This window comes from Pavona decussata, unplaced genomic scaffold (assembly GCF_977016875.1).
Source record: "Pavona decussata unplaced genomic scaffold, jaPavDecu1.1 SCAFFOLD_186, whole genome shotgun sequence".
NCBI lineage: Eukaryota > Metazoa > Cnidaria > Anthozoa > Scleractinia > Agariciidae > Pavona > Pavona decussata.
In genome coordinates, this window is record NW_028145595.1 from 417,824 (window position 1) to 488,887 (window position 71,064).

General features: G+C 39.8%; 5 protein-coding genes across 6 annotated transcripts; 3 read left to right on the plus strand and 2 right to left on the minus strand.

Moving 5' to 3' along the window:
• Positions 1-638: 638 nt before the first annotated feature.
• LOC146462544 (putative N-acetylated-alpha-linked acidic dipeptidase) lies at positions 639-10,534 on the plus strand. The gene is made up of 7 exons (XM_085085271.1): positions 639-1,016; positions 4,285-4,498; positions 6,339-6,524; positions 7,024-7,321; positions 7,808-8,118; positions 8,710-9,392; positions 10,031-10,534. Exons 1-7 carry the CDS (start codon positions 754-756, stop codon positions 10,341-10,343), a joined length of 2,268 nt encoding a protein of 755 aa, XP_084941397.1. The 5' UTR covers positions 639-753; the 3' UTR covers positions 10,344-10,534.
• A 2,204-nt stretch (positions 10,535-12,738) lies between these two features.
• Positions 12,739-22,124, plus strand: LOC146462545 (putative N-acetylated-alpha-linked acidic dipeptidase). Its single transcript, XM_085085270.1, has 7 exons — positions 12,739-13,406; positions 14,622-14,835; positions 16,110-16,295; positions 17,121-17,418; positions 18,226-18,536; positions 19,221-19,903; positions 20,659-22,124. The coding sequence occupies exons 1-7, from the start codon at positions 13,138-13,140 to the stop codon at positions 20,969-20,971; spliced, it is 2,274 nt and encodes a 757-aa protein (XP_084941396.1). The 5' UTR covers positions 12,739-13,137; the 3' UTR covers positions 20,972-22,124.
• A 3,836-nt stretch (positions 22,125-25,960) lies between these two features.
• Positions 25,961-29,098, plus strand: LOC146462546 (uncharacterized). 2 transcript variants are annotated; one of them, XM_085085537.1, is made up of 3 exons: positions 25,961-26,097; positions 27,127-27,426; positions 27,991-29,098. In XM_085085537.1, exons 2-3 carry the CDS (start codon positions 27,148-27,150, stop codon positions 28,195-28,197), a joined length of 486 nt encoding a protein of 161 aa, XP_084941663.1. In that variant the 5' UTR covers positions 25,961-26,097; positions 27,127-27,147; the 3' UTR covers positions 28,198-29,098. The 2 variants fall into 2 exon arrangements, with proteins under 2 accessions (XP_084941663.1, XP_084941664.1); XM_085085538.1 differs by lacking the exon at positions 25,961-26,097 and having other exon boundaries at positions 26,801-27,426.
• A 1,266-nt stretch (positions 29,099-30,364) lies between these two features.
• Positions 30,365-57,039, minus strand: LOC146462547 (structural maintenance of chromosomes protein 2-like). The gene is made up of 33 exons (XM_085085268.1): positions 56,776-57,039; positions 55,124-55,273; positions 54,560-54,682; positions 54,384-54,422; positions 53,816-53,926; positions 53,685-53,729; positions 53,454-53,546; positions 52,673-52,750; positions 51,194-51,256; positions 49,575-49,628; positions 48,828-48,923; positions 47,975-48,164; positions 47,062-47,116; positions 46,347-46,467; positions 45,722-45,780; positions 44,598-44,657; positions 44,095-44,152; positions 43,835-43,915; positions 42,966-43,112; positions 42,043-42,165; positions 41,835-41,916; positions 41,020-41,155; positions 40,015-40,139; positions 38,707-38,792; positions 37,917-38,024; positions 37,318-37,383; positions 37,073-37,150; positions 36,194-36,259; positions 35,957-36,085; positions 34,149-34,349; positions 33,056-33,181; positions 32,612-32,763; positions 30,365-31,295 (listed from the first exon to the last, which is right to left on the minus strand). Exons 1-33 carry the CDS (start codon positions 56,941-56,943, stop codon positions 30,908-30,910), a joined length of 3,657 nt encoding a protein of 1,218 aa, XP_084941394.1. The 5' UTR covers positions 56,944-57,039; the 3' UTR covers positions 30,365-30,907.
• Positions 57,040-58,369: 1,330 nt separating this feature from the next.
• Positions 58,370-64,157, minus strand: LOC146462548 (ras-related protein Rab-3-like). Its single transcript, XM_085085473.1, has 3 exons — positions 63,892-64,157; positions 63,704-63,815; positions 58,370-60,745 (listed from the first exon to the last, which is right to left on the minus strand). Exons 1-3 carry the CDS (start codon positions 64,121-64,123, stop codon positions 60,424-60,426), a joined length of 666 nt encoding a protein of 221 aa, XP_084941599.1. The 5' UTR covers positions 64,124-64,157; the 3' UTR covers positions 58,370-60,423.
• Between the last annotated feature and the right edge of the window lie 6,907 nt (positions 64,158-71,064).

A 71,064-nucleotide genomic window follows, 5' to 3' on the forward strand; every position in this document is an offset into this window, starting at 1 on the left:
TGTCCCACCAATGTGGCCCGGGTTCGATTCCCGGACTTCACAGATTTTATTTCAGTCTAATTCTTGTTTTTTAGTCGTAAATTTACTTTAGGCATGTTTCAGCGCAGTGTGCGAAATTTTTGTCCGAAAATTGTTCGAAATGAGGGGAAAAGTGTCCGAAAATTAAACGTCCGAAATTTTTTGCAAGTAATGTAATACTTCAACCGCGCGCGCGGTCTATTGTAACAAATAAGAAAAGGAGCTTAAGGGTGATCAGTTTTTTTGTGAGTTTACTAAGTCATTTTATCATTTACTAAAACGGTTTCAAGATTTTCAAGTAAATCATGTGGAGATTGATCGGCAATTAGTGTATGTTTACTTTTTGGAATGCGTGACAGACCTCATTAAAAAAGAAAAAAAAATTGAAACTTCAAAATGATATAGTTTAACTCACAGACTCATAAACATCCACAGGTGTAGAATTACTATTGCTTGTAATGGTAGTACTTATAGACAATTGTACTCAGCTCACTTGATCTGCAATAAAGCTCTCTAAACAAGCAAGAAAGCAAGCGGTTTGGCTTTGCTTCCAAATTAGCTTGCAGTTAGATAAGATGTATTTGCATAATCATGCATGTTAATGATACGCAGTGAAGGATTAGATCGTGTACGGTTTCACAATCAGCTGTATCCAGGGTGTTGTCACGTTCGATTACAGTCGATCTGACCTTTTCCAAACACAGTCTTTATTGAATTGAAGTGATTTTCGCCAAAATGGATGAAGAAATGGAGCTTACTTACCGGACGAGCAAAAAAAAGCGACGGGTTCGCTGCATTGGGGTGATAATTGCGATCATTGTAGCTTTCTTCATTGGATTTTTGATCGGTTATGTAGCGATCAAGGCAAAAGAGCACGACGATAAACCAGAAAAGCGCGATAGGAAAGCTGATTTTAAAAACCAACGGGAAGAAACAATGAATTATCACAAGGATTTCCAAACCGCTGTTAGCGAAGACAAGCTTAAAGAGAGTCTCAAGTAAGTAATTAACTGCAGGTCAACGAAGCGCTTGGCTGCATTCAACGAGGCTGCAAAATGCTAATATTTAGTCGCTAATTGTATTCACTTTACTTTCATTCTGGAGTGCCTACGCGCTCAGCTAGCTAGCTAGCTAGCTAGCTAAGGTGTTCATCGATCACATGGCGTTAACTTTCGGTAACCAGCATCAAGTGAAACAGTTTTAATTTGGTTTTTCGCCTAATTAATGAACATGGATGTCAATCACAGGGGTTAATTATTCCGGGTTTTGTCGATAGCGTCGCATACCTGTGTGCATCGTCTGCACTCTGCTATATTTCCGTCACTCGATCGCATGAGCGTATAATGTTTCAAACTGAATGAAATTCAGAAAATGTTGTAACGCAAACAGTACCAAAAAAGCTTTCATTTGAATGGTTACACTTTAGGATTTCAGACTCAAAAGCCCGGGGGGGGGGGGGGGGGGTACTCCCCTATATAAGGTATATAGGTATGTGCCGCCCCAAAGGGTATGGTTTTTGAGCCGTTTTGGTCTGAAAACGGGTATAGATTTTGACAATTACGGTCTGAAATCGGGTCGGGTTTTTGGGGCGGGGAACATTTACAAACATATTTTTTTTCTCAGTACGTAACTGGAACGACTAACTGATAGCGAGAAAAAGAATTCCGAGGAGTACCCACCCCGGGGCCCGCGGCTCAAAAGTTAGAACCATCTTGTACAGCAGAATAAATCCCCGGGGGGGGGGGGGGAGGGTACTTGGGTTAAGTTTTGCTGGGTATGTGCCGCTGGCCTCTCAGAGCCCCTGCCCCATTATAGTCTATTTTGTGGCCAGTTATAGACCCCATCTTAGTCACTTTTTTGGGAAAATGTAATTTTTGCGATCCCAACTAAGTCACTTTCTATTTATGCATCTACTTTCAAGAACGGAATGTAATGCGAGGTAATTGTTACATTTAATAAACAACAACTTTCTGAACTTTTTAACCGAGACCATTTTGAATCCCTACTTAATAGAATTTTCTCACCCCAAAAATCCGAAAATGTGCGACCCCATTCTAGTCAATCCAGTCGTGAAAATGCGACCCCATCCAGCGGCACATCCCCATTAGCCTCTTATAAGGACGTAAACCCCCCCCCCCCCCGGATAATAAACAGCACCACAGGAAAGTACTGCTCAGTAACTTTCATTTGAATGGTCATACTTTAGAATTTCATCCACAGACTCAAAAGGTAGAACCACCTTGTAACGGCATAATAAACAGCACCACAGGAAAGTACTGCTCAGTAGCTTTCATTTGAATGGTCACACTTTAGGATTTTACCCACAGACTCAAAAGGTAGAACCACCTTGTAACGGCATAATAAACAGCACCACAGGAAAGTACTGCTCAGTAGCTTTCATTTGAATGGTCACACTTTAGGATTTTACCCACAGACTCAAAAGGTAGAACCACCTTGTACAGCATAATAAACAGCACCACAGGAAAGTACTGCTCACTAGCTTTCATTTGAATGATCAGACTTTAGGATTTCATTCACAAACTTAAACATTAGAGCCACCCTATTCGCGATCTGTTAATAATATGTGCAGTACAGGGCCAACCAAGGGCTACTAAGTTGTATAATTATAACGTTGTCTTTTAATCAGAACAAATTCCAACCAGTTTATAACGTGGATAACACTGTGCTAGTTATAAATGCAAAAATCTTAAATACAGTCGAACCTGTATATAACGGCCCTGTATTAAGCAGCCACCCTCTATTAAGCGGCCAGTTTTCAAAGTCCCGATTTTTCTCGCATACAAACGCTGTATTTGGTACCTGTATTAGGCGGCCACCTCTATTAAGCGGCCGCGGCCACCCTGTAGCAGTCCCATGTTTGTCTTTCTTTGTTATTTCCACCTGTATTAAGCGGCCACCCTTGAATGGAAAAGCCTTATACACAGTACCATGGATAACAGGAATTGTCGCTGGGAGTGCCGACAGTCAACGACTTGCTATACAAACAAAAGTTTCAAATTCCGAGGCGCCAAACGCACGTGTTCCACTTGTTTAAGTCGCTGCAATTCTTAGCCTATTCCTATTTTAACTTGAAGAATTTTGTCATATATTGTGTTACTCTTAATTAGCAACATTACCGTTATAACTCCACTTCGATCGTAACAACTATGAAATAACGGAATGGGATATTTTGTTGTGAACCGCAAGTCACGTAAGTAAGTGAGTTAGAAATACAGTACTGTACACCGTACAAGAGTAGAGGACAATTTATTGCACAGTGCTTTTACACAGTGTTACGTATATTATACCATTAAGTTACAAGTTGGCACTGAACTTTGTTTAAAGTATTGATCTCTTGAAAGAGTAGATAAAACTGTTCAATGAGGGTCGTACAGGGGGGGGGGGGGGGCTCTTGCACGGTTCACGAACAGGAAAAATAGCAAATCACGGATCACAGAAATGAAAATTTCGTTTTCAAGCTCTTCACGGGTCACGCAAAACCTTCAGGTCACGGATTACGAAGAATAATTTTTTACATTCACGTTTCACGGGAAATAAAATCAGCTAATCACGCATCACGAAAATACCCCTGTATGACCCTCTTCAATTGAGGCCTTAAACTGCTGTTTAAAAGTAAAAACTAAAATCTAAAATCCAAGCTTTCGCCGATCAACGGCATCATCAGGTGATGATGATCAGGTGATGATGATCACCCCTGATGATGCCGTTGATCGGCGAAAGCTTGGATTTTCGATTTTAGTTTTTACTTTTAAACAGCAGTTTAAGGCCTCAATTGAACAGTTTTATATATTTTTTTTACCATGCTACTGAAGGACAACATGAACAGATCTTGAAAGAGTGTTGATTGTCCTATTGTTTCCTTGCATGAAATGTTTTTGTATGATACACCATTAAAATTGACATTAGACAACGCCCAGTGAGTATTTTTAGTGATCCTGTATTAAGCGGCCACCTGTATTAAGCGGCCAGTTCCTCAAGTCCCTAGGGTGGCCGTTATATACAGGTTCGACTGTAAATTGTTAGCGGCGCAATAGTGTCGACATTTATGGCACGCTTATCCAAGCGCAATAAAACGCATACTGTATATTGTTCCTGGTGTTATATTCTTCAACACTCAGCGTTAGAGAGCAAGTTTGAGAGGTTTTTAACGTTCCATGCATTTCTAAGGTCGGAAATGTTGAAAAAGAAAGATATTTCCTTAATTAAACACTGTTACTTTTACTCATTTTTCTCGCCTCTACGCAGGTATTTCTCCGAGGAACCGCATCTCGCGGGCTCACCCCGTCAGTTGGCGCTTGCTATTGAGCTCGAAAAGCGCTGGAAGGAGTACGGCTTTGATCACGTGGAAAAACCGGAGTACAAAGCCCTGTTGTCTTATCCCAACACAACGCATCCGACTAGAATAACCATCAAATATACAAATGGAACCATTATTCACCAAATCAAGGGAGAGGATCAGGTAAGGAGCGATTTGGTTCGCTTTGGTTTCGTTTTACTGTGCTCTATGATTGGTTAGCAAAATTCAACCAATTAGAAAGTTGCGCGTTTTCCCGCGCTTGGCGCCGATGACGTGTATTTGTTCGAATTCTGATTGGTTCATTGCGCTGTTTGTGTTTGTTACTTCCATCAGTAAAACGGAACTGGGACAAACAAAGAACCCGTTACCATGCCTTTAAAGACTGGAATGCCTTGGACAGTGACTTGAAGAACTCTGACACCATATGTCAGTTTAGAAAAAAAATTTAAATCTTTTAATCTATAGTTTACTTTTGTATTTTTTAATATTTGTCATTTGTGTACTGACCTTTAATAATTTAATGTTATTTTGGATCAGGACCTCTCTGTAGATCACCCACGGGTGAGAGAGCTTTCCTGTTTAAATATTACTATATTATTATTGTGTGATTGGCCAGAGTAATTACTTTAAACCGCACAGTATAAAATGAACTCACATCCAAAGAACAGTCACAGGACAGTTGCCGACGCGCTTACCCATAGATTTCAACGCAAAATAAATAAATAAATAAATAAATCGCAGAAAATATAAAATACACACCTTTGTTTCCCAAGGCACTGTCCTTAAGAAACGGATATGTTTCGGACCATCCAGAGATACGCAGAACGCATGCGCAACGCAAAAGGAAGCATCGTCCTTAAAGAGGAAGTATCACGCGAAATTGATATCATTTCAAAACCCAAAAATGTTTGTCTGTCGACATAAACAAAAAAAGTCTAGTTTTTTTATAAATTATCACCCCAGTGCAATAAAACTGTCAATTAGTGCCTCTGGCTAGAGACAGAGTAGGCCGGAATGGATTGAAACTGGAAAGATGTTAGGCTAACGTTTTTCAAGTTCTCGCATTTTTGTTTCCACTGAAAATGCGCCAGAACAGATCACGAGTTGTTCCTTTCAAGAATTGAGTTGATTTCTTTCCTCTCGTTGTTCTAAAATTATTTTGTAGCTTTTTAAAGGTCTTATTTCACCATTTTTGACAAAGTGGTTCAAAAACCCCATGAGACAGTATCACGCTATTTTTAGTAACACATTGAAAATCGAAAAGACGCTATTCGGTTGATAGCAGCTAAGATATAATGACCAAAAATTCCATTAAAAGAATATCAGAATGCAAAGAAACTATCCACGGAAATTTTCGCCGGCAAATGACCAAGATAAAAATGGGTTCAAATTTGAAATCGGGCCGACGTTTTCAATTTTCGCTGTCGTAACGCACTAAAAATCGGTTGTACTATATTTTGGTTCAACCTTTCGTCTCATAAATAAATAAATAAATAAATAAATAAATAAATAAATAAATAAATAAATAAATAAATAAATAAATAAAATAAATAACCTTTATTTACCCTCGGCAGTGTTTATAGCACAAGTGCTAGTGGGGCCGAGCATTAAACGTCATAAAGAAATAATACAAATTGAAAATAACATGGTTAAAAATCCCAACTGGCAGGAGGCAGACCAGCTGGCTATTTACAAGCGCGGCAGAGGAGTTGAACTCGGGGCTACCGAGAAACAACTCCAGCTAGCGGTCAGAGCGGGACTTGAACCCAGGACCTCCGGATTTCAAGTCCGGCGCCCTAACCACTCGACCACGCTGCCTCGTCTCAGTAGAATCACTATTAATATTTGTTTAAATTAGCGATTTAGAAATTAATTAGTGTTCAAAGTTTAACTTTAGTGAATCCGGTGAAAACTCCCATGATACTGCCCCTTTAAGATGCTCGTCAAGAAAATTTCAATAATAGTGGTTCATGCAACACAGCTACTGTTCCGTGTTTTTTAGGACGGAGGTTCCGATAAAGCCATCCAGCCTTTCCTCGGTTACAGTCCGAGTGGAAAAGCAGAAGGAGAACTGGTTTACGTAAACTATGGCCGAGTAGAAGACTTTGAACAGCTCATGAATCTCAGCGTCAATGTGACAGGGAAGATCGCTATCATGAGATACGGGAAAATATTTCGAGGAAATAAGGTAACGCCAGGAGACCATAACACAGGGGTACACGCAAGTGTTAAATGTTTGAAGCTAAGGAACAAACTAAATCATCATCTATTTTAGCTTGCTGTTTTCTTGTAAAGCCGCGGGAAAGACTTGTTCTATTTCGACTGCAGCAGTGGCGGATGCTTTCCCCTCCCACCCTACCCTTATATTTTTAAACCAGAAACGAGGCCTGCAGGCCCGAGGCGTCGAGATATTTCGTCCCCCCCCCCCCCCCACCACGAAAACACACACTTACCTGAAGGTGTGTACCCGCCACTGAACGGTACTAACTTTTGAGCCAATGTGGATGAACTCTTAAAGTTTGACCTTTGAAGTGAAAGTTAACAAGCGGCTCTTTGCTTTATTTTTTTTTCTTATGCTGTGCAGTTAATTTTCGGACAATAATCCCAATTGATTATTCTCTACGGCGGGACTCTAATTCTCTTATGTCTGTCTGTGTCGCGAACTTTGTGTTGTTGGTTTTTTTCAGATCGCCAATGCAGCAAGCAACGGCGCCATAGCCGCCCTTCTCTTCTCAGACCCTGCGGATTATGCCCCAGCAGGGGGGGATCCCAAGGATACGTACCCCAACACCGCCTGGCTCCCTTCCACTGGAGTGCAGCGGGGGTCGTTGTACACCTTTCCTGGAAGCGGAGACCCCCAAACACCAGGAATAGCAGCACTTCCGGGGATGTACCGGAGGTCAATAGAAGATAGTGAACTGCCCCCCATCCCCGCACATCCCATGGGATATGGAGATGCTATTCACTTTCTCAGCAAAATGGGAGGTGAGTGAGAATTTGTAATGGACTAAAGAAAGACCGAGCGCTCACAAACCACCAACACCACTAGTGAAAAAAGAAAACGAGAATAAAAAGAAAAGAAGGAGTAGGAGATATGAAGTCAACGCTCGCTTAATTGGGTTAGCAACGATTTCCACGAGTTCTCCACATATCAGTTTCTGGTCTCTATCATGTCGCTGTCGTGTTAAGTTTTCTACGCAGTCCGATCAGCCTTGCAGAAATTTGAGTCATTCACAATAGGGTACGTGAAAGGAACTTGGCTGACTTGTGTGACATAGGGAAAAAGTCAGTCTCTCGGAAGAAAGGAATAAAAATCGTCGCTTATCCACTCGAGGCATAGTGTTGTGTTTCGAAGTGGATAAAGATACGCCCACCCACCCCTCCCCCAGCTAACTAGAAAATCGTACAGGACGTGGTGCCATTGCGTGAAGTGGAAACCTAACATACAGGTTGTCTCATTATTTGTTTTAGGTCAGGAAGCGCCGAAGGAATGGAAAGGTAATCTGGACATTACCTACCGTCTTGGGCCGGGATACACCAACAACGAGATAACAGTCTCCCTTGAGGTCAATAACTATTATGACGTCAAGTCGATCTTCAATGTGATTGGTACGATGTATGGCAGCGTGGAACCTGATCGATATGTTCTGATTGGTAACCATAGAGACGCGTGGGTAAACGGTGCTGTTGACGCAAGCAGTGGAACTACAGTGACCACTGAAATTGCTCGCGGGCTCGGGGAATTGAAAAAGGCAGGATGGAAACCACGTAGAACAATCAAGGTACGTGAGTGAATACAGAGTTTAGCACTTACACTACATCTTGCATCTTCCATTGTCACATGAGACCTTTACGCCATTAATATTCTTAGCAGTATGTAGGACATATGTCACATTAGAATGTCGCCTGAACAAAGTAGCTGATTTAGCTTGAATCCAGTCTCCTCGTAACTCGATGGTTGGAGCAATAGAGCATTTCCGAGTTGCTTTGAACCTCATTATGAAAGCGAGGCTAAGTGCAAAGTTCTTGTTATGAAAATTAATTTTCATTCATATGCAAACAAAACTAATTTTCAAATGAAACGTTTTGCACTTAGCCTCGCTTTCATAGTGAGGCTCACAGCAACTCAAAAATTGCCTATTGGATGGTGTGTGAAAGCAAATGGTTTCGCGGCTCGAGTTTCCACCACGAATTGAATTTTTTTCACGAAAATCGACACAACCTTGTTTCCAAGTCTCACCTCTTCCCGGAGAGACCCTGGAATCGAGGTTCAAATCGACATTGCTGACGAGATGTAGATACGGTTTGGTAACATTTTGACACGTTTTAACTGGCTGCAACGTTAAATTAAACATCTAATTTTTTTTTCTTAGATTTGTAGTTGGGGTGGTGAGGAGTATAGTCTTATCGGATCAACTGAATGGAACGAGCAACATGAAAAGCTTCTCACTGAAAGAGCTGTCATCTACCTGAACGCAGACACAGCGGTGGGAGGTAACTACCTGTTGCGGATGTCTTCCTCTCCTCTTGTCAAAGACACCCTCCGGGAGTATAGCAAGACAGTAAAAGATCCTAGCGCACATGACGATGAGAAAACCATTTATGACACCACGACTGAGAGGAATCCTACCAAGACAAAACCTCCTAAGCCAAGGATTGGCAATTTGGGATCAGGAAGTGATTATGCATCGTTTTATCAGTACATTGGTGTCCCTGCGGCAGATTTCATGTACGTTGGCTACAACAACACAGCTGTGTTCTACCCAGTCTACCACACGCAACACGACACGTACCAATGGCTCACAAAATTCATTGACCCCGAATTCAAGTACTTCAAGGCTTCAACCCAAATGTGTGGAGGGCTGCTGCTTCTGTTCGCCGATACGCCGCTGCTGAAGATGAGCGTCATGTTATACGCAGACGCACTCGATGTTTCTCTAAAAACTTTGAAGACAACGTACAGCAAGGAGCTGAAGAACCATAAAGTAACACTTGGCCTCTTAGAAGACGCTGTTACGAAGTTCCGGGAAACCGCTAAGAGTTTCACTGAAGCAAAGTAAGTCCAGGTTACAGCATAATAAACAGCACCACGGGAAAGTACTGCTCAGTAGCTTTCATTTGAATGGTCACACTTTAGGATTTCATCAACAGACTCAAAAGTAAGAACCACCTTGTACAACATAATAAACAGCACCACAGGAAGGTACTGCTCAGTGGCTTTCATTTGAATGGTCACACTTCAGGATTTCATCAACAGACTCAAAAGGTAGAACCACCTTGTATAACATAATAAACAGCACCACAGGAAAGTACTGCTCAGTAGCTTTCATTTGAATGGTCACACTTTAGGATTTCATCAACAAACTCAAAAGGTAGAACCACCTTGTACAACATAATAAATAGCACCACAGAAAAGTACTGCTCAGTAGCTTTCCTTTGAATGGTCACACTTTAGGATTTCGTCCACAGACTCAAAAGTTAGACCCACCTTGTACAAGTTTCTACATCTCTCGTGGGCTCGCATGAAATCCTAATGTGTGACCAGGCTGGAAAAGAGGCCAAATTCCTTCTTATACGCTAGTTCTGTGAACTTCTTGATATTTTGCATTTTAAGAAAAGGGAATTTATGGTCATCTAACATTTCAAAAATTTGAAGTGTTTTCTTATTAATAGCTTTTCTTGTCTTTGATTCAGAGATGAAGTGGAGAAAAAAATCATGGATAACGACGAACCAAGTTTTGCCCAACTGCGCAGACTCAATGACCGAATGATCAAAGTGGAGCGGGCGTTCATTTACTCCTATGGCCTGCCGGGAAGGCGTCTGGTTCGTCACGTGATCTTTGCTCCCAGCAAGTACGACCTGTATGGCTCTTCCAGCTTCCCTGGAGTCAGCGACATACTGTTTAAGTTGCATGAGACTAAGGACGAGGAGCAGGTCGACCTTCAGTTGTCAATCGCCACACAATCTGTGCTTGCTGCCGTCGATGTATTATCTGGACCTTATTAGAACATATGTGTTTGATACTACAGTTAGAACGTGAATCAGATCCAGCTGTCCGTCTTATAAAGGTCCTTGTGTTAGAAGTGTGTCGTGTTAGTTAAAGAGTATAGTCCGGCCTACTCTTTTATAGAGATGTGTGTATTGAAGGGTTAATTAGATATTTATCTTAGTCATATATTTAAAAACTGTTCTACAAGCACGTGTTAGTTGAATGTGAGACAAGCAGCGAAGCGCATACCGCCGACTTGACTTAGTATCATCTCACTCAGCCATATTTCGTACCCTTTTTCAGGAACAAATTTCCAGGCCTTTCCCAGGACCCATAGTACACATGAAGTATTTTTAAGTTGTTGGATCTTCCCATCTGGCTGCTCCTCATTGTCTTCAGGAAAACTATGTTACTTGAGTTTACAGATTTCCAGGATTTTCCTGGACCTCCTACCATTTTCAAGGACTTTCCAGTTCTGGAAAATGCTAGACTAAAATTCAAGTACGTTCCAGGATTTCCAAGACCAGTACTAACGCTGTCAGCTTCCATTTTGCACTATTATAATCAGTGTATAAATCTTATACCAAGTTGCGCTTTATTTGTTTTATCGGAAAATTTCGTCCGTATTGTTCTAAGAGTGTACAAAATATATCCCATTATGACTAACTTGACAATAGACCCTTATCACTCGGCGGCCATGTTGAGTCTCGGGGGAATAAAAAGCTTTGTTTTTGCACGGCAAGCCTCGGCCACACGCGAATTCAGTGCGTGGCTTACCGTGCAAAAACAAAGCTTTTTATTCTCCCGAGACTCAACATGGCCGCCGAGAGATAAGGGTCTTTATTAAATTCTCAGCCTCGGATATTGCATTTCTAGCGTTCTGATTGGTTCACTAAATCTCGGTTATCAGCTCATATACCGTAGTTTGACCTTATATGGAAAACGAAAGCCCCAGGTGTCGCTAAGCTAAATTTTTTTTTCGGCGGGAAGCAAAAGTTTCTTCGGAAAAATGTAGAAAAAAAAAAAAAAGGAAAAGAAAGAAGTACCAAACAATGCCATCTCAATATAACAACAATAAAAGCCACAAAGTTCGGTATGACACTATTTAATGGTACGTATCTCTGAAGTTTCCTTTAAAAATCTTCAAAATTGCAAGATTTTACGATTTTTAGATCACATAACAATAACAATAACAACCGGTTACCTTAAAAAATTTCAGGATGGCTTGCAAATCCTGACGGTAAGAGGTTAAAGCCAATTGAAGAAATTTCTCAGGAAGAGCTTCATGCCTGCCTTTATGTTTTTACGAATTTACGAGGACTTCAGATGGTTCATCTATGAAATCCGTACAAGCGGCGGCCATAATGTTCGTTTCCGTCGCTCGGCACCACTCAGCAAAACATTTGCACTAATGTGCACAGCTCTTACGCTTCTCAAATAAGCTTGAAGTTTAAAAACTTGCACTGAATGCTTGTCTCAGTGAGGTTGTACCTCGTACACTTGGACTTGCCTGAAGTGTTTTACATCGTCCGCGAGGAATTCAGTTCAGCATGAAAAAAGCCGTCCTTGCCCTGATCTCTTCCTTCGCCCGGCACCACACAACAGAACATTTGTTCAAATGTGCACAACTATTACGCTTCTCGATGAGCTGGAACTTCAAAAGCACTTGAATGCTAGTCTCAGAAAGGTTATAATTCGTACAGTTTTCTTGAATTTTAGATGTCCGACTGTGTCCGATTTTCTTCGCTTTCGATTTTTCATTCAACTCCGTTTGCAAAGCGCTGGGCGTGTCATGTGATCATTAGGTTTCGCGCGCTTTGGTCGGAGGTTGCCTCAACATCCGGTCGTTTAAATTCGAAAGAAATTCTTTCTTAAAGTATAAAAATTCAGTAAACTTCAACAGCAATGTCCAAACGCGGAGAATTTAATAAAACAATTATTCCATTCGCGCTTGTTGTATATGAGATTGGTTATAGCCAACTCGGCGCTTCGCGCCTCGTTGGCTATTTACCATCTCATATCCAACGCGCGCTTATTTGAGTGTCGTAAACCAAGACTAAAGTAATGACTTTGTCCAATCACGAAAGACGCAAACAGCGCAATGATCCAATCAGAACTCCAAGCAAATACACGTCACCGACGCCAAGCGCGGGAAAACGCGAGCGACCAAGTCACGATTGGATTTGTTTCTCATTGGTTGAGGAAGTGGAGAGATTACAGATACGGTTCAAAATCTGAAGACTCCCGGATTATCCGGGAGAGTTGACAGCCCTGCTATTTTTCCGTGGGATTTTCGAATCTCGTATGCTTTGATCAAACTGTCCCCATCTTAGTTTGCAAGGGCGAGCGCAACCTGGGTAACAGGGTAGTTTAGACACTCTCCCCAGGTTGCACTCGCCGTTAAAAACCAAGATGGCGGTGTTCGATCAAAGCGTACGAGTCTCGAAAATCGCCCGATAAAATAGGGGATTGTGAACAGTCTTAGGAATTATAGTAATGTACAGGGTACTAAGTACCCTTCGCTGACGCTCTTTGGGCTCGTAACACATTCCTCGTGCGTGACGAGCCCAAAGAGCGTCTTTGTAAGAGGCTATTGTGTGACCCCTTGGATTATATGTTATTATCGTTCGGCGTTATTTGCGTAACTATCAAAGTGCACTGAAGGGTGCAATTTCGCTCCAAAATCTATTTGCATTAGTCACAGCAAATCGTGCTGGCGTGTAGCAGTAACTGTCTACTGGGCGGTGGCAGATATTCTTGAACTTCAAACGCTGATCAGTTGCTGGCTGTAAGAGGGAGACTTCTGCCGCGATGGATGACGACGTGGAGCTAACTTACAGGAAGAACAAAAAACAACGAAGGGTTCGCTGCATTGGAGTGATAGTAGCGGTCATCGTAGCGTTTTTAATAGGATTTTTGATCGGTTATTTCGCGATCAAATCCAAGTCGGATGACCACGAAGAGGACGACAAGGAGCACGATAAGAAACTCGACTTTCGAAAGCAACATGAAGAAACAATGAAACATCACAAGAATTTTCAAACGACCGTCAGCGAAGAAGAGCTTGAAAAGGCTCTCAAGTAAGTCAGCGATTTACATTGCTGCTAAATGCTAATATTCGTCTGCGAGCTATTCATGGTATGAAAAAATATCATGTTTTGAATACCGCGTTTCTTTCAATGAGCCGGCTTTTGTTGATATTCCTAAAGTATTCACATACTCAGGACACGAAGGGAAGGTAAACCGCAACGGTAAAACTTGCTCACACGCGAAAACTTGGGGTCTGCGAAAGATAAGACCGTAAGATGAGTTGCGGGTTTGTTGATGTCGTCTAGACGCCATACTAGCATAATCAGAACTCGTAGTAGCGATACTAAATTAAAAATTAATTCAAGATAAGACTACAAAGGATGTTTATCAGTTTTCACGACATGATGACACGAAGTCATCGAAACGTATTTTAACATTGTTTTCGTTTATTTGCCTTATATCAGGTTTGGCATTAGAAATAGCTATTTACCTAATCATAATATAAACTAACGAAAAAGCAGTAGTTTCGATGTCGTCACTGTTGACAAGGTAACTATTTTCTACTTGTCTTTGCATCAGTAACATTGAAACCGTCATTGATAATCACATGACTGGTCTTTTTTTTTTGTTTTTCTAATTCATTAAGAGTATAGCCTGCAAAGCAAGCGTTTCCGTTTTCTTCTCTAAAAATCCGATTTCCGTATTTTGAAGGAGGGGGGAGGGGAGGAGAGAGCGAGCGTTCCCTTCCTCTCCTCTCCCCTCCTCCGTTTTTTCGCTTTCGTCCCAATTTTCGCGCGATCAAAGAGCGAAAAACGCTTGCTGTGCAGGCTATTGGAGTATAACAAATGTGTATGTCATACCTTAAATGAATCAGCAAAGGTGTGTTCTTGCAGAGGAAGAAAATGGCTAGAAAATGGAAAAATGTTGGTAAATAACCGACCCTAGAGTAAACAGTTGAGCCACCCCTGGAGTCCTAACTTATTAAAAACTGCATCATTGTATAATGCAATTCCAGAGATTTGATTGGCCTAGCGGCCATGGTATATGAACCATTATACCATGCCCAAGAAATGTTGTTCTTGCAAAGCAAAATCAGCAAGATCTAGCAATATTTCTTGATTGTTTTTACATTGCACTCACGCTTGCTAGATATGAGATGATTATGGCCAAAGCTATCTTATATCCAACGCGCGCTCGTGAAAAATTAACCGTGAAAAATTGTTAATTTTTATCTAGTAAGTGTTCACTTTGATCTTTCTACGCAGAGATTTCTCCAAGGAACCGCATATCGCGGGCTCACCCCGTCAGAAGGACCTTGCTAACATGCTCGAGAAGCTCTGGAAGGAGTACGGCTTTGATCACGTGGAACAACCAGAGTACAAAGCGCTGTTGTCTTTTCCCAACACAACGAACCCGACCAGAATAACCATCAAATATAAAAATGAAACCGTTATTCACCAAATCAAGGGAGAGGAACAGGTATCACTGATTAACATATTTACGTAAAATCTGCAATCAGACGGTTTCGCTTGGCAAACACTTTCCGTGTGAAACTCGCAACCAAGATAAAGGGAGCGCTAAAAAAGAGGAAAACAAAAGAAACCGAAGCAAAAATAACGACCCCATCCCCTCCCCCTCCCCCCGAAAGCCAATTGTTTGAATGTAGACGAACGCACGAGACGCCAATAAAGTATGCTGGTACGCGAGATGTACCTGTCAAACTTATTGCAATGTTTGAACTACGACAAGAGGGCAAGATCACCAGCCTTACCTTTTGCAGAAGTGCCAGCCCACCAATCAGTTGGTTTTCTCTCTCTCCTCAGTCACCTCAATCTGTTTTCCGTTCACGGCTCACCAATCCTACTATTAGTAACATCTTGTACAAGTCAATTGTCGACTGAGTTACTGCATGCCATAAAATAAGGAAGAAAAATTGACCCCGAAAAGCAACATATATAAATTTGAGTTAAAATTTCAAAACCATGGGCCTTATATATCACGGTTTTCTACGCCATTTTTTCGTCAAAATGGCGTCGAAAACCGTGATAAGACCTTTTCTGAAACAACGGACGACAAAAAGCAAGCAACTCATACCACACCTGAAGAGGCTCTCACAAATCAAGCTCGCACTTTACTCGCCACGTCCTCCATTCTCTTCGCCCCACTTGGGAAACCTGTTCACAGGCTATATCATGCCTTACCATACAACACCATACCATGCCTTACCATACCATACCATACCATACCATACCATACCATACCATACCATACCATACCATACAACACCTTCTCAAATTCATTAATAATTCATGAAGAGAAAACAAAGGAAATCACTACCGTAAAGGAGGTTTGGAAATGTGATCTTACTTATCATAAAATTTTGTGAACTTTTGCTTCGAATTTCTCCAAGAATTATCAATAGTTTGAGAAGCTATATCAAACCCTCGAAAGAGTGTTTCCTCCTATTTCCAAACACTTCGAAGTTGGTTAAAAAAAAAATCGGCTGCGCCTCGTTTTTCCAACCTACTTCTCGGTGTTTGGAAATCGGAGGAAACACTCTTCCTCGTTTTTGATATATTACATACCATACCACACCATATCATACAACACGATACCAAAACAACAACAACAACAACAACAAAGTTAACAACAAACAATGTTGAATGGTCCATATAGTTGATAAAAAACAAAGTTAACAAAAAATAATCGTTTTATCAACAGCGTTGTTAAGGTAATTTTAATTGTATTTTTAGGATGGAGGCTCAAAGGTTGCTGTCCTGCCTTTCCTTGGTTACAGCCCCAGTGGAAAAGCAGAAGGAGAACTGGTTTACGTAAACTATGGACGAGTAGAAGACTTTGAACAGCTCAAGAATCTCAGCGTCAACGTGACAGGAAAGATCGCAATCATGAGATACGGGAAAATATTTCGAGGAAATAAGGTAACGTCAGGAGACCATAACACAGGGAATGCGAGTATGATAAAGCTTGAATTAATGAACAAGACCTTTTCTATTTTTAAATGTCACGTGAGGCATTTCTTGTGGAACAAGTGTCGCGCTCGCCTGGATTGGCCAAACATATCGAATAAGGATTTAATATGTGCACTTAGTTTTATGTGAGAAATAGCCTTAATTTTTCCACTATTGAAAAAGAGAACAAAATGGAGACTGCCGTTTCATTTAGACCGTGGGGCTAACTAATCGAGTCTGTGAATGATCCTGAAATCGGTGACCATCCAAATGGAAGCTGTTTCCTGTGAGCCGGTTATTATGCGGTACCTCAAAAGCGATGGGTCTAACTTGTTCGCTTGTAGATGAAATCCTTACCTACAACCTTTCAAATAAAAGTTAGTATTAGTTTCCTGTGGTATGACCATTCAAATGAAAGCTACTGAGCAGTTCTTTCCTGTAGTGCTATTTTTTTATACCGTACAAGGTGGTTTTCACTTTTGAGTCTGTGGTTGAAATCCTAAAGTGTGACCATTCAAATGAAAGCTACTGAGCAGTACTTTCCTGTGGTGTTGTTTATTATGCTGTACAAGGTGGTTCTGATGTTTGGGTTGTCCTAAAGTGTGGCCATTCAAATGAAAGCTTGCTACTGAGCAGTACTTTCCTGTAGCACTGTTTACTATGCTGTCAACGGTAGTTCTAACTGTAGAGTCTGTGGTGAAATTTTGAATTTCTACCACTGAACAAATGGTAGTTATTGAGCATTATTTTCTAGAGCGCTGTAACTATAACTTCGAGTCGTTCATTTTTTTTCAGGTTGCCAATGCAGCAAGCAACGGCGCCATAGCAGCCCTCATCTTCTCAGACCCTGCGGATTATGCCCTGGCAGGGGGAGATCCCAAGGATACCTACCCCAACACGGCCTGGCTCCCTTCCACTGGAGTGCAGCGTGGGTCGTTGTACACGTTTCCTGGGATGGGAGATCCCCAAACACCAGGAATAGGAGCAATCCCTGGGATGTACCGGAGGTCGAGAGAAGATAGCGAACTGCCCCCCATCCCCGCACATCCCATTGGATATGGAGATGCTATTCACTTTCTCAGCAAAATGGGAGGTGAGTGAGAATCTGTAATGGATCGAAATAATAGACGCAAAAGCTGGCCAGTCAGGTACTCTACATCTTGAAGCCATTGTGGAGCATTTTGCCCTTTGGAAGTAAGATATAAAATTCATATCTTTGAACTGCGGATGGGGGAATAAATAAACGAGAGCCCATCACAGTTATGTCAAGCTCGTCCGTAGCGTGTTCGTGATATTCCAACCCATGATCTCTGCGATACCGCTGTAGTACTCTACGTAATGTTTAAAACACGAGCAGCAGTGTTTTATCGGGATTTAAAACCACGTGGCGCAGCCGAGTGGTTTTAGACCCGATAAAACACGAGCTGCAAGTTTTTTGAACGGCTTCAAAAACATTCCTGGAAAAGCGTGTGTCAAGAGAGTTCATAACAATGATGCTTTTGTGGACATTGGAAATTAGCATACGAGAAAAACGTTAAACACCGCATACTAATGAGGAGGAGGTTTTATAGGGTTTAAAAACCATTGCACGTGATGTTTTATCGACCATTTGATAGGTCAATAGGCTTACGAATTACTAATGAGGTTTTGAATGAGGTATCAAGCCAACTGGGAGCTGGTCAAAGTATGAATTCGTAATATACCCGTAGAGGTGAAGAGATGGAAGTGAAATACAGATGGGAGAACAAATACACCAGAGACCATCGCAGTTCTGTACGCAACTTGCGCCTTTGCAAAAAGAAAGCCTGAAAAAAATTCAGGCTTTGACGGAATTCGAACCCATGACCTCGGCAATACACAATCGCGTTGGTCTCTCATTTACTTAATTTCACCCTTTTAGGTCAGGAAGCGCCGAAGGAATGGAGAGGTACCCTGGGCATTACCTATCGTCTTGGGCCGGGATACACCAACAACGAGATAACAGTCTCCCTTGACGTCAATAACTATTATGACGTCAAGCCGATCTTCAACGTGATTGGTACGATGTATGGCAGCGTGGAACCTGATCGCTATGTTCTGATTGGTAACCATAGAGATGCGTGGGTGTACGGTGCTGTTGACGCAGGCAGTGGAACTACTGTCACCACTGAAATTGCTCGCGGGCTCGGGGAATTGAAAAAGGCAGGATGGAAACCACGTCGAACAATCAAGGTAGAGGAGTTCGTATGGAGTCCAGAATATAACAAATATTAACAAGTAAAAACTTAGTATTGTTTGCAAACACTAGACATATATCTGACCCAAGTTGAAATACATTGCACTCTTCAAAATAGAAACATAAAATGACTAAATGCGCTTTTGAATGCGTTTTGATCGTCCTTAGATTTCAGCCGTGATAAGGTGAGTACGCTTTTTCTCACAGTCTGAATGCTGAGCACAAACCGACACAAGCTTTCCCTGGTATTTTGAAGCCTCCGATTACCTACTTGCTTACATTTCAAGACAAGTTCCCCACACCATTTTTGAAAACGTACATCTACCAAGCTCCTGTAGGTCAATTTAATTTGTTGTCTTTCCAGTTGGTCGACAATGTGAGCATACTAGGTTTAAAAAATTTAACTATTCTCATTCATTTACCAGGCTACGATCACATTTATGTCATTGCGCATATGCCACACATCGACATTCAAATCTTAGCAGTGTGCAGGATGTTTGTCCCATGAACCTAGTCTAATGGCCTTAGCTCCCACGAGTCTCCTGTAACACAGTGGTAGAGCATCCGAACTAGTAATCGGAAGGTCATAAGTTCGACTCCTGATAGGAGCACTCGGATTTCCTTTTATCTGGTATACCTGTGTCACCACTGAATAATACATCATTCTTTCTTTTTTGCAGGTCTGTAGCTGGGGCGCTGAAGAATACGGTCTTATCGGATCAGTGGAGTGGGTGGAACAACACGAGAAACTTCTCAGTGAAAGAGCTGTCGTCTACTTAAATTTTGATACTGCAGTGGGAGGGAATTACGTCGCCAGTTTGTACTCTTCTCCTCTTGTTAAGGACACCATCCGGGACTTCAGCAAGACTGTGGAAGATCCTAGCGCACATGACGATAAGAAAACCATTTATGACATTATGACTGAAAGACGTGCTACCAAGACAGACCCTCCTAAGCCAAGGATTGGCAATTTGGGATCAGGAAGTGATTTTGCTCCGTTTTATCAGTACATTGGTGTCCCTTCGGCAGATTTTCACTACGTTGGCTACAACAACACGCCCGTTTATTATCCCGTGTATCACACGCAACACGACACGTACCAATGGCTCACAAAATTCATTGACCCCGATTTCAAGTTCCACAAGGCAATGTCGCAATTGGGCGGGGGATTACTGCTATGGTTTGCTGATATGCCGTTGTTAAAAATGGATGTGATGCTATATGCAGAAACTCTAAAAGGATCTCTGCAGACCCTAAAGACGGCGTACAGTAACGAGCTTAAGAGCCATAGCGAAACGCTGGCCCTCTTAGAAGCCGCTGTTAAGACGTTTGAAGGTGCTGCAAAGAATTTCACCAAGGCTAAGTAAGTGCGCTCTTCCAGGGGTAAAAACATCGATTTTTATTCGACAAAATATTGAGAATCAGATAACATTATAGGAACAAGTACAACCAATGGTTTGTTTTATTGAAATATGTGGTGGGAAAGACACTACCCGCTTCATAAAATCGGATGAAATTATGAAGAAAAACTATCGTTTTCTTTAGCAATAGGTCACCTGAAACTTTGGCAATGGTGAAAAACTAACCCCTTTTGTTTTTAGGCAGGCAAATGTCTCATTAAAATAAGAAGATAGGCCAGCTGTCATTTTCGTAAAGCCAACAGCAACTTGTAAATTGTAAAGTCAACTTTATAATTATACAACTTAGTAGCCCTTGGGTGACCCTGAACTGCACATATCATTAATAGATCACGAATAGAGTGGCTCTAATGTTTGAGTCTGTGGATGAAATCCTAAAGTGTTACCATTCAAATGAAAGCTACTGAGCAGTACTTTCCTGTGGTGCTGTTTATTATGCTGTACAAGGTGGTTCTAGTTTTGAGTCTGTGGATGAAATCCTAAAGTGTGACCATTTAAATGAAAGCTATTGAGCAGTACTTTCCTGTGGTGCTGTGTATGTTTACAACTGAATGCTTTAAACTTCAAACATGAAAGTGGTACTTTACTCTGAATTTGTGAGTTTCATGATACTTTTGCGAGCAAAAATTGAGAATTAACATCCTTAAACATCTCAAAATATAAAAAAAATTACTATTTGCTTTCCTTCTTAATAATTCAGAGATGAAATGGAGAAAAAACTCGAGGATTTCGACGAACCAAGTTTTGCCCAACTGCGCAGACTCAATGACCGAATGATCAAAGTGGAGCGAGCGTTCATTTACTCCTATGGCCTGCCGGGAAGGCGCCTGGTTCGTCACGTGATCTTTGCTCCCAGCAAGTACAACCTGTATGGCTCTTCCAGCTTTCCTGGCGTCAGCGACATACTGTTTAAGTTGCAAGAGACTGGGGACGAGGAAGCGGTTGACCTTCAGTTGTCAATAGCCACACAATCCGTTCTGGCGGCTGTTGATATTTTGTCCGGTCCTTTTTAAGACTTTTGTTTCGTAAAAACAGTTAAAGGAGAAGTATCATGGGGTTTTTGGTATCTTTTGTTATAAATGGTCAAAAATAAGACCTTCAACAGCTGCCAAATAACTGATTCTAGAATGACGAGAGGAAAGAAATCAACTCAATTCTTGAAAGGAACAACTCGTGATCTGTTCTAGCGCATTTTGGAAACAAAAATGCGAGAACTTGAAAAACATTAGCCTAACGTTTTTCAAGTTTCTGTCCATACCGACCTACTCTGTCTCTGGCCAGAGGCACTAATCGACAGTTTTATTGCACTGAGGTAATAATTTATAACAAACTTGACAATTATTTCTTTGTTTCTACTAACAGACAAACATTTAATGACAGCAAATTTGTGTGATACTTCCCCTATAACTTGAAATGTGTAACGACAGTTTTAATGGCCCTTTGCACAAGCGAATATTTAATGCGATTGTCAGTGGCCTTAGGAACGATTTCAACTAGGACATTTTTACTATGGCGCCATTTGGCTACAACTACTATAATCATTCAGTTTTTTGTTTAGTTATGCTACAGTGGACCTCTCCTTGTGGACACCTCTCCATTACGGATAGTTCATTTGGTCCCTGAGAGAGAAATCCATATAAAACCTACTTCTCTAAAACGGACACCTCCTTAATCCGGACATTTGTTCCTGTCCCCTTGGTGTCCGTAATAAAGAGGTTTGACTGTAATTAGAGCTATTGTTCTTTGCTCTACCCTGGAATTACACGATTTGAATTTGAAAAGGAAAACGAAATGAATTTTGGTACCTGTAGTCAAATGGCAAATTCTCCGTCGAATTAATCTACTTACGATTAGTTTCTAGTTTGTGCGATTTTACGGCGCCTTAAATATTCTTTTGAAATTTGCTTGTTTAGCGATGTATCCAAAGTTAGTTAAGAATGATGAGACAAAGTAAAAGGGCTAGAAGCTGACAAGAGCTGCGGATGACACTACGGGTCCGTTTTAAGGAGGCATCCATAAAAGTGTATTAACTATCAGGAGTGATTTCTTGCCTACATCATTCACTCGCAAGGATAAGTTTATGTCACTTCGTTATGAAAACGAACCGAATTTTGTAATGAAAATTCAATAAAATTTGATAAAGTGCTTCAGCCAGCACTCTGTAAACGGCCTATTTGCTTGTTTGTCTGTAACTTAGCTCTCTTTAGCCCCATTTAGCCTGGGCTGATTTTGAGTTTTTGAGCCTGGTTTGGTGGGGGAGCTGGGGTAAAGGCGGGGGGGTGGGGGAGGAGTCCTTGTGTCCTCTTCGATACTTCAAAAGCGTTAAGGCCATGACGCTCAATCTAAAAAATTCTATAGTACGTCTGAAATTCTGTATTTATCAGGTCCACAAAGTGGGACGATGACCTATTTATCTCACAGTTTAGGCGGATCCGTCTCTCATGAGGCGACCAACGTACACATCTTCAGTAACAGAAATGTCGGCCCAAAATACCTCTCAAGACGGGCAGTAGAGACATGCAAATTATCATTTATGCCCGCAAAAAAATCCTCACTCTTCCCTTTGCTGTGTTCTACACTTATGCGTGAACTCAATCCGTGATTAATCCTAATTTTAAAGTCCTAACACCCTTGTATGAGTAACACCCGTTCTTTCACCCCTAAAGGGGACATTCGGGTCAATTGGCTTCAGCACTTCAACTTTCTTTTTTTTATCTCGGCGAAATCATATTCGATCTCAAAATACCTTTTTCAAAAAAGAAAAAAAGAGAGTGAAGGAAGGTTCAGAATTCGTGGAGAAAATGAATGGTAATGGTAATGCATTTATATACCGCATTTATATTCAAATGCGGTTTACATCAGCATATGTCCATAAGGGACCTCATCCTACCCACTCAACCCATGAAATCATGAAACTCCATGCCCTACTCTTTGCGATTAGTGTCTGGGTTCTTTAACGTCCCACAGGGTTATGAACATTGAAGTGTTGTGAGACGGGGCCTACGGTTTAACGTCCTTATCCGAGAAGACTAGAAAGTCTAACCATTTGCAGATGTCATTACAAAGGCAGCACTTTCTCCTCAGTTATTTAAAGACCCTGAGTGTTGGTCCGGCCGGGGTTTGAACCCACGACCTCCTGCACGGTAGTCCGATGCTCAATCAACTGAGCTAACCGGTCGGCCGGTGAATGAAAATCAAAATATGAGGCTTATTATTAACTGATGAATATCAGACAGTCCATAACCAACCCAAGGTAGTGTTTCTTTTTTTAATTTACTACATTTCTTAAACTCCCTTCAAACCCCAGCTCTTCCAAATTTTAACTTTAATGCCCCCTTAACAACTTACTTATTATATATTAGGTTAATGGACTTTGACTACCACCCTCCCCTAGTACATCTATTGTTTCCTTTCCCACGTGTTAGAGTTCCATTCTTTAGTTCTTCACGTGTAACAGGGTGTGGTCAGCGCGCGTGGTTAATTAAGGGAAGCCGCGCTTTTGTAGTCGTGACGCAACCAAATCAAGCGAAAATAAAACAACAACAACAACCAAAAAACAGATACCTCGGAATTGTGTTTTACCCCGAGCCAGCAACTGAATTTTAATCTGTTACTTGCAAATAATTTTACTACAAATTAAGAGTGAATTACAGATACGTTTGCTGTTATACCTTTAATCAATTTTTCGGCGGATATGCTCATGATTTTTGTCCTCAGAACCTAAAGGAAATCAACTGAACAAAAACTATAAAATTCCACATGTAATGGATAATTTAATATGAAAAAGAGAAAACAAAATACAACAACTATAAAATATCGGTTTTTCAGATATATTAAGAATATTACCCATGAATTTACAAAAGAGCGATCAAAACAACACGACAAAATGCTACCACTGAAAACGTGCAATTTTTTTACATCGTGTTTCCGGTTTGTCGTTTGACACAGTGGTCTCTAAGGGAGGAGTGGGTGGGAAGAAGAGTAGATACCAACAAAAAACAAATCCTCACTCTTCCTTTTGCCTTGTTGTGCACTTACGAGTGAGCCAATCCGTGATTACTCTCAACTTTAAAACCATAACAGATTTGCATGAACAATTTTCGTTATCTCGGAAACTCGAAGTTTTGTTGTTGAATGACGCTTTCGCCCTATTGCCACGTACAGTCAGACCCCTACTAAGCGGCCACTTTCCAAAGTCCCGAATTATTTATCAGTAAAGTGCTGTATTCGACACCTCTATTCAACGGTCACCTTTTTTGTTGTTGCACGTTTAGTATTTATTGTTTTTTTTTGTTTTTCAGCGAAATGGTGACAGATAATAGAACTGCAATTTACTCTCCACTATAATGACGAGTCGCAAGCCGCAATGCACGTGCAAGTCTTTCACATCCGGCGCGATATAAACATGGTAATAAATAGATAGAGCACCCACTATTTTGCAACACCAATAGAAACGTATTACTACTGTATTGCAAGTCTATAGAAATCACCCTGCTCCTCAAGTTTTGATTTTAGCCATTTAATAGAGAACTCGTCACTGTACATATTCAACACTAAAAAAATACTGTGCTTATCGACTACATGCTCTCTGTGTTAGAGCAAGAACTTTGCACGGACTTGAAATGCGCAAATACAGGGCACTTAATGTTTGTTTCAATGATTTTTGCATTTATCTTCACATATGTTCTCTTTTCAAAGAGCGTTTTGCTATATAGAGGCAATAAAATTACGTTGACTGCCATTTCTACCCAATTTATATTGTACCTCTATTAAACGGCCAACCTCTATTAAGCGGCCAGTTTTCAAAGTCCCTAGGGTGACCGCTTAATGGAGGTCCGGCTGACTAAGTGTAATCATTTTGCCTCATCATACATATGGTTAACGGACTTAAATTACCGCCCCTTCCCTAATATATCTGTTGTTCCCTTCCTCTGTGTCAGAGTTCCATTCCTTACATTCCCCACGTGCAACAGCGTATGGTCAGTACATGGGATTAAAGGGAAGCCCCACCTTGCTAGTCGTGCCGCAACCAATTTAATCAAAAAATAAAGAAGGGATATTAAGAATATTCTAATTTACAAAAGAGTGATCAAAACAACACGACAAAAACGTGCAATTCTTTCACATCGCGTTTCCGGTTTGTCGTTTTGACACAGTGGTCTCTAAGGGAGGGGTAGGTAGGGGGAGAGCAATGCCGACAAAAAAAATTCTTCACTCTTCCTTTTGCCTTGTTGTGCACTTACGAGTGAACCAATCCGTGATTACTCCTAATATTAAAACCATAAAAGCTTTGTATGAACAATTTTCGTTCTCTCGGAACCTCGGATCTTGTTTGTTTCATGACGCTTTCGCCCCATTCGTACGTAAATGTACCATTCAAGTTTTGCACGCGAATTTTTCAGATAGCACGCATCTATTTCTAAAGTATCTTTAACGTCGTTGAACCTGTATATTACACAGCTCTGTTGTTTTAGGGATTGTTACCAAATAAAACCACGCTTACGGTTTGTGATACAATGTGATTCCATGATTCTGAGAGAGTGCGATACGCTGGGTACCAGAGGTTTTTATCTAAGGTACCTGAAAATCAAAACTATAAAGCTAATAATTATCGGACGAATACCAGACAGGCCATTACCAACCCACGGTGCTCCATAATGTGTTGACCAAATTGTCTGAAAATGTTGTTTGTTTTTTTTTTTTTTTAATTTATTGCATTTCTTGACCTCCCCTCAAACCACACCATCTTCCAAATTTCAACCCGGTAATGCCCCCTTAACTTACTTCGGATTTTGATTACCGTCCCCTCCCTGATATATATCACGTGCCAGAATTCCATTCCTTACATTCCGCACGTGAATCAGGGTGTAATCAGCACATGCAATAAAGGGAAGACGCCTTCATTCTCCTGCCGCAACCAATCAAGCGATATAAAACAGATTGCAACTGCGCATTTCCAGACTGGGTTTGTTTTTCGTCCAGCCAGATACTGACTTTTAGACCTAATTTTTACCTGTTACTTGGCGAAAACTTCACTACAGGTTAAGAGTGAATTACAGATACCATTTCTGTCAACGATTTGATCATTTTTTCGGCGGAAATCCCCATTAACTTCAGAGCCCAGAGGAAAAAAAACTCGGTAAGTATTAACGTATTCAAGAGATGTTGTTATCGCAGACTCAAATGATTTTGAGAAGGGAGCAGTTTAATGGAGCATTTAAAGTGCCAAGCCTGTTATTTAGCTTATAGTTCCGTTGGATAGGCCAGCGAACATTATATCAAACCTTCCTGGAGGCTCGGCTGTGTAGTGTTTAGTGCGAAGGATTTTCGATAGGACGGTTGGTAGTTCGAGGATATATTATTGTGTTGTTTCGTTAGACAAGGAACTTTGTTCCACGTTGTTAAAACTCGGTACACATAAAGCGAATGGCATGAACTGAAGGGTTTGGAAATTTCATACAAATTGACCAGAAACTAACCACAGCAACGGCGACAGTGCCTTATCATTGTAAATCTTGATCTTTTACCAGAAAACGCGCAGCTGTTGAGGAATGAATGAATAAATGAACGAAGGAACGAAGGAACGAACGAAGGAAAGAAAGAAAGAACGAACGAACGAAGGAAAGAAAGAAAGAAAGAATGAATGAATGAATGAATGAATGAATGAATGAATGAATGAATGAATGAATGAATGAATGAATGAATGAATGAATGAATGAATGAAAATTATTTGACATCGGATTTCCATACAAACAATGTTATTTTTAGCCAGTTTGCCTACTCGTCAAAATGGCGTCGAAAACCGTGATAAGGCCTATTGAGTGTCGTAAAACCAAAAAACCAAAGTAATTACTCTGGCCAATCATAACAGATGTAAACAACACAACGAGCCAATCAGAATTCGAAGCAAACACATGTAACTGGCGCCAAGCGCTAGAAAACGCGTGCGGCGAAAACACGATTGGTTTAGGTTTGGATTCCCATCGGTTGAAAAAGTAGCGCGAGTTTTGTTAACCAATCACAGAGCGTAGAAATGCAAAAACCAAAGCACACGCGAAATTACTTTCGTCACTCAATTGAAAACCGCTCTAACGAGTTATAATGAACTTGGAGAAGTTTTCAGGAAGATGACAAAAAAATCTTAAGAAATGTTTTCTTCTTGTAACAGGCACTGATAGTCTCCAGAAAAATGGCACTGAATTTTCGAAGACGGGTCACCATGGGGGCAAGCCGACTTCGAACGAGGTTTCAGAGTATGGACGGCTTGCACAAGCTTAGAGAAGCAATGTCAACTTCAACTAAAAGAATAAGAGGCAGAAATAGAGTGCATAGTATGGATGATTTGGACTGTGTGTACGTGGAGAGTGGAGTCAATGACAAAAGATCGAGAAGAATTGCATGGTCAGACCCGGAAATAACAGAGGATCGTTATGATTCTCTCGCCACACAGTGGATGAAAGATTGGCAGGTACGTGAGTAGACTTCTAGACGCGGTTTGTTACACAAAAAAATTAAAACAAATATTGTTAGATCTAGCGCAGTGGTAAGAGCACTCGCCTCCCACCAATGTGGCCTGGGTTCGATTCCCGGACTCGGTGTCCGAAGTGGGTCGAGTTTGTTGTTGGTTCTCGTCCTTGCTCCGAAAGGTCTTTCTCCGGGTACTCCGGTTTTCCCTTCTCTTAAACAGCACTTCTAAATTCTAATTCGGTCTGGGAAGTGTCCCCCAATTAGTGCTCTGCTCTAAAGACATTGACACTTAAATAAAGTCATTTGTTTTTGAAGCAGACGATATAATCGGCCGATCAGTATTTCTCGAGAATGGCTGATATCATGTGACCGCTAACCCAAACAAAAAACTGAGATTACATTATTTCAGAGACAATCACCAGCTTCATAGAGCAACAACTCATTTCCTTCGGATTTTCCCGCTTTCTCGAACGTACATTTGTTTCCCTGGGAGTTGGAAATAGCAAGCCTCCTTAAGTTCTTACACTCGACTACATTTTGCATTGAAATAATTTTGTTTGTCTAGGTACCCCCTGTTGTTCCTTTTGGTAAGCTGGAATTTAAACACCGTGTTGAATCAGTAAGGAGCGCCATATTGGCCGAGATGGACAGAGAACTCGCTCGTGACATGCGCACTTACAACCTGTCTGGCCGCCGGCACGCAACCTGCGCCGAGACGCTTTCTCCTCAAATGGAAAAAGCTGCCTGTACCTTGGGTATTTTGGGATTTTAACCCTTTAACTCCTAATATCAAAGAACAAACTCTCCTACCTTGCCCCACATTTTTCTTATAAAAGTGCTGTGGAGAAGTTATTAAAAAATCAAGAAAATTCACCTTAGGTGATCATATCCTTAATTCTCACGACCTCAGGGGTTGAATAAGCATTGATATTACAAGGAGAAATTGTATGTACGTTGTGATTGGTCAGAGTAATTGCATTGTTTTTTGTTTTACGACACTCAAATGATAACTATTCTATACATATGTATGTAGTTATTTATTTTAGAAAATGTAATTGCTTTCAGTCTGTTATATTGTACTGCTTCATTTCTTCCAGTGTGTTTATGTCTCTTCAATATATTGTATATTTCTATTTCTCTTTCACTGTCCACCTCGATTAGCTTTCGCTACTTGCGGTCCAGTGTAATAAGCTCAAAAATTGGTAACCATATAATAGAGTGATTGATTGATGTTGAAGAAATTCGTTTACTTACTTACTTATTGATTTATTTACTTTTCACTATATTGTATATTTATTTTGCTCTTTCACTGCCCTTCTGCATTAGCTTTCGCTACTTGCGGTCCAGTGTAATTAGCTCAAAAATTGGTAACCATATAATAAAGATATTTAGTTAAAGAAGTTGCATTTCTCTGTATTTATACATTTACTGTAATTATAAATATCATGTACACTTACTGATGAAATAAAAAATAAAGATTCGTCCGTCCAAAGTTTGTTTGATCGATTTTGAAGAAATTCGTCTACTTACTTACATACTGATTTATTTTTAATATCGTTTCTTCACGTTTTAATTTTTGACCGCATACTAACTGATTGTAGGTTTCTGCTGCATGTAGTTAAAAACTAATCTGCTAGAAGCTGCCGTTTTGTACGTGAATAACTCACGGTTCAACTGTGTTCCAAATTTGTTGCTGAACACTGTTGAACGATGGCTAGACCTGCTGGCTCCGCGATAAATTGCGTGATATTTTTGGCAGTTTAATGTTTGTATGGCCTTTTTCAGTACTAAACATGGCGCTTTACAATGTTCAACGCTTGTTAAGCAACAGTCCCAATAAACGTGAAATATGGTATCTTCTTTATACATTATTTATATAAATATTTGTAAACATTTCGAAATTGTATTCCTGATGGTAAAAGTAACGGAACGTCCATAGTGCTATTATCATTTTGCTTTGCTGGATTAGTTGAAATCTTAACTTTTAAATTTTGAATTATAAATTTAATTGTTTGCTTTAGGATTTTAATTGAAGTTTAAATTTTGAGCATTAGTAGTAGTGTTAGCTTTAAGATTTTGATTGGAAGTTTTTAATTTTTCGTATCTTAGCAAATTTCATCTTTCTTATTAGTTGACCTAATGCAACATTGCTATGTTCGCGAAATTGTTCAACTCGTACGGACAAAATCCGCTGGGTACCAACTTCCCCTCCGCTCTTTGAACAGCCAGGGCCTGGAACGAGTGAGGGTCTGAGAGAAACTGAAGATAGACTTTTGCCTCGCATTCAGGCGAATTCTTGACAGCGGTCAAACGTGCGACGCGTGCGCAGTTCCCACAAATGAAGCAGGTAACGAATCATCCTCGTTCCCAAAAAGCCGGGAGGGCTCTGGGACGAGATTGGCAATGGATGAGGGGGTCATCGGGCGATGGTAACCGAAACGTTTAATGTACATGGTGTAACAACCAGTTACATGTTTCGATTCGATCTGGATAGGAGAACCAGCACGCACGGAGACCACTCGATTTTAACCCGTGAATGCGCGCATACAAAATGAACGAGTTATCGTAAAGTGGGGAGTCACTCGGTCGATCGGTCGTAAACTTAATATTAATTTAATCGGAATTTTTGTACATGAAATGGCAACTAACCGCAACTATAGGTTCAACTAGCTCATGAGATTAACGCAATACTAAACTGATTCAGGCTTTGTTTTCGCCATTGTTTAAGCTGCGTTCATATCTGCGTTGGTCATAGCCGCTGTTCCTATATAAATTTCGCGTATTTCACGTAATATATCAAACAAAAGGAAGAGAGTTTCATCCGATTTCCAAACACCGATAAGAAGGTTGAAAAAAGAGGCGCAGCCGAGTTGTTGTTGTTGTTGTTTTTTTAACCAACTTCGAAGATATAAGATGTAAAAGTAAAATTTCGCTTGATGCCCACTTTAAATGAACACGTTTTATTGGAAAGTTTGGAAGCAGGCAAAATTGCTGCAATATTTACAAGAGGGAATGGAGTTTACACAAAACAAAATCAAAGCTAACGCTTTTACATTTCCTCAGGTGATATCAAGCATCTACAGAGAATCTAAACACCAAGGCGCAAAATTATAATTTTACAGAAATGGAAAAAGCTGGAAACGTACGGTGAACAGAAGCCATCATTTGGTTCCGTTGTTTTGGCATGAAACAACAGTTTCATATCTACCTATACAGAGACGGCAGCCCAGAAAACATGCTGCCCCAACATCTCGTCAGGTTTCGCTGAAATTTCAAACATAGCATTTATAACCTGGTTAGAGAGACACAACCCAACTGCCTCGTCTTAAGATAGTGAAAGACATTCAGATTTCATCTACCAATTCGAATCCAGGACTTTCAATACAGTATATGAGTTTACACACAGCCACCGTATGCTCATAGAAAGAGTGATTTGCCATTTGATTTGTACTGTAGCTAGTTGGCTATTCCCGACATGCTTTTCAGCCTTGGGTTGGCGTGAGAGGCTGGGGTGCAGTCTCAATTCTCTGCCTCTTGCTTCTGTCGTCCTTCTTCTTGACAGTGCTTTTGCCTCCTCGTCCCAGTGCCCCTCCGCCATCCGCATCCCGGGATGGCTGGTTTTGAGCATAACGTGTTACCGTGGAGACGCCATCAACGAACTTGGTTTTGAAGAGAACATTTGCGTTGTTGAACATGCCGTCTTTAAGGGAAACCACGATGAACTGCGAGTGTCTGAAATGTGCTCGCAGCATTTGGCCGATGTTCTGCGTGTGCGACAGATCAAGTGCGGCGTCTACCTCGTCCAGGATATACAGCGGAGCAGGTTTAAAAAGCAACATTGAAAGAATGAGAGACAAAGCTACCAGAGACCTAACAAGAAAACAGCACAAATACATGTTAGGCAGAGCTTTACTAACTCAACTTTAGAAGTTAAAAAGCGTACCCAGAAACAATAGACCCTTCTCTAAAATGGCGGCAACAGATTTGAATGAGTTAAAATTGAACTGAACGAAAAACTGACACCACCACTGGAAAGAGCACCTTTACTTTTTAACCTTGCAAAGTTTCAGCATATTAGGTGTTATATCAGCTTAGGAAATGTAAGGTGAAATTTGACAAATTTACAGACGTTTGTATGACTGGGGCTATACGTCATACCCCCAGTCATACAAAAGTATGTAAATTCTTCATTTTTCAACTTACATTTTCTCAGCTGATATTACACCTGATATGCTGAAACTTTGCAGGGTTTCTAAAATAAAAGTGCTCTTTCTAGTGCTGGTATACGTTTATAATTTTAACTTATTTGAATTTTTGGCCGCCATTTTGGAGAAGGGTCTATTGCAGATGTTTGGCACAACGCGAAACTGTCGTTGGCGAGTATTCCACTGCTGTTTTCGAGTTCTCAGTTGACAGGTGAGTGTTAGTTGAATCAAAACTTATGTTATCTTTTTGGCCAATCACAAGAAAGGTGAACAACACAATCGACCAATCAGAACTCGAAACAGATACTAGCAGTAGGCGCCAAGGGCGGGAAAAAGCGTGCAACAGACACGATTGGTTTTAGGTTTGACGGCTTCTAATTGGCTAAAAAAAAAGTGGCGAGTGTTTCTGACCAATCACAGAGCGTAGTCAAGCAAAAGCAAACGAAGTTTGTTAAAAAAAAAAAACGCACACGCACACACACTTTGCGATGATCAAACACTCAACTAGTAAGGAACAATTTCTTTCGGTCATGAACCAATCAAATGAAAAACTTTCTTTTTCAACCGAAAGTCTTTACCTGATGGTAAAACGTTTCCGTTTTCGAGCGCACCAACAAGAAGGGATCGCTTTATTAGCATTTCTTTGGAAAACAGTAAAACTTGCCTACTCCTTTCAAAGATCTGGTCAGCCTTTTGTAAGGGGAGCAGGGATGGTGTAGTGGTGAGACCACTCACCTCCCACCAATGTGGCGCGGGTTCGATTTCCGGACTCGCCGTCATATGTGGGTTGAGTTTGTTGTTGGTTCTCGTCCTTGCTCCGAGAGGTTTTTCTCCGGGTACTCCGGTTTTCCCCTCTCCTCAAAAACCAACATTTCCAAATTCCAATTCGATCCGGAATCTGAGGGCCACGGGTTTGTCAGTCGTAATAGACTGTTAAGTCTCACCCTCGTTAAACAAAGTTGATTTATTTATTCTAAATACCTTTGCCCGCCGCTTAGTTCACTAAGACTCTCTTTCCAAACGTTCCCAAAAGCAACCTTTACCTCCAGACCATCAAGCTCGGTTTGGCCTTCAGGAGGAGCGAGCTTAGCCGTGGTTCCGGGCAGAAGAGTTGAAAATATCGAACCAAAATCCTGAACAAATAAACAAATAAATGAATAAATAACCACGAACAGTTGATTTTCAGTTGTGGATCAAGTAACGTAAGTATCAACCTCGTGGACAACACGAGTGTCACCTTATTATCCAAGACGTTCAAGAGTTTTTTGGAGATTTGATGTGAATAGAGTTATTTTGCTGCTCCTCATTTTTGTTTGAGCTTCTAATACAAGAAGTTTTTTTTGGAAACTTTTGTACACTTGATTCACTTTATGTCATCAGCAAGCGAATACACATGTTTTTGAAACTTATTTAATTTGGGCTCACCTTGTTGACTTTTTTCCAAGCGTTCCTCAGCGCCTCATTTTTCTTCTCGTCCAGTTCTTTGATAACTGAAGCAATCTTCTCTTTGTCATTGAGAACGATTCGCTTCTTCTTCATCAAATCGTTGTACTGAATAAGAAAAAAATAAAGTGTATTATAAAGAGCAAGGGATACAAAGAAGAAGCCAACGACAAATTATGTTAGCAGGTTAAGGTTTAAGGACGGTGCCTTCTTTTGGTACTGCGCATACGTTCTGCGCAACACGGAATGGTTTCAGAACCTCTGATTTCTTCCCACTAATTCAAAGATATTTTGTGCGGTTTTTTAGAGCGGTTTTCAATTGAGTGTCGAGAGTAATTTCGCGTTTGCTCTGGTTTTGCATTTCTACGCTCTGTGATTGGTTTACAAAACTCGCGCCACTTTCTCAACCAATGGGAAGCCAAACCAAAACCAATCGTGGTTTGGCCACACGCGTTTTCCCCGGTTTGGCGCCGGTTACATGTATTTGCTTTTATTTCTGATTGGCTCGTTATGTTGTTTAAATCTGTTGCGATTGGCCAGAGTAATTACTTTGGTTTTGGTTTTACGACACTCGGGGGCTGTTTACATGGAGGGAGGAAGATACTAGCACTAGGAAGATCCGAGAAGGCGGAAAAACGTTTTGTTTTCTTTACATGCAGAAATTTCGGCCGAAGTGGTTACCAAGTGGAGAAGGAAAAGAAGAATAACTGTCGGCCTTAAGCAGCTGAACGCCCGGTTGCCGCCATGATTGTTCTTTTTGTCCCTGGTACTAGGATCTTCTGAGCGAATTAGTTTACATGGTGCTAGGATCTTCCTATCTCTCAGCTAGGAAGATCCTAATGCTAGGGCCAAGTACAACTTTTCGCATGTAAACTGAAGAGAGAAAACATATGGCGCTAGGATGATCCGCCCGCTAGGATCTTCCTAGTGCTAGGATCTTCCTCCCTCCATGTAAACAACCCCTCAGTTGGACATCGCTCTACTATGCGGGAAAAGAACGTATTAAATTCCAGGGCTTTTCAAGGACTTCAAAGAGTAGCACGAACCCTGCATAATCTTAGCAAAAATGACCTACCTTCTCTTCAGCCTTCCCCAGCATGTTCATGGCCCTCATGTTGACATTTTTGCCCAGTTTGTCTTTTGTTTCCTGCAGTTTGCTCAGCCGTCTGGACACTTCTTTCATGTCATTAGCGGCGAAATCGTATGCAGTGTTCGGCTGACCGAAAAACTGTTTTTCATTCGTGATCCACTCGTACTTCTCCAACATCTGCTCAACCTATTGGTAAATGAAGGGCAAAAAGACTGTTATCTATGCTATCTCAGAAGCAATAGTCACAGATCTTAAGACGCATTTAGAAGCCTCGATACACAAGCATCTAAAAATGTTACAATCTGACTGAAAAAACAAAAAACAAAAACAAAAAAAAAAACAGTTCTTTTATCTCCCACGATATCGACGCGCGACGCGCCGTTAAGGGGGGACTTTAACTTAAATTTGAATGAAATTTGAAGTGGTTTTAAGAAGGGATAGAAGAAAGAAAATGATTTTTGGAACACTAACAGACAGTTGATACCCACGCAAGAGCACCCCAGGTTGCTAGTGGACTAACTAGGTATCCGTCTATTAATTATTAACTACAAATTCTTATTTTAAAACTTCACTAATTCTTCAATATTTCTTATTTCTCTTAATTTAACTAATCCTTCTAGAAAAACTATCTCCTCCCAAATATACCCAAAAATCACCCCAAAATTCACAAAACACCCCACAACATAGATTTACGGGATGAACATAGAGTTGTTGGATCGCTTGAAACGTGAACGAGATATTTCCATTAAAGCCATGTAAAGTGCGGTAAAATGGCGTTTACGTTAAGTCCCCCCTTAAAGGGGAAGTGTCATGGTGGTTTTGACCTCTTTTCTTAAAAATGGTGAAATAAGGCCTTAGTTTAGCTACAAAATAATTCTAGCACAACGAGAGGAAAGAAATCAACTCGACTCTTGAAAGGAACAACTCTTGATCTGTTCTAGCGCATTTTTGAAACGAAAATGCGAGAACTTGAAAAAATATTAGCCTAACATTTTTCAAGTTCAATCCATTCCGGCCTACTCTGTCTCTGACTAGAGGTAGTAATCGACAGTTTTGTTGCACTGGGGTGGTAATTTATAACAAAACTAGACAATTATTTTCTTGTTTACGTTGACAGACAAACGTTTTTGGGTTTTCAAATGACATCAAATTTTCGTGATACTTCCCCTTTAAGGACGGTGCCTACTATTGTTACTGCGCATACGTTCTGCGCATCTGGAGATACTCGGGTTTCCTATGAATGGTGCCTATTATTACAGGGATATTTTTTTGCGTGCTTTAAAACTATGCGGAGAAAGCAGAACTTAGCTAGCGATTTTGGTATCCAAAAAGAAATTGGGGGTAACCATGTATTTTTCAGAGATAATAAAGCTTCAATTTGGAAAAAAGCGCCATACATCGCTTTATATTTTGCTGCTTTTTAGAATAATTGTTGCTTAGTTATCTCTAAAAAATGCGTGGTTACCCCCAATTTTCTTTTTGGATTTCATTACCCACTACCAAGATCTGCTTTTCCCGCATAGTGATAAACCGTGCAAAAATACTTCTCTATTAGTAGGCACCGTCCTTAAGTTCGCTCCCAGGCCCTCAAGACGAGCAAGGCATCTCTAACTTCTTTTCCCTCACTCCCAACCATCACCCCTCCCAATTTTCACGCTTGTCTCAGGCTCTTTTAGGGACACACGGTTCCCCCTGCACCCTCCCCACCACCACCAACAAAAACCGCACTAAAACACGGACTGTTCTGCAATCTTGTAAAAACCTAAAGAAAATAAACGAAATCTGAGACATACTTTGGTAGCTGCGTCTTTGCTATCACGTTGAAACTTGGTCATTTTATGATCCATCTCCTTCAACTCCAGCTGAATATTTTGTCCCTGTTTCTGCAAGTCTCGTTGTTCACCGACTTTCCCGCCGATGGCCTATTTGCACAGAAACAAATACACAGTGAGCCTCTAATTTACAGTGCCAAAAAGAACAAGGAAAAGTAAACTAGACAAGATAAGCGATGAAATTTAGAAGTTCATTACCTCGTTACAAAGTCTGAGCGTTTCCTTCTGTTTGTTCAGCTTGTCGGCCGCTTCTTGGACTGCTTTCTAAAATAATATTAAAACGCAAGGCTGCTGCCTGAGAAAATTTCAAGAAGCCCACAAAGCCAAAAGCCGAGAGATTAGGAGCCCAACATGTGAAGTGTTAAGTGCTGCTGCAAAATAAAGTTAGGCGCCCGGAGCATTTTCTTGGGTGCTCCAGGCTAAAGGGCACCTGTAAGGCAGTAGCCTTGAAACTTATTGCCAAGTACGAATGATGATAACAGTGCGATGGCAATAAGACTAGTGTGATAGTCCGGGTTAGTGTAACTTAAAAAAATGAACAAGTGCTACTGATTAGCCAGGGTTCTACATGCAATTTGACATTGTTTTCTTTTCGTGGAAAGTGAAGACAAACCGACGAGGAAATATTGGCAATGTCGTGCACCTGTAGATTTCTAGCCAATTTTAGCACTTTTCTTTGCAGTTTGTTGGTTAAACAGGCATCTTCAACAGCAACAATTTGATTTTCCATGCTGTCGATGTTAGTGCAACAACGTAATTGAGCGATGGCTATAGCTAATGGTCGTTGTCGATCGATGATACCTTTTTCCACATGAAAGGGTAGAGTGTTTTGCCGACCAAAGCAGGCAAAATCACTCAGTTTCCATGAACATGGAATGTAAACATGGTTCAACTCGTATTTCTAGCGATAAAGTGATCCAAATCACAAACGATTGCAGCTGATCGCTAGGTTTCGATGGCTGGCGATTAGATCAGAAACCAGCCTTCACTCTCAAACAGAATGACAACCCCGAGCCTTGTGGTGATTCTTTCATTTACATCACCATTCTACAAAGAACAAAATAAACTGCACAGTACCTTAGTCTCCTTGGCAGTCTCGGTACATTTTGTCACTTGTTCCTCTGCTTTAACTAGTGCTTCATCAATTGCTTGTATCTGCAGGAAAAAATCCAGGAACATTTCAGAACTTTCAGAACGTCTTTCTGTTTCTTGACGTCTCGTAATACCTTCCCTGGTAGTTTATACTAAACGGGTTCTAAATTTGAATGATGTCTAACAGGTCAATCAACTTTGTTATCTATAAAATACTGGGGTTTGTTTACCTGTTGTTCAACATTAGTCACTTCATTATTTAGCTCTTCCATTTCCAACTTCATCTCCTCGACTTCCTACAAATAAAAAGAATAATTTGTAAGCGGACACCCCTAACGTGCTGACGGCAGTTCGAAGTTTCACAGAAAGAAGATTGCGATGTGAGAAAACATGTGTTTCTATTCGGAGTCGGCGAAGAATGATCGTTACTCTCTGAGGCAAGCAGTTGAGTCTTCCCCCAAAAAGAACAACGCTCGGACAAATGTAATCAAATTTTGTTCCTTTAACAGAATTGCTAACATGTGGAGCTTCCCTCCTTTTGGAGGCCTGCTCGTTCTCCACCTATCGCTGGTATTTTAAGGGCAGAGTGGTGAGTTTGTTTTTGTATAAACTTTAACTAACTTTATGACTAGATTTATTGTCATTTAACAATACTGCCCCTATATTTTTTGGTTAGGGAAAAGGTGATCCGTCTCAGTTTGTGAGTGTTTTTTCCCTTTTACCGATCATCCTTATGAGATTTGTTGGTTTGTGCCATTAAATTGCAATAAATAAATAAATAAATAAATAAATAAATAAATAAATAAATAAATAAAAATAAAAACATCACCTGTTGTTTAGTTTTCATGGTTTTGGTTGACTCCTCTGCTTTTTTCTTTATCTTGTTCAAATCTTCCTCAGCTTTCTTCAGTTCTTTCTCACGATGAGCTTTTGCTTCCTGCAACGAGGAACAAGTATGACAAACTCTATACGGACGAATTGTCATAAGTTGCCATTTATGTTGTTTAACCAAAAACCTTACGAAAGATCTGTTAATGAAACCAAAACAACGACACTTTTTCATTTTTTGTGGGAGCAGGGATGGCGCAGTGGTGAGAGCACTCGCCTCCCACCAATGTGGCTCGGGTTCGATTCCCGGACACGGCGTCATATGTGGGTCGAGTTTGTTGCTGGTTCTCGTCCTTGCTCCGAGAGGTTTTTCTTCAGGTATTCCGGATTTCCCCTCTCCTCAAAAGCCAACACTTCTTAATTCCAATTCGGTTAGTGCTGCGCTAAATACATTGACACTTAAGTCAAGCGATGTATTTATTAAAGATCTCCAATTCTATTTCTTTCATTTCAATCGTGGTACAACATTTCCAACTCAAATTAATTAATCGTGCGATGACTGGCAAAAATTTACCAATTAAACTATAACCTTCACGGGCCTCGATTCCTGAAAAGCGTAGAAAAAGTGACACTATAAACTCTATTTTGTCAGCATAAAGAAATCAAATGACACACACTCCACTTTTCAGTTTTTCCTGAATGCTGTAATTGCAGTATATAGCTCTCAAACATACCCACATGTAACCTAACATGCTTTGTCTCCTTAAAAGAAGGAGGTATGATATACAAACCTTCATTTTATTTTCTACATCTTTGCATTTGTTAGTCGCCGCTGCAATCGTCTCCTTTGCTTTAGATATCAGCTCTTGTTGCTCATCTATAAAGATATAACATAAATTACGGGTAACACCAGTCCTAAAGGCTCCACACCTTTTCGTGGTAAGGTCGCTTATGTGAGAGCTATGCCACCGGGAGGTTGTCGCTCCTGGTAGGGCCATTCATGCTGGACAGGTCAAAGCGTAGAGGCCAGACAAAATATGAATCATCACACTTCGAGAAAATGGGGTTGGCTTAGGGCTAACAACCCTAACTGTAAAACAGCAATTATTACAGAAACAACAAACATCTACTTGTATCTTTGATGCTGGAGTATCCTTTCCGTTGAAGACGCTGCTAATACGTTGTTGTTTTGTTTGCTTGGCTTTTGTTTTGTTTTGCTTAGTTTTTTTGTTTGTAAGCGCCTATCTAGTTTGTTGGGTACCAATCAGTGTCCTTTTTGTTACAGCTATCGGCATGATTTTTTTTCCAGTAGGCCTTTTCACGGTTTTCGACGCCATTTTGACGGGTAGGCAACAGGCTTGAAATAACAGTGTTTGTATGGAAATCCGATGTCAAATTATTTTCATAAAACATCGCTTCTAAAAAATTCATGAATTGGAAACTTTTGGCACTAGAAAAAGGATTTTAAGAACAAAATTTGAGGGATGTAGTTGTGACAGAAAGCGTCCAGTCGTGTTTGGAACTTTCCGTACATTTGTCTGTATAGCGAACCAGCCGTGAACTGCTGCTAAAAATAGTTCGCGGGAAAAAATACAGGGAAATGTATGGAAAGTTCCAAACACGACTGGCCGCTTTCTGTCACAGCTACATCCCTCAAATTTTTTCTTTAAATCCTTTTCTTAGTGCCAAAAGTTTCCAAATCATGAATTTTTCAGAAGCGATATTTTATAAAAATTATTTGACATCGGATTTACATACAAACACAGTTATTTCAAGCCTGTTTGCCTACCCGTTAAAATGGCGTCGAAAACCGTGATAAGGCCTATTAATGTTAGTCATGCCTATGTAGTTCGTTCTAGCGAAACCTTTGTAATGTTGTTGGTGACTAAACAACTTTAAAGCGACAGGACTTACATATAAGAGACCAACCCTTCGATGGAGTAGCATCCCATCCAGGGTGGCATAGAGTTGCTTCATGCCACAGAAAACTAATCTACATTTAAGAGCAAGCAGCATCAGGCCCTGGACCTTGTTCAATATCCTTTGCGTTGGACAGAGTTTAGCTGTGTGAATAACGAAATTAAGTTCAGTTGACTCACCGACTGTTTTCTGCAAAGCTTCAACTTCTTCCAGTTGATGGTGGTGAGTGCTCTGTTTGAGTCGAGCCTGCACAAGTTCTGCTTCGTGAACTTTGAGATCGTACTGTTGCTTTATTTGACGGATTCTGGTAAGGGTAAAACAAAAAAGAAATGATGAAAGACGTGTTCTTCAAGGTCTGTTTTTTTTTTTTTTCAATAATTCAGTTTTTTCAATTTTTTAATCACTAACGATTAAGTAGCACATAGCAACTACTCGTTCTTTGTTATATCTCTCACTTAGTATGCGCGGTGTGATTGGTCAATTTTGCGGGCCGTATTTCACTGTACGGCCCGCTAAATTTGAAAGTTGTTCCTTTCCCGCGCGCCCGACAAACGTTTTCTCGGTCCGTACGGTAAGTAACTTACAGTACGGACCGAGAACTCGGTTTGTAAGAGGTATTTATGTCTCGGACTTGTTTCGTCTGATCACACAGAGGACATCAGGGACTGTAACAAGACAGCTTAAAAGAACTCGTTTTATACCTAATAATTAGCTGCAGTACAAATGACGTTTCTGTCAGGGTGTGACCATCAAAACACCCACAGAGATCACGTGTAGGATAAAACTTAAATCCTGCGTAACAAAATTTTCATGAAACAAAGAAAGCTTAAATGGGTCTGCCATGTCACGCGGCACCACAGCAATCTTCCATTGGCTGACATCATCATGCACGGGCGAGTCCTCAGTAAACGAGGAAGAGGAAGACCAAGAAAAACATTGCTTCCAAATTTGAAAGAGAGGATGGAACTTAGTTCCAGCGGCAAGAATGGCTGGTCGACGACGGGATTCGAGGGGCATGCTTAGGTTTCTAAAAGTGCAACTACGGCCACCCTACCCTATGGAGAGTGATACATTTTTGGGATCATGGCTTTAACGTCAAATCTGCGAGGAAGCCCCTAATTAAACTGGTTGGACAAACAATCGTTTAAAACCCGAAAATGCACCAAAACTTGAACCCTTCTTACTTGTCTGCCACTTTCTTACAGCTGTCTAGCTGTTTGATGACATCTTGTAACTCAGCACTCTTTTCTTGCAGCACGGTTTGCGCTTCATTCAGTTCCTGTAACTTTATCAGGATGGACGAATGCGATGGTCGAGCACCTAACAAAAATAACCACCTCTACAGCTTAATTTCTACACTGGTACATTAATTTTGCCCTAACCCTAACGAACAAGCAACTCATAAGTTATACAGTTTGAATCTAACTTTTCAGTCTGGGGATGAAATCCAAAGTGTGACCATTCAAATGAAAGCAACTGAGCAGTACTTTCCTGTGGTGCTGTTTATTATGCTGTACAAGGTGGTTCTAACTTTCGAGTCTGTGGGAAAAAATCCTACAGTTACTGAATAGTACGTCCCTGTCGTGCCTTTCATTGAACTGTAAAATTTGCCAGTGGTTCTAACTTTTTAATCTGTGGGTGAAATCCTAAATTGTGACCATTCAAATAAAAGCTACTGAGCAGTACTTTCCTATTGTGCTATTTATTATGCTGTACAAGGTGGTTCTAACTTTTTAATCTGTGGGTGAAATCCTAAAGTGTGACCATTCAAATGAAAGCTACTGAGCAGTACTTTCCTGTGATGCTGTTTATTATGCTGTACAAGGTGATTCTAACTTTTGAGTCTGTGGATTAAATGCTAAAGTGTGACCATTCAAATGAAAGCTACCTAGCAGTACTTTCCCGTGGTGATGTTTATTATGCTGTACAAGGTGATTCTAACTTTTGAGTCTGTGGATGATGGCATCAAGAGTAACCACTCAAATGCAAGTGTCCTTACCTCCAGTAGCAGTACCCTGTGGATCAAACAGGTCCCCTCCCAAAGTCACTGTCCTCACCTGCACTTTAGGGTCATAAGTAACCTGCAATATTCAAGTCGCAGCAGCAAGTATTAAAAGGATGTATTCAGGTTTCGAGAAGCCCAGAACATATTTCCATACCGTCCAACAAACATTCAACTCTGAGAGTAAACAACACAATGTTAGAACCTTTTTGGCATTGTCCATACTGTCGCAGATGAATGTAGTACCAAAGACATACGCCATAGCTGCTTGGATTTCTTCATCATAACCAACAAGGGACAGAGCAAGATGGACATTGTCTTTACCAACCTGACAACAAACAAGAACAAGGATGGAACTTAAATAGAGCTTAATTACTAGCACAGGAGAGTGTGCATCAAGGTTGAGGCTAGTTAGAAGTTGCTTTTAAACCGTTACTTGTCCAGATAGCTAGAGCGCTCTTGAGTCGGTAGGGACTTTAAGCAACCATGACAGTAACGTCAACGAAAACGTCACTTAAATATAAGTTCGTGTTACTTTCGCTACTTTGCGATTATCCCAAGTAGTTCAACTTGTACAATGTAGCCGAACTATTCTGGGACAGAATTGGTAGGAACGGCATTGACAGAGAAAGAAAAATTTACCGTCATGTGCTCATGTTCTCCAAAAAACCTTAAATTCAGCCATGTTGCGTTGTTGTTTCCCGAGGACGTGCGAAGAAATGTACCAAAAACACACCTGCAGGGCCTTTGTTTTTCTCGCTAAATCCTATTGTTTTATGCTGTTCTTGTTGCCGTCGATGTCGTATCCGCTTAAACTCCTCAATTTAATTGAACAAACCTCCCTATAATTGACCACTTTTACTGATTGCGGGTGAAGTTGCTGAGTTTAAGACATGTCAAACTGGCTGACACAGGAAAATTTTGCTGATTATGCAACAAATCAAATTTTAAAAAAACTGGGGAGATATTTTTTTTGACTAAAATATGCCACAAAATTTATTGTCCTTGTAGAAGCAAGTACTTCCTAACTTATTTTTATAAAGCAAAGGCATAACGTTCTGGCACCTTATACACACAGTCAAAACTCCAAACAAATTTAAATTAAATTTAATGCTAAAACCAACTTACCAAGCCCTCTGCTCTTTTAACAACATCATTAGAAAGAGTCCTTGCCGCTATTTTATTCAATGGAATGAACGTGTAGCGGCGTTTGAGCTTGCCATTGCTTATCAACTTTTTCCCTGTCACTTCTGTGTCTACCACAACATTGTAGAGCTGAAAATATTTTGAAAAATCCAACATTAAAACAATGTTTTTCTTACAAAAAATTCCATTGCATTTAATTCACTCAATAGGCCTTCTCTTCATTAATTCTTTGGATACTCAAGGCAGATGTTAGTGTAGCAGTCAAAATAATTTCGCAGTAGGTTAAAATAATTTCAACCTACAGTAGGTTAAACTGTTTCAAACTAGGTGTGTCAATTTAACCGCAGTGAAATTCATTTTGGACTAAGTTCGACCTACAGCCTGTACATGTAGGGTTGGTTGCAGTCATTTCAACATGTAATCCACTTCAAACTTCATAATAATATTATGCACAATTAACATACATACAGGCTAAATGTGAACAGCAATTTATGAGTGAAAGACCCTGACTACAATTTGGGCAACTTGGGTAACAATTAAAGGTTGAAAAACAGTTGGCTTGAATGACCTTGCAATAAAAATACAATGTTTCTGCCAACTGAGCTAACAAACCAAGTTTGATAGGCCAGTTGCTTGTTGTTGATGATGATCAGAAGTTCGTCCCTCTTAGTTGAAGCTGACCATGACTTCAGATCAGGTGGATGAACGGTGACTGTGGATCCAGAGCTGACTGGATAATTTTATGAATCTTATCTTTTTTCAGTCTTTTTTTGTAACTGTAGAAGTTGCTAAAACCATTCAAAGGATCTTCCACTCATTAATCCATTCAAAATATTCTTATTAACGCCCACCTTTCCACCTGCTGTAACCTCCAGACCAGTAGCAGTTGAAACATCCTTGACTTGGATAAGCTGAGCAACTAGACCTTTGACCTGCAAAAAAGTCAAAATGTACTCCAATCATTTTCTATAATATTACTGTTACTTCACCATTTTGCAAGTATGGTCATAACATGCTGGAGTGCCAGAGAGTTATTTTGAGTTCAGCATTTGATGTTGGTTTAGGATCAAGCATGAATTAGCAATAAAATAACAATGTACTGTAAACTCACCTTGTTCCTATCAAACTTTGCCTCTGGATCTTTATATTCAAACTGAAGGTTTGGAAATCTAATTGAAAAGATGTAACAAAATTAAGGTAAATTCAGTCTGCTATTTCATTTCAAACATGAAAGAAAACTTTCTTAAGACAAAAATTTAGTCTTAACATCCACTTCATTGAGACAGTCATAACTTACATTAAAGTTTCAGGGGATTTTTATACTTTCCTCAGTTTAAAACAGACCTATTATTGCTGGTACGCATTTATTTGTCTGACTGTATTTGTCTTTTGTTTGTCCTTTCAGTCTGTCTGTCTGTCTTTCCTGCTAATATTACTGATTTGTCAAGCCCCATTTGTTAGTCAGCTTGCATCTTTCTCCACGTTTTAAACTAAGTTTTGAAATTTAGACGTTATTTCCAACAATTTAACCTAAATATGTTGTAAGAGTGGAGGTTCCTTTTAAAAATAATGTTTACTTTGAAAATAAGTAATAGACACAAATTCAGCACATACTTTGCTTCAAGAGTTTCCACTTTAGTCCTCAGTTTTGAAACTTCAGCTTCCAACTCCCGTCTAAAACAACAAGAAATACACAATGAACTATTACGCTGTAACACATAAAAGAAATCTAATACCCAAATGATACCATAAATTCCTGTTCTTATACCTAATCCTGCAGTCATTCCCTAAAACATTTCAAAAAGAATACAGAGCTTTTCAAACGGACTGCTGGGTCTTCCCTCATGATGCTCATATAAGAGTTCAGAAGAGGTCATTTTTACTGGTTGAAAAAAAAAAAAAAACAAAAAAAACAAAAAAAAAAACAAAAAAAAAACAGGATCCCAACTTTGATCAGCCAGGCAAGAGATTAGTGCACCCAGACAAGTTACCTAACTTAGATAAGTTATTTTCTGGAAAAATGTTGGTTGAGATTGTTAAAAGCAGCCAGGCAAAGGCATGTCCACAGACAGTCAATGGACCCTTCTCCAAAATGGCGGCCGAAATTTCAAATAAGTTAAAATTAAAAACGTATACCAGCACTAGAAAGAGCACTTTTACCTTAGTAACCCTGCAAAGTTTCAGCTTATCAGGTGTAATATCAGCTGAGAAAATGTAAGTTGAAAAATAAAAATTTACAGACGTTTCTATGACTGGGGGTATGACGTATACCCCAGTGATACAAATGTCTGTAAATTTGTCAAATTTCATCTTACATTTCCTAAGCTGATATATATAACACCTAATATTCTGAACCTTTGCAAGGTTACAAAAGTAAAGGTGTTCTTTCCAGTGCTGGTATCAGTTTTTCATTCAGCTCAATTTTAACTCATTCAAAACTTTTGCTGCCATTTTGGAGAAGGGTCTATTCACCCGGTGCCTGCCACACCCCACCCAAATGAAAGCCACCCTAATCTCATTCTGACAATCTTAAATCCTCCCAACAGGACCCCATGATCCAATAATAGTTCTCCCTCCCCTCCCTAATAAACAATAACAACCCCCACCTATCCCCTAACAATAAGGTATCTCAAAAGTGCTTTGAACCAATTCACGTAATATAAGACCAGGACTTGTATATTCTAAAATTTCCAGAAAAAAAAGGTAATCAAATACTTCTTTTGTATTCATGTAAGTACCTTCTAGCAATGAGTTTTTCTTCTTTTCCTTCTTCATAATTAAGTTTCTTCATCTCATCCTACACAAAATTTTACAAAACAACATCAGCTAGATTACTTTCCTAGAGGTACATGTAACTAAAAAAAGATGCTACCTGCATACCTGCAAGTATATAAGAAGATTAAAGTACGAAAGTAACTCCGAAGAACGTCCTGCAGTACTTAATATTTGAGTCAACAACCAGGATATAAAGTTATAGAAATGTAATATTTCGGTTTAATTCAAAACCATTATCAAGCGATGGATAATTTTACAAACAAGCATAGCTTATATATATTACAAGAAATACAAATATCACATGCATAATTTTTAAAGAAATAAACAAAGCAAAGAATCCTAACAAAGTTCTATGCAAACAATGCCAATTCCTCAGTGGCTTTGATCCCTGTGTTCAGGCAGGGTTTGACAGTTTCAATTAAATAGAAATATTACATTTCTATAAATTTATCTCCTGGTTGTTGACTCAAATATTGAGTACTGCAGGATGTTCTTCGGAGTTACTTTCGTACTTTAATACTTACATTTGTCGGCTGGAAATGGAATAAGAAGATTTCTATGATTTTTTTGTTTAAAATTAATAAATACCTCTAGTTTGGCTTTACTCTTTTCAATTGCATCATGGGCATCTTTGTCCTTTTTGTAACTTTTCTCAGTGTTTTTCAACTCAGACTGTTTCTTCTTCAGCTCTGACTGTGCATGCTTCAATCTGAAAATGTAAATCATATGCAGTCAACTCCCTTTATTGTGGACACAGACACAGTCAAACGTCTGTAATTTATTCTTGCCGGGGATTTAGCTGCTGTCTGTATTATTGGGATGTACGTAACAGTGAGGTGTCCGCAAGGTGAGAGTTGACTGTATTATTGTATTTTTTTTATTATCATCACTGTTAAATCAATCAATAATGCGCAACAGCACAAATGTACATATGCTTTACAAACTTCATGTACAAAAGACATGTACAGTGTCAGTCAAATAGGTGAGCAATATAATTATACCAAGCTTTCTACCTCCTGAAAACATGAGATGGAAAAGAAAGTGTAGATCTGTAGGTTTTTGACCAAGTTAACAGATATACCGGGGTGTATTCAAGCAACTCTATACACATACAATCCTTGAAGACCCAGGGGCAGATAGTTGGGCACTGAGGAGGAAGTCAAAATGGGGAAGTTTACAAGAGTGAATGAGCAAGCCTCACTCTTGACAGTTTTGACTTCCCCCTGACCCAACTATCTGCCCATGAGTCTCCAAGGATGAACACATACAGCATACTGGAAAAAACAAGGGGAACATGACTTACTTCATTTGAGCCTGTTTGGATTCAGTCTCGGCAGAGCTGATTTCATTCTTACATGCTGTCAATCAGACAATAACTTTTTAATAGAGATTATGCTGGTTGAAAGTATAGCACCACAAAATTAATGTCCTACAATTCCTCCTCCATACTCTGCCTCCCCCCAAACCCAGACATACTATAATTTTGTTAGTCCTGATCTGGCCTTGAAACTTGAAACGAAGGAGTGCCTGGAAAAAAGCCCTAAGTGACTTCTGATATATTGCTAGATTCTTCTTCCAAATTTCCTTGTATTCGCCTTTGAAACAAAAGAAGAATTTGACCTTACATCAAAAGTCACTTAGGGTCTTATTTTGCACACCCTTTCAAATGAAATAATTATATAATTATTATAGTACTTTATTACGTGGCCTACAGTCTGTATACACCTGTACCACAAATGCTTACTTGGAGAACCTCTATTTATTCTGCTATACAGAAAGGCTTTGGCTGAAAAGGGTGCTTTGAATCTCGGATGCAAAGGGTAGCAAAATTTGGAAAAGGATCACAAAAATTAGACCTTGAACAAATGGGGTAGCAATAAAATCCACAATGGAAATTGAGCAGAAGTTTGTAGCAGAAATTATGGTGAAAAGATTGCAATTTCCCCCTGAATGTTTGCCGCCACACAGCTAACAACTGTTTCAAAATGAAACTTAGACCTCCATAAACCTTGCACTTTTCTTGTCTTTTTCTTTTCCAGTAACATGTATCTTTCTTAGACTACCGCCAGCAGATATTATTGATTACATGTACTTAATGTGGTGTTGCAATAGTTAGACAAAGAGAAAGATAAAGTAATGGATTTATGATTCAATCTGAATTATGCTTATACATGTAGTGTTTGCTGACAGCTGTGGAGAAGAACATTATAACTTACTCATGATTTGGTCAGCAAGTGTTTTATCTTCTCCTCCCTCATTACTAGATAAACCCGCCGACACAGCATGGAAGTGATCCTGAGCACCTTTCACTGCTTCACTGTCCTCCTGGCCTTTCTCTTCCAGTTTCACCAGGAGGTCACTCAACTTCTTCAGCTCTTTTTCTTTATTTTTCAGTTGAGATTGATCCTGGAACAAGGTTAAACAAACATGAAAATTTGGTTTATCAACAGAGTTGATAACTAAAGGTAAATTGGCTACCGTAAAGAGATTCGAGTGCTGACAATTCGAGCATGAGCCCTTCGTCCAGTGTTCCAGATAAGAGAGGGGTCTCAGGTCAGAAACCCAAGAAGCCTGGCTTCCTGACCCGACAAAATGAATGGCAAACTTAAGAAGATTTAGAGAGAACCAGAGCTATTGAACCCTCAAAATTCTTCATTGACTCTCTGATTTTGAAAGTTATCTGGAACACTGCCTTCGTCACAGCAAATCCTAAATCAAAAATGGTTTACTTTAGAGAGATGGAATGTTAATTTTTTTTCCTGATCCTATGGACAAGCTACACCAAGAATGGTACAAGACTTTCTATTAGAAGGTTCATAATTGTGGTTATTACAAAATAGATTGCGGATTGGCTAACACATAATCATATGTTTTTACAGTACAACACAAAGGAAAGCATGCTACAGCTATAGATGCATTTTTAAGGTTTTTGCTTTAGTCTAATTAGTGCTTTATCCACATAAAGCAAAACAAGGCAAATGCATAAGACAAAGGATTATTATAAATTATTCTATTAATTTTACAACAGTCAACAGTCAAGTGCTCAACTCTGTTAAACATTATACTCACATCAACTATGTTTTTCTCAAGTGTCCTCTTCTTTTTCTTCTCAGCTGCCAGGGAATCTTTTGCATGTTTTAGATCAGAATTTGCCTTCACATCAATCTGTTAAACAAAAAAATAAATGTGCCTGAAATGATCTAGGTATATGTAAATTTGCGTGATCAATGATAGAGTCCTAAAGACTTTTTAAGTGTGGTGTCACAAATATTTGAGTTTCTGAAATTATGGGATTTGTTTGTATATTCGGAAAGAACATGATGAAAAATGCCGTCTTGCCAAAAATCAGCATCTTATTGCAATTTGGGGGCGAGATTTTTGCTCTGTTATGCCCCCGATGACTCCATACAAATCCTTCTGATTTTTGGCAAGTAGGCATTTTTCATCACGCTCTTTCCGAATATACTAACAAATCCCACAATTTCAAAAATTTAGCTCCTGTGACGTCATCACTTTAGGACTCTATATTTCTTTACAACAGAGCAGTATAACACCACCCCATTAATAAAATCACCTAACATTACATGGACATTGCTCTTTATTGGGACAGATTTGTTTGAATAAAATTAATGGGATCTCCTCTCCCTTATTAATGTACATTTCTGCAAGCAATACTGAGGGCCCATAATGTCAGTCTGTCTTTTTGCAGAATATTTCTTTTGAACTAAAAAGAATTAGTGTATAAATTTGACTATTTCGTATATAAAGATGTGGCAGTCACAAAGAACATTTTCAAGAATAATTTTATTACTGTACCTTAGAAACTTCATCAAACTTTTTCTCCAACTGAGTGATAGCATCTCCTGATTCCTGTCGGATTATTAACACAGGGGTCTCATTATTTATAGCTGTAGGGTTCTCAGCAGGAGGGGACTGGTTTTCACAGGCAGGGAAAAATTTCCCAATTGATCAACATGCTAATGCATCTGGGAAAATCATTTTCCCAGCCAGACATATTAAACAAACATGCACTTTCCTGATTGAAGATTGGCAAATGGGAGAAAGACAGGAAGAGTGTATGAGGAAGGGAGAAATGGCAGAAGAATTTGAAGGAAAGGAAGACAAGGATATGGAGAGATGGAGAGAGGGAAGGAGCTGGAGGGATGGAGGGAGGAGAGAGCTGGAGGGAGGGAGCTGGAGAGATGGAATGAGCTGGAGGGATGGAGGGGGCTGGAGAGATGGAGAGAGCTGGAGGGATAGAAGGAGCTGGAGAGATGGAGGGAGCTGGAGAGATGGAGGGAGCTGGAGAGATGGAAGGAGCTGGAGGGATGGAGGAAGGGAAGGAGCTGGAGGGATGGAAGGAGCTGGAGAGATGGAAGGAGCTGGAGGGATGAAGGGAGCTGGAGAGATGGAGGAAGCTGGAGAGATGGAGGGAGCTGGAGAGATGGAAGGAGCTGGAGGGATGGAAGGAGCTGGAGGGACGAAGGGAGCTGGAGAGATGGAAGGCGCTGGAGGGATGAAGGGAGGTAAGGAGCTGGAGGGATGGAGGGAGCTGGAGAGATTGAGGGAGGAAAGGAGCTGGAGAGATGGAGAGAAGGAGCTGAAGGGATGGAAGGAGCTGGAGGAATGGAGGGAGGAAGGAGCTGGAGAGATGGATGGAGGGAAGGAGCTGGAGGGATGGAGGGAGGGAAGAAGCTGGAGAGATGGAAGGAGCTGGAGAAATGGAGGGAGGAAGGAGCTAGAGGTATGGAGGGAGGAAGGAGCTGGAGAGATGGATGGAGGGAAGAAGCTGGAGGGATGGAGGGAGCTGAGGAGATGAAGGGAGAGAAGGAGCTGGAGGGATGGAAGAAGCTGGAGAGATGAAGGGAGGGAAGGAGCTGGAGAGATGAAGAAAGGAAGAAGCTGAAGGGATGGAGGGAGCTGGAGAGATGGAGGGAGGGAAGGAGCTGGAGGGATGGAGGAAGCTGGAGAGATGAAGGGAGGGAAGGAGCTGGAGGGATGGAGAGAGCTGGAGAGATGAAGGGAGGGAAGGAGCTGGAGGGATGGAGGACGGGAAGGAGCTGGAGGAATGGAGGGAGCTGGAGGGATGGAAGGAGCTGGAGGGATGGAGGGAGCTGGAGAGATGAAAGGAGCTGGAGAGGTGGAGGAAGGGAAGGAGCTGGAGGGGGCTGGAGAGATGGAGGGAGGGAGGGAACTGGAGAGATGAAGGGAGGAGGTGGGCTGGAGGAGGAAGAGTAGGAGCTGGTGGGATGGAGCTGGAGTAAGGAAGAAAGAAAGCTTGAAGGAGGTTAGGAGATGAATGGAGGGAGGAGAGAGGGTCAAGTATAAGATCATAACAGATCCACGTTACTTCAACTGGGATAAAAAGAATACTTTAATAAGTAGCCTACATTATACAGAAGGTATGCACACTATCAATGATCATAAAAACTTACAGCACTCTTTTTCTTCTCCAATTCAGAAATGACAGCACTGAGTTCTTTCACCTTTCCTTCAATCTGTGGATTAAAATTGAACAATAAAAATTTTATTGGAAACATTACACTGCAAACAGCAATAACTTCTATATTTTCCATAGTATCAATAACATCTAAGGTATTGCTTCTATTAAGAAAAAAAAACATGAACTGCAAGTACAATGTACATGTAGCATTGTAGAAATACTGGCCAGCTACAGAGGTTAAGAGCCCTGTTAATTCGACACATCATAAAAAATCAAATTGAGCATTGATGGGGTGGTGGCATTAGCAGGATGGTGGGATCAACAAAGAGGTTTTAGAGTGGAAGTATGGCAGTGTACATGTATTGCTAAGCGCAATGGACTTTAGATCAAAAGATTGGAGGATCTGTTCAGTGTTAGTTCTGCCTTGTCATGCTGTTTCCTTGAACAAAAATCTTAACTCCACCATCCCTCTCTCTCTCTCTCTCTCTATCTGCATGTATAAAATGACACTGGGGAAAAACTGCTGGAGGAAACTCTACAACGGGACTAGCACACCAATCACGAGGGAGTAATAATACAATTAAATCTGGCTGTTTCATACTAAAAAAATTGGGTTAATCCCAGCCACAAAGGCCATGTTAGCTAAAAAAAAGTGCGACTTTATTTGACCGTATGCCACCTTCAAAAGGTCGCATCACAATGTATACAGTTGAACCTCTCCAAAACGGCCACCTTGGGGACAGAAGAAAGTGGCCGTTGTGGAGAGGTGGCCATTATGGGGAGGTAGGGGTGTAATATGACACCTTTTTTTCGGGAAGTACAACATGTTTATTGTGCCAAGTTCGTGCTTACTGTAGCCTATAATGGCAATCCAATCTTAATAATATATATATAAAGATAAAATACACAATAAAACGTACACAATATTTTTGTCAAAATTGACAAGATGAAACGAGCAAGGTTGGTAACATTCGCTATACTATTGTACATAGACAATTTATGCTTACTGCAGCATATAAATGGAACACAATCAAAATACATATATCATTAAAATGGATACAGAAACGTAATGTTCCGTAGACAAATGTCCATTACTGCATGTTGATAAAAAAAGGTTTTTACAAAAAAGAACTGTACTGGCCGTTGTCGAGAGGTTATTTTGGCAGTTGGGGATGCACTTTAGTGGCCGTTGCCATTGTAGAGAAGTGGCCGTTGTAGAGAGGTTTAAACAAGAGCTAATGTATGGACTGTCCGCCGTGGCCATTGTGGAGAGGTGGCCGTTAGTGGAGGTTCAACTGTATTTATTTTGGTTGAAGGAAAGAAAAGGGGTGTTCAAAACAACACCTTCCACTACAGTTTGAATGTTATCAGTGGCATTTGCAATACACTAGTGTACATGTAGTTACAGTAATTATGTGATTATACATGATTGTAAAATGTTTCACAAATTTTTCACAAAAATTAACATTACCTCTTGATATCTTTCTTGGAGCATTTTTATGCTTTCTTTCATTTCTTCCAGTTCACTTGCAGATCTTTTTTGTACATCCTAAAAAATGAAAAGTGGAATTTGTAATTATAATGAATGTACTTGACAATCACTTATTCAAGAACGTAAGCTGAACCATACATGTAAATATCAAGGAACTATATGTCGGGTATACATGTACGTACAGTATGCTCACAGCTCTTCAATGTTGTTGGGCATTTAGTTTCAGCCAAGCTGAAGGATGGAAGGGGAACAAGAGGTGGGAATTCAGGCTTTTCAACACACATTGAAAAGTGCAAAACTGTCCTGAATGCAAGTTCCTCCATCCAGCTGTAAGTATAACCTTGAACAGCTTCAAGAAGAGGGATGGAAAGAATCCCTTCTACAGGCTTGCGATGGAGTAGAGGCAGGGTGGTAGGTTTCTTTTACAGGTTACTGGTCACAGGTCACAACTACAGGTCACTGTGATAATATTATTTGTATATAAACAAGCTAAACAGGGTCTGCTAGCCCTAACCCCATACTAAACAGCTAATTCAGGCTTAGCGTGAACAAGCTACACTGTAAACAGGATCTGCTAGCCCAAAGCTAATTCAGGCCTAGGGCATGCTAACCCTCTTGGTTATACACCAGTGCAACAGTGACCTGTACTTGTGACCTGTGGAATGTGACCTGTAGAAAAGACCTGTCTGAGTCAGGGAGGTGAGCTCACAAAATATGGTAACTATTCAAGTCATTATGCAGTCATGCTAGTTTATTTTACCTCGGCCATCACAAACTGGTGAGCTATGTACAATCGTGACAGATGTTCCACCTCCCTCATCACCTTCTGGTATTCAAGATAAGAAGCTCTTTCCTGTAAAAAAAATAGAAGTATTTAAAGATAAATATATTGTATTCAAACAAAGACCAATTTAACATGGTCAAACAGCTGACAAAATAGCCATTAGCTGACGAAAGTAGTACAATGACACAAACTACAATAAAATTATACCTCTTTTAACTTTGTTAGAGTTGGAGTTATTTCCTCGGCAAGAATCTGAAAAACAAAATAAAGCAGAAGGTTTTAAATATTAACAGTTAACTGGTTCTCAAATTAAGTTCTTTTCAATTGCCTTTTCTTACTGTTTCAATCTCTTGCAGTTTGCTGTCCTTTTTCTCAATGGTGCGTTGTGCAGACTGCTTCTTACTCTCGTACATTCTTGTCCCTGCTGCTTCCTCAATCATTGACAAGATCTAAAAACAAAATCAACTGAACATAAACTGATCTTCACGGCTGTCAAAAGCTTTGAAAAACAACCTTGGAAGTCTGAGATTTCATTTCCACCACTTCACCACTACATGTAAGTTTAAAAACAAAACAAGCGACCGAATAACTTACTGGGTTCAAAAACAATTTTTAGTGCATACATGCTCCTCAGTAGGGTTCGATCTTTGTTAATTTTGAAAGGTAAAGTTAAGTCTTTAACAGTTTACATTTACTGTAATGTACCTCACACATTGTCATGTTTGTACTAAATTATTTTGATAAAAAATACTCATTAGTCCCAGTAAGGTATCAGAGATTTCGAGAAATGGGCCCTCGAAAACAAAGTCATGTTACATTTAGGTGCATTTAATTTTACTACCAGATTGTATTTTACAGTTACACAAAAGCTAATGTAGTATTTCGATCACACCCTTTTAGACTTACCTCAGGTGGTTTCATGTTTAGCACTTTCGTAATCCTGCCCTGAAATAGTAAGATAAAATTTGATATGGTAAATGCTGCATTGCACATTTATCTCCAGTGCTAGAAGTAACATTCGGTCATTAGCCAATATCAGACACAAGAAATTTTTTAAGCATTAAGTTCTTTTAATTACTGACCTGCATGATGAGAAAGTGGGGGTTGTTGACATTAAGCTGAACTGAACGAAACAAGTCCTGAACTCTGGTGTTATTAGCATTGCAGCCATTGATCAGGTACTTGTTTCTGCCTCCGATAACCACCTGGAAATGATGTAATCATACAGACACAATAAAAGTTACAACAATAGTAATAAAAAAGAAGGCCATTTTAATGTATCACAACTCAAACAATGGTTGCATGTCATTTATATATTAATTTCAGTACTATTATAATCTTTTACACAAATACAGCGTACATCACCTGGGTGACATCTTCGTGTAAATGAGACTCAAGCATTGAGAATCTTGAGACTCGAAAAAGACTGTCAACTTACTTTTGATCAGTACTGAACATCTGCAATTTTGTCTACAACTTGTTTTGCAACAGTGTTGCAAGAAAAATTGTCTTCTGTAACACTAACTTAGAACTGCCTACTCCCATGGAAAAACACAACCTTCAATGCCCAATCTACACAAGGGTTTGAGAGTCAAACGATCTTGAAACATCATAGCTCAAATATTTTCAACACAAAGATGCCTTACCTGTCTAGAAACTGTGATTTCATCAAAAGTCTCATACCCTAATGGGCTTTGCTTTTTGTCCGTATTGTCAAAAGTAATTGTCACAGTAGCTTTAGTCACGCCAGCCTGTCCTCCTTTATACACAAGCTCTTGTAAACTGCTTGCTCGCACCTGCATGATCACAATAAGCAAAAATTAATACAGGGTTACATGTATACGTACCAATGTTTGGTTTATCAACAGAGTTGATTGCTACATGTACATGTAAATTGGTCACCGTATAGATATTTGGGTGCTGATCTTTCAAGCATTAGCCCTTGGTAAGACTCATAATTCCTTGATATACTCTGACAAGGGGCTAACACTCAAAACTCGAATCTCTTTATGGCGGCTAATTTACCTTTAGTTATCAACCCCATTGACAAACCAAACATTTATTTCTATTCCCCAATGACGCAGCACCGCAGTTTGTTTAGAAACTAACCCCCTTATACATGTATACGTAAGTTGCTGCTGCATGGTCCCATTACGTTTTCTGCAACTGCCCTTTGGGTGTTTTACCATTTACACAGAAAATTCGAAAAAATTGGGTTGGAACTCAAATGGGTCACACAATTTCCTGAAATTGCATCCAGAATTTGTTTTTTTTGTACCTCCAGTAGTACATGTATCTCTTTCCCCTTCGGAACTGAAAACCTGAAGATGTTGTACCGCTTGTCACCTCAGCTATCTCCATTCTACATGTACTGGTTTTTCTTGCTGAGTATGCTGTGAGAGACGTTGAACAAGACATTGAAGCATGTACATGTAACAATAGAAAACCACATACGTGTATGTGTATGCCATGGATACAAGTCTTACTTTCTGCAACTACAGTAACTTATATTAAACTGCAGGGTTAATGCTCTGATCCACCATTTGTGTCCTTAGTGCTAGCAGCACAACATTCATTTGTACTCTTCACATTCACATTGCCGCAATTACCACCATAATCAGTCACGACTTGCTCCCGTCTGGCCTTGTAGCTCAGTCCGTAGAGCAACGGACGATCAAGAGGTCGTGGGTTAGATTCTCGCTGAAGTCAAAGATTTTTTCTTTCCTTTGTGCAAAATTAATTCTCTGTTCCATCATTTGTGTTGTTAGTGCTAGTGGCACAACATTTATTGCACCATATGTCCCAAGGCAGTTGCAATATACACGTATGTGGGTTGAGCCTGTGATCAATAGAGAGGCTCATGATTCCTTACAAGCATGCAGAAATTACATAACTTTACGTTTTCTTATGACTTACTGCAAATTACGCAAATTAAGTATAAGCTACACTGCAACTTAATTTAAGCTTATATGTTGACAACGTGGCGGCTTTTGCCTTGACAGTACTAGAGTCAGCAGGGACACCTTTGCAGAGAAATCGTTGTATCCAATTAAAGCTCACAAAAAAATAAAAAAAAGAAAGAAAGACTTTAGGCACAACTTTAGCTTCTATTTGTTCGATCACGTCGCGATTGACTGCAAATATACTGTACGCTGAAGCTTTATTTGTAGCGAAACGACCGGATGCCATTTCAAACGGTGTAAAGATTCCACTAAATTGACAAAGTACAATAACATTATGTAATGACGGGAAAACCTATACTGCTAAAAGTCTAATACACTCTGAAATTTAAACTTACCTGGGATAAGTTCGAAATTCCAAGCAAGAAACAAATGGAGTCGAGTATGTTCGATTTGCCGCTGCCGTTCAAGCCGGTAATGGCGTTAAATTGGGGATCGAAACCAGAAACGGTCGTTCTCTGAGCGTAGGATTTAAATCCATCTATAACGACCTGCTTGATGTACATTTCAGAAAACCAACGCAGATTACAAACTACAACAAAAGGAAAACATCGGTTAGAATTTGGAAAATGGCGCTCGTCTTTCGCGCCAAACAACCTTCCCAGGAGCCTTTGCGAGAACAACACTTCGTTCCCAGCCTACAAGCGATATTTTTAAAGGAGACCTCAGTCCCCCACCCCTAAAAAGTCCAAATGGCGTAATAGAACGCAAAACGCCGGTATTGGTCGGTCAGTTAGATTTCAAAAATAGAATAATTCATTTAAGAAAAAGGTTGCCTTGAAATTCGTTACTAAAGAAGAGTAAAAGACTCTTTTTCCTTCCTGAAACAAAAAGATTTAAATTCACCATGGCAACAGAACGAAATAAGTACCTCAATAGAGATAGCTCTAAGCTTTTCGCTTTCTGCAAACGATAGTGATACTCGAAACTTTTAGTAACAGTTGGGAAAGGAATTTTTAACTTTTTAGAGGGAACGTTACGCGTTCCTAAGGTGAAATGTACTATCTAGGAAATTATTGTCAAGTAAAGGGGGTTTGCCTATCCTTTGTGCTTGTTCTGTGAAAGTTACCGTTTGGTCCCCTCCGATCAAAAATTCCTGGATCTGCCAGGGATGGGGGGGGGGGGGGGATTCCTGGACCCACCCAGGTGGGTGTGGGGGGGGGGGGGGGTGCCACTAGGGCTCTGAAACCATTCTGCTATACCAGACCAACTGACATTCAGCTGCATTTTTGCCATACACTATCCAAGACTTATGGCTGGGGTAGCAGCCAAGCTCTTTCAATTTATGGGGTGCATTTATTTGCTAGTTAGTTTTGTTGGTCACGCAACAACAACAACAACAACAGATTATTTGCATTCCCATATACATAGATGGTATTGCACAAAAAAGTAAACAAGTAAAGAAAAAGTAAAAATAAATAAAAGTACAGTAGTAATTACATTAAGAAAAAGTACATAGCAGTGATAAAATAAAGTAATTTATAGCATTGAAATATAATCACGTTCTTTGTTTCCTCTTCTGAAAAGCGTCAAAAATGAAATAACCTAGTTTTTTTAGATATAAGGGTCAATGTCATTAAAGAGAAATAATATTTTATTTTGTTCACTAAGAGCATCAAACTCGGGATATCTCAAAATTATATCATTAAAAAACGTTTTCCTTATTTGCCCATGTAAATCACAGTGAAAAATGGGTTTCATTTTCTTCCTCATAAGAAGAACAATGGGAGCAATTCGTATATTTTCAGGGATTTTGGAACACAGTCTACCAGTAGTCATGGTTACCACATCTTAGCTTTGTAACAGTTTGCCTGTGATTTACATTATTATGCTATTGTATGCTAAGGAGGCCAAACATGTATACAAAGATTCTCTTAAAGGCCAAATGCAGTTACCAGTAAATTTCAATCACAACATAAAATCAAGGAAACATTGATTTGTAGTACTGTATTTATTATTGACAGCAAAACCGTTACTTTGATGTAACTGCGCACCACTAATACAATTCATCACTGAAGACTTACATACTTTTACACCTACTGTTACATAGAAATAATATATTGAATACTACACAATAATGCAATAATCTTTCCGAACATTATCTTTTAGCAAAGACACAGGTCAAATTAAGCTGACCACAAAAAATAAATTATTTGCTTAGTGGAGCGATCTGAATTAATTTTAACCTGTAACAATCCTTTCAGGAGCCCACAAATTCAATAATTAATACAACTAGTATTTATACTAATAACTTACATCTCAAGTTTTAGTAATGTCATGATTAAATAAGTATGCATGTACATACATTTCACTTTACAGACATGTATTAATACATTATGGCAATCATGCACTACCCAGAAAATGTACGTAAATACCATTGATTTTCTCAGTAGCATAGAATAACATATAATTCAACAGTAAAGTTTCATGACAGCTCTGATCTCACAACTTTCTCAAAGTTAGATTGTAAAGAGTACACTTGGACACTGATCTGACTAAAATATGCACTCTTTCTAATTGAGAGACAGTATTTCTCAGAGATCAATCCCCCAAAGCCGATTATCGATTATCCACGATTAAACATGAATCAAGGTTTTTATCTTGCTCGTTAAAAAGGTTAATGCTAAACTAATGGTAAAGAATAGTCAAAAAAAAAAACTGAGGGTCAAAATCATTTGGAGGAATCCTTTGGATTAGTTCTTCCATTTACGTGTTTATCGGCTGATTATAATATATTCCATATTGATGTAAAGTTTCATTTTTGAGAGGTCATTTGCTGAAGTGCAAAATAGTTTTAGCACGCCAGGGAAGCTGTTGTATTAACAGGATAAATCATGCGTAGATAGCTGTAAATGTCTGTCAAAGAATGTTAATTATGTGCCATGGTGAATTACAATAAGGGTGATAAATGACTTAAGGTCTAAATGGTCACATTGAAAGACAGTGAGGATACATACATACACTACAAGACAGCCAAACACCACTAAGACTGTCATATGATTAACAGAGCTGTGCCAAGTATCGGACCAGGCAAATTGCAAATATTTTGCAAATTTAAAATAAAAAATTATAAATCCTAGCCTGAATGCAGATGTCTTTCAAATTTTTTCTTAACAGTATCCGTAAACTATAACAATAATATGATGACAAAAACACCGACCATTCATTATAAACTCTGTCTAATATTCTGAGCAAAATTGTATGTGGTTGCCTGTATACAGGGCTGAACTTAATTGTAAATGGCCATGTTGAAAATTGTACAGGTTTGAATAACTTTTCAAAGTTCTGGTGCTGGCCCACAGCAAGCCATTAATGTATGCTACAAGGATTAATTTACAAATCAGCTATCTCGTACAACCTGTATTTGATGACCAAGTCTTGACACAAACATTTTATTAACAAAATTACAGCGGGCCTCAGACTTGTTCATAGAATACTCATAATGACAACAAGACAGATAAAAACCACAGAGAGTTACGTCAAATCCCACAATGGATGTTACATAATGTCTTACTAAAGTTCCAACTGAACTCCACTGCAATAATATGACCAAGACCAAGAGGCTACATTTACTTGTCCAATCCAAATTTCCCCACCCAGATGTCTACCATCAGGCTAGTAGATTTGGTACCCTGGCCCCTGTTATTATTGTCAAACTGAGTATGTCTGAAGCACTGTTCAGGTGCCTCAATTTTCGACAAATGGCTCACCTTCTGTTCAGGTCAGCATGAAAAGTTATTCATCAAGCCGAGTAAATAATTTTAGAAAAATTTGTGACAATCACCCAATACCCAGTTAATTAGTACCAAGTCTGAAGCACTCAAATTGCCATACCAAAAAATGACAACAACATGTAAATTGTGTTTACATTCCCTGAACGTAACCATCATTGAAATATCCCCTTACACAATGAGGAAGAAAATTTGGAGACATCTGCACACAGGCTGGGTAAATTCTATCAATGAATAATAATTTAACAATCCACATCAACAAGCACAGCCATTATCTTGCTGCTGTGGAGGCTTGTCAGATAATTTTGTTGTTCCTGGTTTCTGCCCGCTAACAATTGTAGGATCAGAATCTAAACTCTCGGACATCTTGTCGCAGATGATGTCCACCAGCCGCTCAAACACCTCCTTTACGTTAACATTATCCTTGGCACTTGTTTCAAAAAACTCAAGCCCTAGTTGATCAGCCAGCTGCTTGCCTCTGTCGTACGTCACCACTCTGTCTTCCTCCATGTCGCACTTGTTGCCGACCAGTATCACCTGAGCATTGGACCAGGAGTATGTCTTTACTTGTGTCGACCTAAAAGGCAACAGAAAAGGGGATAACCTTTTAAATAATTGTGGGGGTCAAAGCTTGCCCATTACAACTTGTACTTGCCTGGGCAATTTCTTACTCAGCGGCTACTAAAATATAGGTTTGCTTTGTTAAAGGGTCTACTGATCTCTTTCTGGTACTTTGCACTTTGAAAATCTAATGTCCAAGTTAAATTCACCAATGGAAATACTCTATGCCAGCCAAAATATTATGCCTTAATTTATATAAAAGTGTTATTCTTCAAACATTCCCATGATGGAAAAAATAATCTTAGCAGAAAACTGTACAATAGTAGATTCCTTCATGGCTCATATGTGTACATGATCTCACACATCTGGAACCAGTTGCCATCTACTGTAAAAAACGCACCTAATGTATCATCCTTTCGGAGACTTCTAACTAAGTTAAATTTTATCGGCTGTCAATGCAGCAACGGCCTTTGAACCGATTTATTTTTATTTATTTATTTTTATAGATAGATGTTATTTTTTTATTTAATTAGTAGCTATTGACGATATTAGCTTTCTTCTATATTGTCAGACACTTTTATCATGAGCCTGTGGCTCGGGGGACTGGGAGACCACCCCCTGTGTATTTGACATTAAATAAATTATCTTATCTTATCTTATCTGGAGTGACATGCCCAGACGTTTGGGCTGCAGAACTTAATCTTAGACATCACTCAATATCTGCAGAGCCTTTCATTTGAATGCTCACATTTTAGGATTATTTCTACAGACTCCAAATTTAGAACCATTTTGTACAACGGAACATTCCAAATACTAGAATTTCATCTAAATGCTACTGTGCTCACTCTCTCATGAAACTCCAACTTTATTTTTTTTTTTAAGTTATTTATATACAGTCGACTCCCGATAACTCGAACCCTTGCTAACTTGAACCTTGCGCTTACTCAAACCAAAATTGATTTCCCCTGGATTTCTGTCATACATTTACTGTAGTTTTACTCTTGGTAACTCAAACCCTCGATAACTCGAACCTCCCACTGACTCAGAGCAATTTTCGTTTCCCTTCAGGTAATTTTCTTTATAATTTTACCCTCAAAAACTCAAACCATGTTCGCCCTGCTTTGAAATCTGCAAAGTTCGCACTACCTGGTCTTCTCCTGCTACTTTGCTTTGTTTTGTTTCACATTATGTTACATTACGTTCTGATTTGTAACTTAGAAATACAGTATTGTTCCATTTTCACTCGACTTTTCTACGATTAAATTTGATTAAAATTTACACTGAATGAAGAGAAATACAAAGTAAGCACTGTTTCTTCCTTATTTCTGGTCATTTATTCTGAACTCCCAATAACTCGAACCCCGATAACTCTAACCTCCTTGATTTCCGTTGAAGGTTCAAGTTATTGGAAGTCAACTGTAACAGATCTTATCCCAAGCAAGGCTGTCAAGGAGTCAAGTTCCCTGAGGTGCTCAAGTTAATTGCTGTGGGTACCTAAATTTCTTTACTGTAGCTCCTATCATTTCACAAGTTGGACTCCAAATTTATCAGCTTTTGGCATTATGGGGCTCCTTGAAAGTTTCTGTAAGCAATAGCCTTTATAAGGGCATTTTGGGCCTGGTGACATCATTCTTGGCTTTGCATGAAGCACCCCTACCCAATATCAATGTGAGTCCATTAGCACTCTGATTAACGATTAACACATTATTTTCTGTTCATGAGGGTTTCATTTCTGGGAGTTTATTTACTAGGGTCTTCAAATGCGAGAGATCAAATGTAATAATTTTATTGCTAGATATGATAAATACCAAGTTCTTGAGAAGAAAAATAATTACTGTGATGGCAATATCAAAAAAATTATTCTTGTCAGACATCAAAATCTACTACAAGGGGCAATATAATTCCAAAAGTTATAAATATCATTTTATGAGCATGTATTATTAAATTTGCATTTTTAGTTGACTGTGTATTGACAAGGGATGTATGTGACCTCGTTAGTAATTTGGTGCTACATAAACTTAGCAAGTTCATAAAGAAAAATATAAATTAAAAAATAATCCTATCCTGTTTACTTTTTTCTAGTAACCAAAAAATTTGATGACTTGTTTGCACAAAGAAAAGAACTTGCCCGTATACATATTGATGTACATGTACACGTAAATACGATCAACCGCGAGACACGCACCGCATCTCCATATTATTTTTCTGTTGTCAAGCTTTCATTTAATCATGACAAGATAAAACAAAACGTTTGAAGGCCTTTCGAAGCAAAGAAACTTTTCAGGCAAAAAATCATCTAATGTTGACATTGTAGACCCAGCAAATGGTGCAGAACACGACAAGAAACTTTAATTTCCGCCCACGTACGAAAAATCATATTACTAGACTAGTATATTCCGGGTAAAAGTAATTTTGAAAATGTACCACGAACATATCGCAGATGTTTACATTGATGTGTCACGGAATAAGCGTTTGGTGTCTTCAATTCGCTGAATTACATCGCGAACAAACGTGAACGTTGAAAAGTAAATTTAAGAGTGAAGGGGTACTCGTGAATACCAATGACATTCTTGGGATAATTGCAATAATTTTCAATAAAAGGAAACAAACTGAGCGACAGCCTTCAAACTTTATTCAGGAAACATCTTGTTTCTTGACAGTGGGAAAAAAGACCGGTTTGATTATGTCGACAACGAATGAAGCGTTGACAACGACATTAACCTCAGGGAAAATATTTTCTTCGTGGCTTGTTGCCTTGTTCCGTTCATAACAAACAAGAACGATGCAATTGTAAATGAAATTGATCGCCAAACTACTTGAATGGTTTACTTTGCGCTATCGTTTTTGATCACAAATTGACAATTTTTCAAGATGTAACTCAGTAAAAAAAATTTACACCGAGAGGCAATCATGGTAACGAAAACACGATCAGCGAAGATAAATGAATTAAACAAAAACTCGAAGCACATCTTACCAATCTTGGACTGCTTGGAACGACTCTTCATTTGTAATGTCATACATGAGAATAAAACCCATCGCACCACGGTAATATGCAGTAGTTATGGTCCGATATCTCTCCTGCCCGGCTGTAAAATAAATTCAATAAGTCCGAATATTGGTATAAAACCAAGAGACAACGAGTATAAAACTGAAAAAACCTACCCGTGTCCCAGATTTGTAGTTTGACTCGTTTGTCGTTCCGGAAAACCGTCTTCACTTTAAAATCGATTCCCACTGTTGACACGAACGCTGAAGTGAACGAATCATCGGCGTAGCGGAATAGAAAGGACGTCTTTCCTACAGCAGAATTTCCAATGATCAAAAGTTTGAACATATAATCGAAATTCTGGTCGGCCGCATCTTTCTGCCACTGTTTATCGTTGGCGTTCGCCATGTTTTCGCTGGATGGAACACTCTCTTCTACTCAGAGTCCCCGGATATCAGTAACCATTGACCAATCAAAATTAACCAAAGAAAATACAATTTTCTTGAGAACCAATCAAAATTCGCAAAATTCACCTGTCGCCGGACCCGCGCACTCGCGCGAAAAATTATGGGCGCTGTTTTTGGTAGCGGTATAATTTTTTTCGGGTAAAAATAAATCTTCCTTTGTTGAATATTAAGTCTAAATTGGGAAATTGAGTGAAAAGAAGAATGTATTGTGAAATAATTTTAATGTTAGTGTGTCGGCAATGGCATAATTTTGAAAAAATCACCGCAATTTGCATGAATGACAATGAAACTACTAACGGCAAATGCAAATATTTAAATCAAATTTTGAAGCAATTATTTGCTGTAGCCTGAACTACAAAGGAATAATGGGAAATGCCTTTTAATCTTTTACTTTTATTCCTATTCAAATAAAAAAATAGGTTTTAAAAATGATAATTTCGCAGCTATCCTAGACGAGAATGTACAGACAATGAGATCTCCGTGTTAGACAAAAAGAGTGACTCAAACCAAAAAATTAATTAATTATACAGCAGACAAATATGAAACCTCTGTGATCTTCCTGTTTAAATCAGGCCGTGTTGTCAAACACACGAAAAATGATCATAAAACACTCATAATTTATCCATATCTTATAGGCTGGTTTATGAATTAAATCCATGGTATAAATGCATTACATGAAAAAAACTTAAATTCTTCAATTGGCCTAAATAGTCCATTTCCGAGTTCCTGTGAGCCTCATTATGAAAGCGAGGCTTAATGCAAAGCTATTCATGTGGAAATTAGTTTTGAAAACTTCGCACTTTGCCTCACTTTCATAATGAGGTTCGGAGCAACTCGGTAATGGCCTAGGCCTGAGTATCCTAAGGGGAGAGGGGAGAATGGGACAGAAGGCCGTTACATATACATTCCCTTCGCTCGTTTCCCCACCCCCTCCCTCCTGCCTTCCACCGAAAAGCCTGATTCTCAGAAATTCACACTGGGTGATCATAACAACCAACTCGCTATATCATGAGGCATAGATGCCTGCAACCGATTGGTCACGTGATCAAATGTCACAAAGCGTATATGATTTCCAGTGATTGAAATATAGCGAGAACACAATTATTTGTCGGCCAGTCGACTGTTGATTGCAGTTAACAATTTTAAATACTAAAATAAAGTCGAAGACGAAGTTGAAAGCTTAAGGTGAAGATATTTCGGCCATATGTAGTTGAAGTAACGTGAAGTTATACTCAAGTAACGTTTTCATTGACGTTGCCGTCGTCTTGCTGAAGTTGCCTACTGTACGTTTTGTCGAGGCCACGTTTTCAAAGCCTTTGAAGACGGATAAAAATCATTCAACATGCTTCCGCAACGAAAAGGCCATTTCTGAGTTGATGTGAACCTCTTTATGAAAGCGAGGCTAAGTGCAAAGTTTTTATTATGAAAATTAGTTTTCATTCATCTGCAAACAAAACTAATTTTCATATGAAGAGCTTTTGCACTTAGCCTCACTTTGATAGTGAGATTCACAGCAACTCGGAAATGGACTGTTAATCAGGCCTTCCCCCTTCACCCTCCCTCCCCCCCCCCCCCCCCCCAAGCCTAATACTCAGTGGTTGAAAACGAATTGCTTCGTTATGTGTCGTAGTAGTGATTTTTAACGTAGAAAACATTTTCAAGTGACATCAACATTATCTTAAGGACTCCAGCAAACAAGGAAACTGAGTATTGCAGAGATCCTTGGGTGCGCAAGAGAGAATCACTGATTTGCTGGAGAAACAAAATGTTTCTGAAGGGAATCAGAATGGCTTTTTGTTTGTTGAAAGGAAGAAACTTTTCGGCAACATAGCATAGTTTTGCACCGCCTCTTTGCTCCATGTCTCTGGTACTTTGATATGATGACAGAGTCATATAAACGGAAAAGCAATGAACGCCTGGCATTGTGGTAGCCGCGAGCTAGCAAAGCACTCTGGGATTATGTCACAGGATTACACTAGAATGCAGATTTGCGACGGATGCTCGCGCACAAGAAAAAATAAACAACAGTGCGTGTTTGTGTTCATGTTACCTATGTATCTCCTTATCTTAAAAGAAAACATCTTTGCCAAGAATTAACAGAATAAGAAGAATACCAACAATCATGGACAAAAGTTGTTAAGACAAATGAAAATTACCAACCTTTTTTCCCTAGGTGTATATTCTCCTCTCTCCCCTCGTGAAAGGTAGCTTCCCCTTCCCCCTTTTTCAATGTTGGAAACAAATAAACATCCAAAAAGTGTTTTGCAACATTGTTTTGGAGGAGGAGGAGGGTGACTGCAGATAAAAAAGGTGTTTTCATTCAAATACAAAGTACCATTGTTAGTTCGACATCGTTACTTTTGGTAAATTCTCTCAACACTTTTCTCCATGATTGAAGTTATCTTACTGACGTTTGTAAACAGATGAAGGTGCGTTTGTTAGCGTAGTGCCGTCAAACTTACGTCATGACGACGTAATAACGACGACACATTGCTAGGTGACCCGCATAACATCAAGGTAACGTAAAAATCAGTGCACGCGATTCGAAATAGTTGGTTTATAATCGAAACCACAAAAAACGGCATTCCAGATGAAAATGAAAGGTCGAGAAATTTGTTGCAGTTATTGTTCGTAGAAAACGATAACTTCTAGTCTCACTGAAATAATATTCTGTGACCATCCGCTGCTGGATGTGTTGCCGGTATTTATTGATCCAAAATCAGTGAGCTTTCGATTTACTTAATTGCGCAAACGACAAAACGTATATAAATTATTTTAACGCCTTTTTCACTGCCAAGTTATCTTAGTGACGTTTGAACATAAACTGTGCGCAAGAGATGAAACAACCTCGTTCCCATTCTCGAAGGAGGAAGTGAGAGGAACCTGGGAACGAGCTTCAATTTGGACATAAAACGAGCCTTCGTTGATGTAGTGACGTCAAACTTACGTCAGTTAAAAGACCAACCGTGGCTTTGAGCTGCCGCATACCACCATAGTAACGGGAAATTCAGAGATTCGAAGTTGGTGGTTTAAAATCGAAACTGCAAAAGAAAAGGCATACCACATAAAAATGAAAGGTCGAAACATTTGTTGTAGTTTTATTCGTAGAAAAAGCTCATTTTCGGTCTGAAAGAGTATTCTGTGTCGGTGCTGCGATTTATTGCTGTCGGTGTGTTGTCGGTGTTTATTGATCCCACGTCAGAGAGCTTTCGATTTCGTCAATTATGCTATTAACAAAAAGTATAAAAGTCCTACTAACATTTTATTTACTGCCAATTTCTGTAGAACACAACCAGAGAGAAACTACACTTTTTTAATTTTTAAGTTAGAAAATGAGTGACACAGCCAGAAAACTCTCCGTATCCATGATTGTATTATACGAGAATTCTCAGGATGAGAAAGAACGCATATTTGGCGAGCCAACCCTGACAGCCAAAGCGCAAAATCAACGACCACTGAATGTCGACGATCCTACATCGTCTGAGAAAGGCGAAAAGTCGTTATTGATGAAGAATCCAGATGTTTTGACATCCACTTCTGAACAACAAACCTGTCAGCCACGAACTAATGAGGAATCGGAGAGTCTTTTCCACAGAAAATCTAAAAGCAAAAGCCAAGTCAGAAATACTGCCAAACAGGCCTCAACCAGTGAGAGTGTTACAAGTGATTGGGGAGAAAGAGGGACCATGGAGCCTCAGTTCGCCAGACGGTCTACAAACCAAGACCGACTGAAGAAAAAACCTGAAAACTTCAGCCGAAAGACAACCAAACAGGCCACAGCTACGGGAACTGTTGTTGCTAAACACACAAAAAACGAGGGGACTCGGTACTCAGCCGTGCGACCTCAGATAGCAGCGCATTACCCTCCCAACACAGTGATGGGGGAAAAGAGAGAAAAGAAGAACGGTGGGAGAATAGCTAAACAACCCACGGCCTACCATGATGTCTCAGAAGAGCAGATAGAGGTCCAGAATTCATCTGGGAACCCTCAAGACCAAATTCTGGTAGCCACAAGGAAGACAAAACAGTTTGTAGCTCACAGAAATACTACTGAATCGAGTGAAGCTGAGGGGGCTCGTTACACAGCCTTGCAGCCTCAAATCCGTACGAAAAGGGAACAAACAAGAAGTAAAGAAGCGCCGCTGTCTCAAAATGGAGGACCCATCAGCCAAGAACAACGAAGGATCACCCAGCAACTCAGAGACAGTAAGATGACCAAACCACCCTTGCCGCAAAAGCAGAATGCTGAAGACAGGCGCAACGATGGTGAAGAGCCCCTAATCCGTAGGCAGGTGTGCAGACGCCCCAGAGTAGGGCAACGAATAACAGCAGTTCGTGTTAAAGACGGTTACGTGGACATGGTAATGGTTACAGACGCCCCTGTTGTCAAGGAAGGAACTCGTGCCCAGTACATACGTAAATCCCAAGCTGTGGTTAAAAGACCTGGGTTATTCAAGAACAGCCAAGGTACTAAAGAACATCAAGCCGCTTACAAACAGCAGAAGATCGCGAGAGATGAGCGAATCACCGTGACAGCCAAAGACATCGGAGTTTGGACCAGGAATCAAGTGAAAACAGGTCGCCGAGTTGCGTTTCAACGTGCCAACAATGATCACGTGCAACACCAGTATTCAGCCAGACGAGATGGGCTGTGTAATCAAACAGGCCCCTCACAAGAGGAACTGACCTTCATCCGAGTTCTGAGGAAACGATTCTAATGAATGGGTCATGAACTGACAAAGTGGTTGTTGGAAAACAGTTATCTTTCTTGCTTTGTTTTGATATTTATTTTAATATTTATTACATTTTTTTTTCGGCTTTTCAGATTCGTAAGGTTCAGAATTCGAATGTAGATGAAGAAACTCAATTTTTTCTGTACTGTAAGAATTACTCGGCAATTCTTATCCGCATGAACTTTATTATAATACAAAGACTCACTTACTGGCACTTACTGTTAAACTTGAGTAACTATTTTGTCAATATGCAACCTCAAGAAAATTAAGGCATGGGTCTCTAGTTATTTACCGAAAAAATGGGGGGGTGGTCTATCTTCTGAAGATTTAGACGTACCATCGTGAGACTTAATATGGTTGCAAATGTCAACATATTGAAATACAAGACGTATGCAAATTAGGTCACGTGACCTGTTACAGCCGCAACATTCCAGAAAACTTTTAAGCAAAAATGGCACCACTTTTTATTGCCTCCAGGAGGCTGCCTATAGTTTTATAACTTTGCAGCTATAAGGCACTTCATTTCTGTACCCGGGCCTTTTGAAAAATTCTCTCAGTTTTAAAAATAAACAGATAATTTCACTTTGAAGGGACTGGGAACTAGTGAAAATAGCCGTTAATTTTCAAAATTAAAGGAGTTTTCAAAAGGCTCGGGCACAGAAATGAAGTGCTTAATACTCGCAAAGTTTTAAAACTACAGGCAGCCTCCAGAATACAATAAAAAGTGGTGCCATCTTTGCTGGAAAGTTTTCATGAATGTTGCGGCCGAAACAGGTCACGTGACCTAATTTACATACATCGTGCATGTCAATGTGATGACATTTAGAAGCATATTACGCTTCTAAAGTCTCACGATGTTCTGGTTAAATCTTCAGAAGATAGACCACCCCCTTGTTTTTTCCAATAAATAACTAGAAACCCATGCCTTAATTTTCTTGAGACTGATCAAGTCCGGCAAGGTTTGATCAAGTCAAATCAATCTGTACAAATGTAATCTAGGAAAATAAGTTGTATGCTCAACTTGTTCAAGTACAAGCCTCATGTAACGCAGATAAGCACAGTTTTTGGCGGAGAACAATCAAAGACTGTAACTCTTTACCATCTGAGCTCTCAAGTCTCACTTCGGCAAACAGTTTAAAGTCCGCTGTTGACGCCAATCTACTTCACTGGCCCGCTGATTTCAAGTTTAAGCACAGCACTTTATAACTCGCACTTGCTATATTCTGAGTATCATATTACGTCCGTTATATTTGCACAGCACTTTTGCAATTTTACCTTTTGTCCCTTCAGGGAATTTCCAGGTCGTTAATAAAGAAGTAGATGTTTAGCAATACTGTCTGGTTTATTTAAGGCAGTGCAAATGAAGCTACTTGTTGTTAAATTCTAATTTTTTCAACATCAACACTGACTCAGATTCGAAAGTACAACGACAATGAACAACGATAAATTTGCGGAAACTTGTAGGAAAAGCAGGCATGAAAGTTTCACAATAGAAGCAGCTTGCTCATTGGCAGGAAAAATACAATGGAAGAATTTTTTTGGCCAATGAAAAGCGAGAAATTCCAAATTTTTTTGGATCTGCTCTGATGAGAGTAGCTTTCTCTTGGTTTTTTTGCTGTTCGTATTATTAACTGTTCCCTGTAGAAGTCTGAACAGTTTTAAATCATTGCCTTCGTAGCGTTCTCTCGAGTCCAGCTCGCTCTTTTGACACCCGCCCTAATGCCTGTTCAAACCGATAAGTTGAATCTCTTTTTTCCAGTTTGGCCTTATGTCCACACTAAAAGACGGCGTTTTCGATCACCTGAAAACGAATGTATTAAAACGCTCACCAGGGTGAAGGGACAAACTTGGGAACGCCGGCTAGGTATTTCAGTGTGGACGGTGAAACAGAGCTTTTTCAAAACACAGGGTGCGCGCGCGTTACAACAAAGTGCGCATGCTCCACCGTGCAATTAATTCTTCTGGGGGAAGAGGATGTTTTAATGTGGACAGCGAAAACGAAGAGAAAATGATACCGTGGGTTTAAAAAAATATTTGATACATTTTCAAGGGAAAACATCGTTTTAAAGTCTGTCTGCATTACTGGTGTGGACGAGGCCTAAAATTTCTATATTCATTGTGATTGTAATATGAACTGTCAGCATTCTTG

Coding starts and splice junctions, on each gene's coding strand:
- LOC146462544 (XM_085085271.1), top strand. CDS start 754: ATGGATGAAGAAATGGAGCTTACTTACCGGACGAGCAAAAAAAAGCGA. Junction 4,499..6,338: donor AAATCAAGGGAGAGGATCAG/GTAAGGAGCGAT, acceptor CGTGTTTTTTAG/GACGGAGGTTCCGATAAAGC. Junction 8,119..8,709: donor AACCACGTAGAACAATCAAG/GTACGTGAGTGA, acceptor TTTTTTTCTTAG/ATTTGTAGTTGGGGTGGTGA.
- LOC146462545 (XM_085085270.1), top strand. CDS start 13,138: ATGGATGACGACGTGGAGCTAACTTACAGGAAGAACAAAAAACAACGA. Junction 14,836..16,109: donor AAATCAAGGGAGAGGAACAG/GTATCACTGATT, acceptor TTGTATTTTTAG/GATGGAGGCTCAAAGGTTGC. Junction 17,419..18,225: donor CTTTCTCAGCAAAATGGGAG/GTGAGTGAGAAT, acceptor TCACCCTTTTAG/GTCAGGAAGCGCCGAAGGAA.
- LOC146462546 (XM_085085537.1), top strand. CDS start 27,148: ATGGCACTGAATTTTCGAAGACGGGTCACCATGGGGGCAAGCCGACTT. Junction 27,427..27,990: donor AGTGGATGAAAGATTGGCAG/GTACGTGAGTAG, acceptor TTGTTTGTCTAG/GTACCCCCTGTTGTTCCTTT.
- LOC146462547 (XM_085085268.1), bottom strand. CDS start 56,943: ATGTACATCAAGCAGGTCGTTATAGATGGATTTAAATCCTACGCTCAG. Junction 48,165..48,827: donor TTGAGAAAAACATAGTTGAT/GTGAGTATAATG, acceptor ACCTTGTTCCAG/GATCAATCTCAACTGAAAAA. Junction 31,296..32,611: donor GAACTAAGCGGCGGGCAAAG/GTATTTAGAATA, acceptor TTTTCTTGTTAG/GTCTCTGGTAGCTTTGTCTC.
- LOC146462548 (XM_085085473.1), bottom strand. CDS start 64,123: ATGGCGAACGCCAACGATAAACAGTGGCAGAAAGATGCGGCCGACCAG. Junction 63,816..63,891: donor ACTACAAATCTGGGACACGG/GTAGGTTTTTTC, acceptor TTTATTTTACAG/CCGGGCAGGAGAGATATCGG. Junction 60,746..63,703: donor TTCCAAGCAGTCCAAGATTG/GTAAGATGTGCT, acceptor GTTGCCTTTTAG/GTCGACACAAGTAAAGACAT.